At 37.9% G+C, this 72,089-nt stretch overlaps 2 protein-coding genes across 2 annotated transcripts; both read left to right on the top strand.

Moving 5' to 3' along the window:
- The first annotated feature begins 15,774 nt into the window (after nt 1-15,774).
- On the top strand, nt 15,775-16,116 carry LOC149267509 (protein SRC2-like). Its single transcript, XM_089412281.1, has one exon. It carries the CDS (start codon nt 15,775-15,777, stop codon nt 16,114-16,116), a length of 342 nt encoding a protein of 113 aa, XP_089268407.1.
- A 30,491-nt stretch (nt 16,117-46,607) lies between these two features.
- On the top strand, nt 46,608-47,228 carry LOC149267508 (protein SRC2-like). Its single transcript, XM_089412268.1, has one exon. The coding sequence runs from the start codon at nt 46,608-46,610 to the stop codon at nt 47,226-47,228; it is 621 nt and encodes a 206-aa protein (XP_089268394.1).
- The last annotated feature ends 24,861 nt before the right edge of the window (nt 47,229-72,089 follow it).

The following is a 72,089-nucleotide window of genomic DNA, read 5'->3' as shown; positions in this document are numbered from 1 at the left end:
GCCTTGTTCTTTCCCTTTCTGCCTCTTTAAAATGGGAAGTCCATCAGATGGATGTTAAATCTGCCTTCTTGCATGGGGACTTGCATGAAGAAATCTATATGGAACAACCCATTGGCTTCATCCAAACAGACTCCAGCCTTGTTTGTCGACTTAAGAAATCCCTTTATGGTCTCAAGCAAGCTCCTCGGTCTTGGTATGCCAAAATGGATAGCTTTCTTTTAGAATCTGGCTTTTCTAGGTGTCATTCTGACAATACTGTCTACACCAAGAACGTGGGCAACTCTCTTGTCATCCTTGTTCTTTATGTTGATGATCTTATCCTTACTGGTAGTGATCTCAACCTTATCAACCATGTGAAGTCCAACCTTAAAAAGAAATTTGAAATGACAGACTTAGGACACTTACACTATTTTCTCGGTCTTCAAGTCTTGCAATCCAAGGAGGGTATTTCCCTTTCCCAGTCCAAGTATGCTTGTGATATTCTTCGTCATTTTCACATGGAAGACTGTAAGCCAGCCCCTTCTCCCTTTCAGTCTGGAGTCAAACTTTCAGTCTCTTGTACTTCTCCTGAAGTTGATGCTACATTATACCGTCAACTTGTAGGAAAACTCTTGTATTTAACCCATACTCGTCTTGACCTTTCCTTTGTTGTTGGCCTTATTGCCCGTTTTATGCAAAACCCCCGTGAAAGTCATTGGAAAGCAGCTAAAAGAATAATTCGTCATGTTTGAGGTACAGTTCAGTTTGGGATTCATTACAGTGCCAAAGTAGCTCCTCTATTAGTTGGTTTCACTGATTCTGATTGGACTGGTGACCCTGATGATCGGAAGTCTACTGCTGGTTATGTCTTCACTCTTGGTTCAGGACCTATTACATGGGCTTGTAAGAAACAGGCTGCCATTTCTCTTTCGTCAGCAGAAGCAGAGTATCATGGTGCCGTGGAAGCTAGTAAGGAAGCCTTGTGGCTTCGTCAGATCCTATCAGAGTTTGGCTTTGAGCAGCAGCATCCAACCACACTTTGGTGTGATAATCAAAGTGCCATTCAGCTATGCAAAGATCCAGTCCAGCATCAGCGCAGCAAACACATTGAACTACACATGCACTTCATCAGAAAGCTCATTCATGACCATGTTCTTGAAGTGCAATATTGTTCAACAGATGATCAGGTTGCAGACATCTTCACAAAGGCTCTCACAGAGGCGAAGTTCACTAAACTTCGATATATGCTTGGAGTTCAGGAAGTTGTCACTAAGGGGGGATAGGCTCTAGTGCCTCCTTCCTTCTCCTATTGTGTCATATTTGTAAATCCTTCAATCCTATCCCAAGTTGTTCTTAAGGGGGGATGTTAGGATATTCCGACACATAGGAAATAGTTAAGTTCAACTTGGTCTAGTATAGAGTTAGGTATAGAGTTAGGTAAAGTGTGTTTCTTTACTCTTGTACATTTTGTAACTTACAATCCGACGGTCACGATATGTAGTGATCCGACGGTTCACTCTCTCCTCGGTATTACCGACACTTGATCTGTGGCTTGACACCCGATTGGTCCATGAGTTCTATTTAAAGCGCATGGAGGGTCATTGTTCGGGTAATCCATGCATGAGAGAAGCTTATGTAAATTTTCATTCTTTGATTAATAAATTGCCTGTAGTAGCCACGTTGGCGCAGGCCGTGGACTATTTCCCTCTTTGAGGGTTTTAACCACGTCAAAAATACTGGTGTATTGATCTGTGATCTGGTTGTGAGCGGTGTCCTTTTGGTGTTCTTTCTGAGAAACTTACCCTGTAAATTCCTACAATCACTGTAGTGAATGTAATATGATCAGTTAGAGAATCCATAGCCATCTCACATATTCATGCATAATCTCAGCATAAACACAGTTAGTATATATATCATTGTCTGCCATGCTTGCGCTACTAACTCTATTCTTAGATGTGAAAGAGGTCATATGTCCAATACTGCCATCACTTTCATAGTAATACATTAGCACAGGGAATCTAATTATGTGTCAATCCATTTAATGTACTTCTACAAATAACTTCACACTAGAAGGCCGCATGCAAGTCTATCATAAGAAATCTAACGTTGTGACACCAATAACAATAGCTAATTACCCTGATTCGACCATTTCTCATATACATTAAAGGTCACATACATAAGACAACAATTATTTCCATACAGATAACACCTCGTATATACAACTGAGCTACATGGGTTAACCATTTCAACAGTAGGAAATAGAGATAATAGATCAACCATCAACATATCTTAGCTAAATGATATAACTTCATAACAAGTAAGGATTAATATAGAACCCATACCATTTAAGTGAATCTCATCAGAGTAGAGAGAAACACCATTAAGTCTGTTAATACATAAGCCTATGTAATTCACGCGACATTATCATGGCGAGGAAACTTAGGCAATCATTGCATAGAAAAACTCGAACAATAACATAAACTTATGAAACTATTATCATAAACAAACTGGAACTACAACAGAGAGAGAGAGAGAGAGAGTAAGAGTCATCATACAAACATTCCACACATCTGACACCAACAAAAACCTCACTTGGAGGGAGGAGCACCACCACCCAGCCATGAATCACCATTGATTCCCCCCAAGCCGAATATCTTGCCAAGGATCAATTGTCCTCAATTGATCAATGCACTGGGTATTTAATACCCTATTTCATGATTTAGTTACCATTAGCGCTGTCATGCTTTTGTGGAGTTTTCTAATTTCCTAGGTCTTTTTTGAAAAATCTCATATTTATCTCCCACGAGGCTTTTCCTCATAAAATCTTGTCTTTACCTCCTGCAAAGCTTTTATGTCCAATGGATCTTTATCTCCCATCCATCCGATGGATCACCAATCCATGGAAGCTTATATAGAATCACATATAGAAGCTTTATCATGAAAGATTCATCTCTATCCCATTCCTCAATGGGATTTCGCAAGCATCTCCTCTCTCTTGGTGCTCCACCCTCCAAGTGATTTATTTTATTAATTTATTTAATAACACATTTGTTTTTCATATTACATATCACTTAGCTTTCCTCAGCTTAGGTTTAGAATAGTTTAACCCACAAAGGAGGATATCAAACCTATCTTTCCTTAGCTTAGGTTTACAAGCATTTAACACACAAGGGAGGATATCACACCTAGATTTAACTTAGCTTAGGTTTAAAATAATTTAGTACACAAGGGAGGGGTGTTACACTCACCGCACCACAACACCTTCAGGCAGCAAACCTCTAGCACCGTCATGCGCTTAACATCTCCGCATAGCAAACTATAAATGGGAGCAGAATACTGGCAAAATACAGGAGTTACAAGTCTAAACTGGGACCTATTCTCTGATACCATGTCAGGCTAGGAGGTAGCTCAAAGCAAATTGTGATTTTGCATTAATATTGATCATAGATATGTACATGGAGGGAGAGACTCTTGGTTTCATCTCCCAGTGTCTTTTCATATTCCAATTCTCCTTATTTTATATTTACATTATTTTACATGGATTACTTAATCCCAAAGATTAGGTGTCAGCACATCTCATTTCTCATTATGTACTCAAATAAAATTTCAAATTTTTCATTAGCTACAAAAAAAATCATTGTAAATATTTAATACATCAAGAAACTTGATTTCATAAATAATATTTCATGTATAATAAAATCAAGAACCCATAAAATTATCTACCAACACTAACCCAACCAAAAAAAGAAACTAATAATATCATGTAATAAATTACTAATAATCTAGTGTCATAAACAACAAAGACTAACTAGATGCAACAGAGAAGCAAATGAAATGTTATATAATAGTTAACTGGAAAATATAATAGCAATGAAACATTATAGGATAGTTAACTAAAAAATATAATAACAACAAATATTGTATGTTTATTGTCCATATTTAAATAGTAAGCATGGTCTATATTGGAGTTGGGCTTCAAGATATTTGATTTTTAAATAAATGGGTGGACGTAATTTGTTTTCAAGATAATATTCTTGGTCTAATATATTATCCAAAGAATGATATGAAAAGTATGTGAAAGGGTTTTTAGTTTCAAATCAAAAAAAATATCAAAGAATAACATATTTAATTTTAAAAACCTTGAGGAATTTTGATTCTTAAATAAATGAGTGGAAAAAATTTGATTTCAAGAGAATATTCTTTGTTTAATACACCATCTAAGGCATGATATGAAAAGTATGTGAAACCGTTTTTAGTTTCAAATCAAAGAAAATCAAAGGATAACATATTTAATTTTAAAAACTTTGACAAATTTTGATTTTTAAATAAATGAGTGAGAGGGTTTGATTTCAACCTTCCTCCAAGGATTTGATTTCAATCTTCGTTTAGAAGATTATGAACTATAGTTTAGAAGATTATGAACTATAATTTAGAATAACTCCGAGAAACATGATGAATTTAAGAAAATCAAAGTGCTTGGATGTGACAAATAGCAATGCAAAACCACATGCAGCATTTGACATCTCATTGTCTCGTTAGATGAAATAGTGAAATTTAGATGATTTTTTTGTTTCTTTTATCATTCCATTTTTATGCAAATTTTAGGTTGCCAGTTTTTTAAAAAGGTTAAATGCTCATTTCATTTCATTTCATTTCATCTCTTTTATATTTTGAATCCTCCTCCTCACTCTAATAAATTTTGTTTTCATTATTTTAACATCGTTCAATTTCAGTGATTGGATCACAAGTAACCCTTACAAATGAAAGATAGTGGGGTATGCGAAAATGGTTTATTTGACAATCGTTTTACATGCAAATATTGAAATTAGAGTGTAAAGTATAACTGCTCATTCTATTCTTGTGATCCTTGCAATAATTAATTAAAACATTTATTATGAGAATAAAGAATAAAATCTTTATTAAAAATAAAAAAATTGATGCCTATTGTATATATCAACCAAATTTATTAATATGAGTGTGTTAATAGTAGTATAAAAATTTTATACTCGTTAAGAAACTTTCACATCTACTTTTAAAATATACTCATGAAATAATGACACAACTTTTAAACATTTTGTTATTATCAATTAGTTAGTAAGATAACGTGAAGTGCAACTTTAATACATGACATCTTTTAAAAGAAATATGATATCTATATTTAGAATAATTACCTTATAAAAATAATAATTCAAAATTCGAAATTAATTTTAAATGTATATAAATAAAAATAAATATTTGAAATTATTTTTATAAATATTTAATTATTTTAAACATCTTAATAAATTTTAATATATCTTTTATTTATCTATTAAATAAATTTTATTTTAAAGAAATTTTAGACATTAAAATAATAACAAAGAAATACACTCGCATTACTTATAACTTATTATATATGTGGGTCATGACACGATTATCCATTCAAGGAGTCATGATCTGCGACGGGAGGAGCTCTGCGGCTCGGTTGGATACGATGGCTAGGGTTCCTGCAAGCCACAATGCCGTCGACACAAAGAACTCCATCGAAGGGGCAGCGAAGGCAGGGAATCCCTGCACGAAAATGCGAGGTAGAACAAACGATCCGACTTCACCGTCAAGGATCTGGCTTGCCACTGAAAATGATCGGCCCTCGGTAACAGATCAAGCTTCCTCCAGGTCTCGGTCGAGCCCCCAACATTTGTTCCTGGGGTACTCGCACAGTACGCCGATTTCTTATAATCCAACAGGGCAAGGCACGGTCGGAGCAACCTACCACCGCCCAGATCTGCAATCAAAAACGCAGTATCAACCCGAATCTGAGCCATTAACTCAGCACAAGGATACGAAGGAAGCGATCTGTGTAACAGGTTACGGCCAACAAGATTCACACCGAAAACGTTTAGATCTGCAAACGATAGCACAACCCTACCTCGATTCGCAGCCTCAAACTACAGTTAAGGGTAAGAACAGAGAGTTTTGGCCGGAGACAGATGCGCGAGCGGGAGTCACAAATAATACTGGCTCATTTCCATATGGAAGGAATAGGTGCGGCTCAGATCTGATATCAGAGAGCCCGGGGGAGGAAAGAACACGAACCACCAAGGCATGCCCAGAATCTAAGTATCTTGAAACTAAAAACTGGATGATAGGAGGTGGACGATCGCCAGATCTGGAGAATCAGGGCTCGAATAAGGCCGATCCATCAGATCTGAAACAAATATTTATCAAATCTGTAGACGGCAAACACTGTTGTGCCCAAATCAAGGAAGGGATGGACATCCAGGAGTTAAAGAAACAGATCTAGAACAAATTGGGAATTCCGGCAGCACTCCAAAGTCTCTTATTCTCAGGGATCTGTATGCAGGACCAACACACGCTCCAGCATTACGGAGTGGACAAAGATTCAACCATCATACTCAACCTCAGGCTCCGAGGCGGATGCAAGGGAACCAGCTCAAAAAATCCAGGCTCCTTCCGCGATGCAGTTAAAGGAAAAGAACCAATGCAACACGGAACAGCAACCACACCAGAGATTCCAGGACCCTACATTGTGGAACAGAAGGCAGAAGCACCTATTTTAACTATATCATTGCCAGAGGTAATAGATCTACACTCAGATCTAACTCATAATGTTGTTATATGCAGATTTAACGGTTATTGGCCCAAAGCTGATGCACTACACCATTGGATCTACACATCATGGACACCCAATTGTGAAATATATCTATGCCCTAAGGGATTCTTCATAGTCAGATTTAGCACAGAGCTGGAACGAGACAATGGCATTAACCAGGGGCCTGGTTCTGGGGCAATGCAGGTCTCTTTCTCACACCCTGGTTCCCGGATTTCGACGCCAATACCATGGTAGTATCGACAATGCCAGTCTGGTTAGGCTACACAACCTACCACTGCATTTCTGGCACCGAAAAGCTTTAACAGCCATTGGGAACTCCTTAGGGAAATATCTCAAAATAGATGAGGACAGAACATGCCGAGGAATTTTCACATATGCTAGAATATGTGTAGAAGTGGATCTAAGCCAAGGACTCCCAGATCATATTACATTGAATTTCAATAATTCACTATGGACGCAACAGCTTGATTACGAAAACACGACTTTCAGATGCCGCAGTTGCTTACAGACAGAGCACCTACAATATGCATGTCCACAGACTTGTAAGGAGCCAAAGGGGAATAAGAAACAACATAAAAAGCCAAAAGGCTGGCAGCACACTGAACCAGTGGAGGAGGAGGCACTAAACACAGAACCCACAGACATTTACAGAAACCAGAAACAAATGGAGGAAGAGAACACCGAAGGGCACAAACTTGAACCAAACAGCATGGTGCGGCAGCAAGAACAACAGCTGGAAATAAGTGGTGCCAAACGAGCACATAGCACCGAAGGATCAGATTCTGACAAAGAACAACCTGTGAACATAGAGGACACCCAACTAGCCATAATTGACCCCACTGCCAACATGTTGGGGATTTTTCTGAGCCCAAAAACACATAAAAATAAAACTAAAACTCCACACACAGAGACAATGCTCTGTTTCTACCTTTCCAGGATCATTTTGTGCACAGGGAAGCTTTTAAAAAAAATTTACTGAGGAACAGAGTATTTCACCACCATAAAAACATTTCTATTCATTAAAACAAAATCACTGATACATATTTCATCCTCTTTGCTGAGAGGGATTCACCAAAAATACGTTCAACAAAAACATTTACTTTGTCTCCACATGAGAATTTACTGTGCTGGGTAAAATTCTCATTTACATTCACTGCTGTGAAAACATATTACTTACTGGTGTAAAACCTTCTTTTACATACTGCTGTAAAAACAAAATTTACACAGGCTTACAAAACAAATGCGTTCCTCTGTTCTTTTCTTCATGCACTGCTGTGCAAATTCTCTCTGTTCTTTTTCGCTGCCCTCGAGCAAAAGTCAACCAAAAAAAAATATACGAGCTCCTTCTTCTTTTGGATATTACATTGCGTAAAAACAAAAATTAACACAATTACATTTTACGTGCCGTAAATATTTTTAACACACTGACCAGACCATGCCTTTCTTTAAATGCACCATACCTTTGACATATAAAAAACAATTAAAATTTAAAACTTTCATCTACTTTCTACGGGCATATTAATTATATTGTTTTACGGCGGTCAACCCAAAATCTTTTACTCCACGCAACATTAACTTGATGCAGGCCCGTATGCAGCTTCAGGCAATCGACGGTGGAGAGCGCGGGAGCAGATCTGACGGTGGAGGAGAATATCGGAAGGCATTACATAACTGAACAATAGCTTCCGAAAAATTACGTTTGCTTACGTATGGTGAGAGCCACGCGTCTGCACCAAATTTTATCGGAGTCAAAAATACGGAAACCACTTTCACGCAAAAGTGGTCCGATATGCATAAAATGGTTTATGGTTTTGCTGAGCGGTTTTTGGGCGTTGTACGTCAGCGCAGTTTAAATTACATATTCAACACTCCCCTTTAATTTCAACTGCTGAACATTCGGTCATACCGAGACACTTCCTCAAAAATTCAAAGCTTTTCTGATCCAAAGGCTTTGTCAAGATGTCTGCTACCTGTTCTTGAGTCCTGCAATGTTCTAGGACAATTTCTCCATTGTTCACCAATTCTCTGATGTAGTGAAACCTTGTATCAATGTGTTTCGTTCTCTTATGAAACACTGAATTCTTTGACAATGCAATAGCTGAGCTATTGTCACAAAAAATCACTGTCGCTTTTGCCTGCTCTTGGCCTAAGCTTCTCAACATTCTTCTCATCCACACAGCTTGACATGCTGCTACTGTAGCTGCCACATATTCAGCCTCTGCTGTAGACAATGCTACAATGGACTGCTTCTTAGAAGCCCATGAAATGGCTCCTGAACCCATATGAAAGACATAACCGGAAGTGCTTTTCCGATCATCTACACTTCCAGCCCAATCACTATCTGTGTATCCAACCAAATCTGGATGTTCTGAGACATTATATAAAATTCCAAACATTTTGGTACCTTTGACATACCTCAAAATTCTTTTTTCTGCCTGCCAATGTGCCTCCTTTGGCCTCTCCATGAATCTGGAAATTAAACTAACAGCATACATAATGTCAGGCCTAGTAGCTGTCAAATACATAAGGCTGCCAACAATACTCTTGTACAAACTAGGATCAAAATCCTTGCCGCTGTCCTCTCTGCTGAGTTTTAATCCCATTACTGTGGGAGTGATCGCTGCCTTGCATTCTTGCATGTTAAATCTGCCCAATACTTGATTTACATATCTAGCTTGTGAGATAAAAATTCCTTTTTCATTTTGATCTACTTCTATGCCTAAGAAGTATCTCAAGAAACCCATGTCAGTCATTTCAAATTCCTCCTTCATGACTGATTTAAAATTCTCAATGAGCTGATCATCATTACCTGTGAAAATAACATCATCAACATATAAGACAACAATTAAAATTTTACCATCCTTTTCTTTGATGTAGACAGTGGGTTCTCCTTCACACTTGTCGAATTCATTATCCAATAGATATGAATCTATCCTGCTGTACCATGCTCTTGGCGCTTGCTTCAGCCCATAAAGAGCCTTCTTCAATTTGCACACTTTGTGCTCTTCACCTTTCTTCTCATAGCCTAGAGGCTGTTCAACATAAACCTCTTCCTTTAACACTCCATTTAGGAATGCTGACTTCACGTCCATTTGGTAGACTTTCCATTTGTTTTGTGCTGCTATGGACAACACTGCTCTCACGGTTTCCATTCTTGCAACCGGTGCGAAAGTCTCCTCATAATCTCTCCCATACTGCTGCTTGTACCCCTTGACAACCAGCCTTGCCTTGTGCCTTTCTATCTTGCCTTCAGCATTGCTTTTGGTCTTATAGACCCATTTCACTCCAATGACTTCCTTACCTTTTGGTAGCTCAACCAAATCCCATGTTTTGTTTTTCTCTATGGCATTCATCTCCTCATCCATAACTTCTATCCATTTCCTATCTTTAATTGCATCTTTGAAATGAATAGGATCATCAACATGACAATACAAGGCAAATAAGGAATTCATTCCTTCATCATAAATATCACTTAGATTTCTAAACTTCTTACCTCTTTCATTTGGTGTGCAAGTGCTTGAAGATGCACTTGTATTTCCTCCTTGTGGTGTGCTTGGAGAAGCACTCTCATTTATCCTCAATGGTGTCCCTTGCTGTCCTTGTGTTGGCGTTGTTGTTTGGGGATGTATTTCAGCCACCTCCTCTTCATCTTCATCATGAGACAAACAATTTTTAACATTCACTGTTTTCTCTATGCTTCCATCCCAAGCTTCCTCTTCAATGAATTGAACATCTCTGATGACAAAAAACTTCTTGGTAGATGGGATATAAAACCTGTAGGCTTTGGATTCCTCACTATATCCAATGAAAAGACATTTCTCCCCTTTGTTGTCCAACTTCCTCCTTAGCTGATTTGGTATGTGTGCATAGGCCACACATCCAAAAACTCTCATGTGGGTGACTCCTTGCTTTCTTCCACTCCACGCTTCTTCCGACACTTTGTTCAACACTGCTTTTGTAGGAAACCTGTTCAAAATATACACTGCACAATTTACAGCTTCAGCCCAATAATAATTTGGCAAATGCTTTGCCTTCAGCATGCTCCTCGCCATATCCATGATGGTCCTGTTCTTCCTTTCAGCAACTCCATTTTGCTGTGGGGTGTACCTTGCTGTAAACTGTTTATGTATACCATTTTCTCTACAAAATCTTAGGAATTCCTTGGAGATATACTCACCTCCTCTATCAGTTATCAAAACTTTTATATGCAGCCCGCTTTGGTTTTCCACAAATGCCTTGAAGTTTTTGAATTTCTCAAACACTTCACTTTTGTTTTTAAGGAAATATATCCAAGTCTTTCTTGTAAAGTCATCAATGAATGTTATGAAATATTGGCTGCCTGCTAATGATGGAGCTTGCATCGGTCCACATAAATCTGAGTGGATGATCTCTAAGGGTGCCTTTGCCCTTATGCTTTTACTTGATGGAAAACTTTCTCTATGTTGTTTTCCCAAAATGCAGCCTTCACAAAGGCTGTCCGGTTTCTCTATCAATGGTAATCCTCTTACCATTCCTTTCCTACTCAACAAGTTTAGACCTCCAAAATTGAGATGTCCAAATCTCAAGTGCCACAACCAATTTTTATCCTTTGGCACGCTTTGGAAAGCCTCTTGGGTAACTGCTGCAATTTCTCCTTTGTTTTTCAAATCTGCCCTTATCCTGAGAGGGAACATCCTGTTCCTCGTCATCTTCACTTCAGCAATGCATCTTTTGCTGGGTGCTATATCCATGATGGTGCATACATCATTTTTAAAGAAAACATTGTACCCCTTATGGACAAGCTGTCCAATACTCAAGAGGTTACATCTCATTCCGGGGACATAGTATACATCTGCTATGGTTTTCCTTTCTCCTTGCTTTGTAAATATTTTTACCTCTCCTTTTCCCATAACAGAGATTTTGTTATCAGTTCCTAGTGTGACTTCTGATTTCACATTTTTATCTAGGGCAGAAAAGAAGGCTATGTTTCCTGTCATATGGTTGCTGCAACCTGAGTCTAAAAACCATATGTCTTCACTGTTTGTTTCAGCCATGTTACAAGCTAACAACACATTATTTTGACTGCTGTTTTCTCTAGTGACATTTGCATTTTGTCTATTGTTCATATCATGCTGCTTCTTCCTACATTCACTAGCATAATGCCCATATTTTTTACAATAATAGCATTGGACATTGGATTTTTCATACCTTTGTCCTTGAGCATGATGTTGTCCTCCTTGTTGGCTGCTGCCTTGGCCTTGGTTCTGATTTGGATTGCCGCCTCTTCCTTGTGCATTTGCTGGATTGTTCCTTCCACCTCTGTTCTGACTTCTGCCTCTTCCTCTCTTGTTTCCTCTGCCTTGACCTCTTCCTCTTCCAAAAGACATCTGGGTCTTGAAGGCTTGCTCAAGAGATGAGTTTTCATTTCTACTCAACCTCTGCTCATGTGTTATCAGTGATGCATGAAGCTCATCAACTGAAAATTTTGAGAGATCCTTTGTCTCTTCAATGGTGGTGACAATTGCATCAAACTTTGAGGGTAAGACCCTCAATATTTTCTCCACAATCCTCCTATCTTCAAGGGTTTCTCCATGAGTCCTTATCTGTGTGACCAAACCAATTACATGTGTAAAGAATGAGTCAATGTTGTCTGACTCCTTCATGCACAGATTCTCAAAATCCTTCCTCAGCAACTGTAGTTTCGCTGTCTTCACTTTCTCCATGCCTTGATAGGCTGTCTTGAGGGTTTTCCATGCTTCATTGGATGTCTTAGCTACTGCTAACCTTGGAAACACACTTCCATGCACTGCTTGATACAAGAAGAAAAGGGCTTTTGAATCCTTCTTCTTGCAGCTCTTCAACAGATCCTTCTCTCCTTGAGTTAATGCATTAAACTCATTTTCATCTGCTGGTTGTTCAAAACCTTCCTCAACTATTTCCCATAAGTCTTGGGAAGCAAACAAGGCTTTCATTGTTATTGCCCAATAGTCATAGTTTTTACCATCAAATAATGGGAGCTGCATACCCATGCTATTACTGGTGCTTGTGCTAGCCATTCTTGCAGCCTCAACTATGCTTCAATTTCTTGACTGTGTATTTTAAAACAACTGACTGCTTCTTCAGCAACACAAAAAAAAACTTTGTGAAATACCTGAGTATTTTCTTGTCTGAGCCTTCACTCTGCTAGAGAAGATCTACTGCTGCAACAAAAGACTCCTCCCTTCAGCTTCTTTGTCACCTTCAAAGAGCCTAAGCCTGCTCTAATACCACTCTTGGGGATTTTTATGAGAAAATCCCAAAAACACATAAAAATAAAACTAAAACTCCACACACAGAGACAATGCTCTGTTTCTACCTTTCCAGGATCTTTTTGTGCACAGGGAAGCTTTTAAATTTTTTTTACTGAGGAACAGAGTATTTCACCACCATAGAAACATTTCTATTCATTAAAACAAAATCACTGATACATATTTCATCCTCTTTGTTGAGAGGAATACGTTCAACAAAAACATTTACTTTGTCTCCACATGAGAATTTACTGTGCTGGGTAAAATTCTCATTTACATTCACTGCTGTGAAAACATATTACTTACTGGTGTAAAACCTTCTTTTACATACTGCTGTAAAAACAAAATTTACACAGGCTTACAAAACAAATGCGTTCCTTTGTTCTTTTCTTCATGCAATGCTGTGCAAATTCTCTCTGTTCTTTTTGGCTGCCCCCCCCGAGCAAAAGTCAACCAAAAAAAAATATACGAGCTCCTTCTTCTTTTGGATATTACATTGCGTAAAAACAAAAATTAACACAATTACATTTTACGTGCCGTAAATATTTTTAACACACTGACCAGACCATGCCTTTCTTTAAATGCACCATACCTTCGACATATAAAAAAAAATTAAAATTTAAAACTTTCATCTACTTTCTACGGGCATATTAATTATATTGTTTTACGGCGGTCAACCCAAAATCTTTTACTCCAACCAACATTAACTTGATGCAGGCCCGTATGCAGCTTCAGGCAATCAACGGTGGAGAGCGCGGGAGCGGATCTGACGGTGGAGGAGAATATCGGAAGGCATTACATAACTGAACAATAGCTTCCAAAAAATTACGTTTGCTTACGTATGGTGAGAGCCACGCGTCTGCACCAAATTTTATTGGAGTCAAAAATACGGAAACCACTTTCACTCAAAAGCGGTCTGATATGCATAAAATGGTTTATGGTTTTGCTGAGCGTTTTTGGGCGTTGTAAGTAGGCTTTGTTATGATAACATGGGCTGGCATAACCCATTTCATACGGCACTTATTCATATAACATTTATTTTAATTAATCAATTTAATTAAAATAGATGTTTAACTATAGAGATTTATTCTCACTTGTGAGTAGGCTTTGTTATGATAACATGGGTCATCAATACCACATGCCCACAAAATCATAACCCATTTCATATGACACTTATTCATAAAACATTTTTTAAAATTAATCAATTTAGTTAAAATAATTGAAAGATGGTGACTGTTTTGAAATAAATTTCAATTTTTAATTTGTAAATAATATTAAGAATATTATAAATATTTCTTAAAGATTAAATCTTTATCATTCACTTAAATAGTTATGATCATTATAATAATTTATTTTTAGATGATTATAATAATTTAGAAATTTATATTATTATAAATAATAGAAATTCAAATGATGATAGTAGATTGGAAATTGATATAATTATATTAGAATAAAATAAAGAGTTATTTTAATGTTAGATTAATTAGTATTTTTGAAAATATAAATTTATTTAAAATACAAAATTGAAAAAAAATATATATTTTTAAGAATTTATTTTTTTGAATAGAGATAAGAAAATTTTAATTGAAATAATTTATTCAAATAGATTCTAAAAAAATTATACATCTCTCCTAAAATATTTTAATATAAAAATGATTTATTATTATTGTTATTTACTTTTTATTGATATAAAATTATTTTATTTAAGTAAATAATAATGATGTAAATTATAGTTTTATTTTTGAAAATAAATTATGTATATGATTGAAAATACTCACCCAAGTATTGAGTTAGCCTATTAGATAGCCATTTTAATAAAAATAATATAAAATTATATTACCCATAAATTCTAATATAAATATGTGCATTCTAAGAAAATTTATTTCCAAAAATAAACCAAAAACTATTATTAAAAAGCTATTATCAATAATAACTATCCATTTTCTAAATTACTACTAAGGAAATGTATGTTAAATTGATATATTCAAGAATATTCGATGTCACATACTACCTTCGCTCCATCGGGCCGTTTGATCTTCCAACGGTACAATCTCGGAGTCAAACGTGAAGTCCACATGAGTTTCTTTATAGTACAACCATCGTCTGCAACAAAAGGCAGAAAGGAAGGATTACTAACTCGATCTCCAAGGTCGAGGGTTCTGGAAATCGTGCATGCATTACGTACAACCATCGTCTGGAACAAAAGGCAGAAAGGAAGGATTACTAACTCGATCTCCATGGTCGAGGGTTCTGGAAATCGTGCATGCATTACAGAACACAAATTAAATATACCTCACCACTCTGCCAGGTAAATTCACTCTCTGTTTGCTCATGTTTCGTTCATTCATTCGTTATAGGGGATATATTCATTGTATATTTCATTAATAAATACCGAAAAGCGAGTTTTAATGCAAAATATATCAATGATTATATATTTGCAGTCTTCCGATCGATTAGAGACTTCTACAAATCTTGCATTAAAGAACATAAAAATAAAGACACCTGACCGTTTGTGCTAGGTAAATCCACTCTCCAATGTTTCATTCCTTCTAGACTGTATATTCATTGTATATATTTTTAATCAATACCCAAATTTTGGTATATTATTAATTAATACCCAAAAACGCCGTTTAAAGAAGACAGTAAGGATTACGAACTCGATCTCTAAGCTCGAACAGAGAAATAAATAAATATACCTCACCACTCAGCCAGGTAACTTTACGATCTGCTTGTTCATGTTTCATTAGTTACAGGGGATATATTCATTGTATATATCATTTATCAATATTCATAGAGAATTGGGATTAATTGAAAATATATGAATGATTATATTTCAATCGTCTTAGATTTCAGAAGATTTCATGCATGGTGTTCTTCTGTAATTTCAATCAGCGTGATCTCTAAATATTCATTCACATCATGGCGGAAGCTTACACACAGCTGGAGCTTAACATCATCTCGGCTCAAGATCTCAAGGAGATGCATCCTTTTGGCATGAAGGAGATGCAGACCTACTGTGTTGTCTGGATCAATTTTGAGAAAAAAGTGACGACACAAATTAACAGAACAGGTGGCGCAAACCCTACCTGGAACGACAAGGTCATTTTCAGAGTGGAAGAGCGTTTGCTGCGCAGTGAAACCTCTGCTGTGATGGTGGAGATATACTGCGTGGGTGGCCTCAGGGACAGGCTTGTAGGCACTGTGAGGGTCTTCCTTTCCAGTTTCCTCAAGGACTACGGGAGCCCAGATTCCAGCGGATGAGCTTCTCGGCACAGCAGGTCCGTCGTCCTTCTGGACGCGCCCCCTCAGGCATTCTCACCTTGGCATCATGATTCTTGATGGGGTGGATCTTCACAGAATGAACAGATTCAACCCTGCAACTGATGGGGCTGTGGATTTCAGAGCTTGGCATCATGATTCTTGATGGGGTGGATCTTCACAGAATGAACAGATTCAACCCTGCAACTGATGGGGCTGTGGATTTCAGAGATTTGACCAGGAATCATGTCCAACCCAGGCCGTCATTTGTTAAAAAATTAGTGTCCATTAAAACTAATAATGTTTTTTATGCCCGAGAACAGCAAGCTCGCTGTCAAGGCTTCAACAATCTCGCAGGCAAGGAAGAGGGCAGAGATCAAGAAAAGCAGAAAGATGTTGATGAGATGGTTGAGAAAAAGGAGAAGAAGAAGCCTGTTGGCTGCTATCCTATTCTCATGGCTCCAAAATTGAAAAGGAATAAGGTTGGATTGAGGAATGGGTCTGCGAAAATTCATGTCAGTCCATCTGACAGTAACCTCTGTGCCAAGGGCGATCAAGATCCTGCTCTGGTTAATCAGGATGAGATGGTTGATAAAATGGAGAAGAAGAAACCTGTTGGCTTCTATCAGATTCTCATGGCTCCAAAATTGAAAAGGAATAAGGTTGGATTGAGGAATGGGGCTGCAAAATTTCATCGCAGTCCATCAGACAGTAACCTGTCTGCCAACGAAAATCAAGATCCCGCTCCGGTTAAGCGAGATCCAAATTATAATTTGTATTATCATCAATAATATTATTGTTCAAGAATACATTGGTTTTCTCATTCTGTTATTATGTTTACCGACATATTGAGATTTTCTTGCATAGCATGCATACGTATTTCTGTCGATTGCCTATCATGGTGGTAGCCGTTACTGAGTTAATATAATAGAATCTGTTGGCTTTGAATTTTTGGATTAGTGAATGTTTAGTGAAACTATTGATTTCCATCAATGCCATTATGGAAATGATCCTCTCCTCAATTCGGCCACGTATCGCTGATAGCAACTCACACACGGTGTCTCCCTTTTTTTCTTAGCGGCTCTTTGGTTTGTATCGCTGATAGGACAACTCACACATGGTGTCTCCTTTTTTTTCTTAGACCAACACGATAGGAATTTAATGTGAGCATACTTTAAACTGGCAAAATAAGCACAAGCAACTTCCATATTTCTTGCTCTATCCCCCCTTCCTTGACAAGTACGACACTCAACCCATGTTGACGCAGAAACTCGACCCTTCCAGCTGCCAGAATCATTTTGACTCTAATCTCTTGACATTACAACTCTTGTACACTCTTCTGGTAAATGTTTCTAGAATCTCCTACTTCCTCCAACCTTCTAGAATCTCCCCGTAACAGTAATGTTGAAGTTGGTAAAAAAATTTGTGCGGTGCCAACCAAACTTAATAAAATCGAAAATTAGAAAAGGCCAGTCCGTCAAGACAACAAATTTTTCTAGGTATTACATTTCCACTTCTGGTATCTTTGGAAAGTTAGCAAATGCTCATGTGAATATAAGCAATAAACTCGCTGAATTGGGTCCTCTCTTGGGCCAAAGTCACTTGCAAATCCTGAAGGCAGAGCACTCCAAATAACCAAAATCTGAAATATTTGAGGACGTTAAATCCTGTAGGTTTGCAACAGAGTTGGCCAACATCCTTGTCTCACTCAATAATTTCTGAGTTGGCCAACATCTTTGTCTTTATCAATAATTTCTCATCTGAATGAATACACACAATCAATTCAGTGTCACCCTTGCTATTCTCGAATGCTTCTATCACATTTCAACTCATCGTGATGCCAATTCAACTCATCGTTATTACTCTTGGCATGGATATTATTCATACCACCTTGAAAAATTACAAAGCTTATATTTTTAAAAAAATTACAACAGCAGCATCACATTTAATCCTTTCTAAAATAGATATGATGCGTATATGTTTTAATAATTACAACGGAATTATCAAGATTTAATCCTTCTATAATACAATATTATACTAAGATTTTTACTGCTGCTTTTCTATAAATAAAAGGATATGAAGTTTATAGTGTTTAAATCACTGGCAACCGAATCATCAAGATTAAATTTAATTTTTCTATAATAAATACTAAGGTTTTATTGTTTAATTTTTAATAGGTTTTTTATTGTTAATTTTTTAATATAATAAAAAGTTGATAGCGAAAATTTAATCAAAGTAAATGTTTAAAAAATTACACATTTTTATCTTAATAAATTTCAACGTAAAAATATTAATATATTTCAATTTCATTGTAAAAAATATTATTAATGAATTAAGGCTTTTTATTTTATTATAAAATTATTTCACTTTGTTAAATATTAAAACATTCTATTTATGGCAATATATTTTTATAATCAATAGATGATGATCATGAAAATGAAGTGATCGGAGGCAATTTACATGTGCTTGAAGAAAGGACATACATAGGCACCTAGAGGTTTTAGTTGTAGCAATGTAATCATTGATTCCTCCAAGCGCGCGCCCACACACACACAAATATATATATATATATATATATATATATAAATATATATATAAAATATATAAATATATATAATATAATATATAGGAATCAACGATTGATTTGGTCTTATAGTGACATGAGAGTCGATTCCAACTGTTGCCATTGTAAATCATGTGGAATTTTCAGTGTTGGGTTCGGAGCAATTTCCTCGTACAACAGGAAGAAGTTTATCTATGGCGTTCAAGAGATGTATCCAACTGTGATCTACTGTGATAATCATTGTTGCATTAATCTCTCTAAGAATCTTGTATTTCATGATGGATCCAAGCATATAGATATTTGGTAAATTTGGTATCATCATTTACGATATTGCATGTAGAGGAAGATAATGTTGCTACAATACATTCCAACAGAGGAACAAGTTGTTGACATCTTGACAAAGTATTTGTCAAGAGGGAAGTTTGAGTTCCACTGGTGCAGGAAGGGGCAATTGATAATCCCTTTCTTGCTAAGAGGATTGTGATAAGTGTAGCAAGAAAGTCTCAATTTGACATTTCCTCGGTCAAATTGAGAAAATTCCAATTTCCACATCAACAGACAACTTGGAAGCAGTTAAATGAGATGACATGGTTCTTTTCTCCTCAATTAGCTCAGTAGATTTGAGTTAGAGGGCTTGAAGTTCAATTATGCATGTGTGATTGCTAACTTGTAGCAATCCATGTCAGTTATTTCCAGTATTATTCAATTAAACTAATTTAACTGTTGATAGAACTAGTTGAGTTCAGTTGGGTAGTGGACAATAGTCTAACTCAATGATCATCTAATTAACTAATCAATCAACCAAAAATAGTTGTGCATATAGAGAATTTGAGTTCCCTAGTTATGGTTGTGATTCCAAGGGAGTGTAACATCAATTGTAGACTAGTCTTGAGTGTATAGGTGTTGCATGCAGTGGGAGTATCAACTTTGGGAATTGCACAATCAATTGGAGAAAAATTCCTAAAATAAGGCCTAATTCCTCAGGATTTTGCAAGTAAATAGGGGCTCAAGTGAGGTACGAATTGGCTAAGTCTAGGTCAGAGCTTCTCATCGACCATAGAGATAGGTTATTCACTTGCAGGTTGAGCTCAAAGTGAGTTAGAAATTTTATACATTCTCTATTCATATGATTAATGCAAGTAGGATTAAGGGGTTTTTACCATCTAGTTTCCCCTAGATAAATTGTGTGCTTGTGTATGTGATTGATGCATGTTTGTGATTGTTTTTCTAAATTGTGAAATTAATTTCCACATATTAGTAGAGTAGAATTGTGTCTCCTAATTTTATATTAACTTTCTTGAGAAATTGCAATTTCTATCACCATATTTATACACATTGGCTACTAGTAGAAAGTATAACATCAACCATCAAGGCCTTCATCTCTATTCAATCCTGGCACACATTTGGGCCCCTCCAAACCTTTAGGCCCCAAACTAACTCAGACAACCCTAACCTACTTTGTTCAACTTGCCCTCATTTAGCCCCCCTGAACCCCTCACGGCTCTGAACTAGTTCAACCACGTTGATATACTTTGTTTGACCTAGCCCACATCCACTCAAAAATTCTTGTGCACATACATGACATAAGCCCTCGGCCCTCCATTCATTTTGGGTAGCAATTAAATTAAAACAATGAAAGAATATATATATATATATATATATATATATATATATATATATATATATATATATATTCCCACATTGGTTAATCAGTGGTCATAATGCAGTGAGGTAATTGAAAATGTGGATTCAATATATGGGCTCCTCTCTATTACATCAATAAGGGGGAGAGGGGGAGGTGTTCCGTTATCCTGATTTCCCCACATGGTTTTGCCCTGCTAATCTAACGATGCTCAATTATTATCTCGATCTGATGAAACCTGGGGTGGTCCGCAATCATAGTTTAACCCCACCCTAACATAGTTTCCCACTTCCTTGCAACATTGCTACATCTGCTCCATGGTGTAATTCCACCCTATGTTTTGTGGCTTGTGTCCCTACCTTTTGACTTTATTTCGTCAATGCAAATATGGCTAGATGGAAAAATGAATGTGATAAAATTCAATATGGAAATGATCCTCTCGGCAATATGGTGTCACTCTTTGTTTACATCCGTGATATAACAACTCACACATGGTGTATCCCTTCTTTTCTCAAACAACACCATAGAATTTAATGTGAGCATATTTTAAACTACCAAAATAAGCACGAGGAGCTTCCATATTTCTTGCTCTATCCTCTTATTGACACATACAACACTCAATCAATGTTGATGCAAAAACTCAACCCTTCGAGCTACCATAATCATTTTCTAATCTCTTTATATTACAACTATTGTACACTCTTATGGTAAATGTTACTAGAATCTCTTAGCTCCCCCAAGCTTCTAGAATCTTCCTGAATAGTAATGTTCAATTATGTAAAAACTTATGCATGGTGCCATCCAAAATTAAGAAAATAAAAAGTTAAAGAAGGAAAACGCCGCCAAGAGAAAAAGTTTTTCTAAGTATTCCTTTTCTTCTTTTGGTATCTTTAGAAAATTACCAAACCACATGCAACTATAAGAAATAGACACTTTGAATTAGGTCATGAGGAGATGGAAATATCGAGAAGCCTAACTGAAACACGTTGCAAAGAAGAATTAGTGTCATTGTCAGTGAACTTTCACCGATGAATGGCCATTTATAAAATTAGCATTTTTTTTTTCGTTTTAAAATGATTTGGCATATGACTTGGATATTTTTTATTGTTCAATCTACCATTAATAATTAAATAAATTTTTTTGAGAATCATATTGTTGAATTATGTTATGCTCTGATGGGGACTAATAAAAATATATCACTTTTTCTGATCTCTGACATAATGTATTTGAGAAACCCATGTACGTGGTGAAACTAGCCAACCCAGCAAAATCAATGACCAATGTTAATGATTTGATATTTTATTTGCTTCATCGCATCTCTATTTTTTTTATATTCCTCCACATTACATGCCAACATGCCTTTGCTTTCATTTTGACTCGGTCACATTCCACCATATTGCTTGTTAATAATTGTTCCCATGAAAATGACAAAAAAAAAATCATTGTGATTATTGTTGGCGATGTCATGCCTTCCTATGTTGTTATGCCATCTTCTCCCCATAAGTCAAATGGTAAGCACATTTTGTATACAAATGTTTTTGGCTCTGTATTGTAATGTAGTAAGCACAAAGTTTGATATTTTTGTCAATCTTGATTTCTCATCTATTCAGAGTGGGGGACACACTATTTTAGACTAAAAATTTAAGATGTTATTCCTGAATTTAAAAAAGTATTTTTGTAGTGTGTGTTTGGAAAAAAAACTTTAATTTAATGTTGAAGTTTACTTGGTCTTTAACCAAATTTTTCTTCTTTAAAACGAGAATAAAATCCATGCATACCCTCTCCTCCCCTGGTTATTTAAATACCTGGGTAGAGCACTAGCAATGCGAGGCATAACAGTGTCATTGTTAGTGTCAAGTCACAACACTCACCAATGGAATGATAATTTACAAAAATAGTCATTTTTTAATTTAAAATGATTTGTTAGGTACTGACAAATAAGAAAATAAAATGTACTCCTCCACCAAGGCTATTATGGCCAAAATAAGTAACTAGGCAACTAGAAAATGAGAAATTATTTTTTCGAAAATTGTAAAATTGTTTTAGTAGTTGAAGAGAAAGCTTAGAAAAAAACACAAAAAAATAACTTGATTATCTACATGAAAATATTTGAAATTAATAGAGGGTCATTGACCTTTAACCATGAGGCAAAATATATTCACTGAAATAATAAATTCTTTAATTTAGAATATTATTAACTTGTTCACCTAGGTTGAGCATAAAGCGATCATCCGTCTTCGATATTTTCCTATTCTCTAGTCGAGGTGGAATAAGTATACGTTGTAGGTACGCTAATGAAAAATGCTTTCTTTAAAATCATTCTCTCCCTTTTAAACAGTTCTTTCACTAAGTTTGTCTTTCAAAATGTTTAAAATAGTTGGAAATAGGGTCAAGTCCCCATAAATGAGCGAAGCCATACGTAATCCATTTTTACATAATAACTCTCTTATGATCCATTAAGCCTTCAACTTCATAATTTTATGTATTCTATGCACAAAAAATTAAAATGACAATTCAACTTAAATATAATTTGTAATACTACAATTTATTTATAATTTAAAGTTTCCATAATTGCTTTGACATTAATCCAATTCAATGTAATATTAATGACATAATCTCATAGACCTTTTCACACAACCTAAATAAAATAAAAACAAAAGAACTTGTTAGGCATTAAACCTTGCACTACTTAACTTTTACGTATAATCTATGAAAATATACATTTTTTAATAAATTATATATTAATTTGTGAAATATTAATTGTCAATTCATTCAAAATATATATATTAATGGTTAAAAGATCAATTGCCATTCATTCAAAAAGTTCTTAAATTTTTGATGCTATTAATCCTTTGTGGTTGCTATATGTTACTCAGCAATTTGTTCCATGTCCATTATTTTAGGAGAGGTGGGAGAGAAGGAACACAATCTTGCTATAATGTGTATGCATTTGGAACACATATTGATCCACCTTTTCAAATACATGTTGTTCATTTGGTTATATGCATGTTTATTTGTTTCAATTGACATTACACCACATGTTTATTATTTCAATTGAAATTGCATGTATCTGGACAACATTCCACCCTTGAGTTACCACCACTTCCTGCATATACTTATCCAAGTCAAGGTTCAACTCACGCTCTGAAGAAGTACATAAGAAAAATCTATGGTATTTTACTCACAAACATAATTTTTCTGGTGACGAAGGATACTATAATTCATCCAAGTAACTAGGATACGAATAAAGGCAAATAATCTAACCAATAATTATTCCCATATTATTGCACAAGTTCTTCCATTTTGGTGGGTGGAGGAATAAGTGGATGAGGAAATTTGAGTGTAGCCTTCCCATGCATCTTTGTAAGTGGGTGGAGGAGTAAATGAGAAATTAATCCACTACCAAAGTGGTAAAAAAAGGGAGGGTCCATGCCACTTTGTTTCTTAATCAATTAATCTGGTGCATTGAGAATCCTAGAATGCCTACTAATGTTGCCTACATGAGATAAATTCTCAGGGTTTGATGGGTAGAGTTGGTTGAACTTCCACCATTACTTTTGAGAGCGACCTCATTAGTATCTTAAAACAAACCCACCATTCTTTGTTTGGGTTGATGTATAATGTTTGTTCAAAGGAGAAAAATTGAATAGAGGCCTCCATAAAGTTTTCAAAGAATGGGTTGATCAATTCTCCTCATAAATAGAGTTTTTGAATGCACTTTGAATGAGAAGGCCTTTCGGTGCTCAACTCGAGTCTTAATTTTTATCACTCTGGTGACTTATTTATGGTGCTTTGGGTTAACCAATTTCACTTGATCCTCGAATGATTTATTTTTTTTCCTTTATTGTATTCCTCTCTAGCATAAAATATACAAATGATGTAAACCCAAGAATTTTTAGCTATTGTTGCATTGTTCAAGGGATCAACCAACTCCATGGCTTGATCTAGCTATAGCATAGTCCCATTTATCAACCAATCATAAAGTATGGAATAATCTATCTAAGGAAGGGAGATGGATTATTATGGAAAGGATCTCAATGGTAATATTTTAACCCCCATGTATTGAGATTTGTTTGCACTGTTTTCTTTCTTAGCATGCATATAGTTATTTATTGCTTATGTTATCATGGTGCTCCTAGGGTATTTGTTGTTGAGTCAATATATATTGTTGGCTTGGGATCAACAAACGCTTAATCAAGCTATTGATTTAGGTAAGTAAATCATGCATACATGCCTTTATAATAATTGATGAAAAAGAATCAAACACTTGGGTGGTTACTTCATAGCATAATATATTCATTGTAGGAAGTGAAGACAGAAAGAATAAAAATATTGTCTTACAATTGTGTTAGAACCGGTTTTACCTAGAAATTGTCTAGGTCTCATGCAAAACACAATACATTAAATTGGATTGAGATGTAGACCTCACCAATAGCTTGGAATTGGTTTTGCCTATAAATGGTCTAGCTCTCCATTCCCATGCTTCTAGCTTGAAATCATGGGAGTAGGTAGATCAAGATGAGAGAAAGGCATGCCAAGTAAAATGAAGGTGGAGAACCAAGGTCATTCCAAGTGGAGTGAAGAATAAACTACACTAAATGTAGTGAATAATTTCATTCAAACTTAGGTTATCCATATGTTATATGCATATTTAAACATTTTAATATTTAGAATTATTGTTACTTTAAAATTATTATAAATCTACTTTGTGATCTATAATAGAAATTTATATCTCCATTTACTAAGTTTTAAATCAGTTCATCTCATTTCTCAATATGTACTCAAATAAAATTTCAAAGTTTTCATTAGCTAAAAAAAAATGTTGTAAATATTTAATACATCATGAAACTTGATTTCATATATAATATTTCATTTATAATAAAATCAAGAACCCATAAAATTATCTACCAAGGCTAACCCAACCAAAAAAACTACTAATAATATCATGTAATAAATTACTAATAATCTGGTGTCATAAACAACAGAGACTAACTAGTTGCAGTAGAGAAGAAAACAAAGCATTATATAATAGTTAACTCGAAAATATAATAGCAATGAAACATTATATAATACTTAACTGAAAAATATAATAACAACAAATATGTTTGTTTATTGTCCATTTTTACACAGTACGCATGGTCTATATTGGAGTTCAGCTTGAATAATTTTGAGTTTTAAATAAATGGGTGGACATGAATTTATTTCAATATAATATTCTTCGGTCTAATATATTATCCAAAGGATGATATGAAAAGTATGTGATAGGGTTTTCAGTTTTAAATCAAAGAAAATCAAAGAATAACATATTTAATTTTAAAAACCTTGAGGAATTTTGATTTTTAAATAAATGAGTGGACAAAATATGATTTCAAGATAATATTCTTTTTTTAATATACCATCTAAGGCATGATATGAAAAGCATGTGAAATGGTTTTTAATTTAAAATCAAAGAATAACATATTTAATTTAAAAAACTTTGAGGAATTTTTTATTTTTAAATAAATGAGTGAGAGGATTTGATTTCAATCTCCGTCCAGTGAGTGGTTCATTGGGTTTTAAGGAAAGAATAACGAATAAAGAATGTAGAATAGAAGATTATTAACTATAAAGTAGAATAGCTCCGAGAAAATTGATGAATTTAAGAAAATCAAGGTGCCTAGATGTGACAGAAACCGATGCAAAAACACGTGCAGCGTTTGACATCTCATTTGCTCATTACACGAAATAGTAAAATTTAGATGATTTTTTGTGTTTCTTTTGTCATTCCATTTTTATGCAAATTTTAGGGTGCCAACTTTTTAAATGGTTAAACGTTAACTTTCTTTCATCTATTTTATATTTTGAATCCCCCTCCTAACTCTAATAAATTTTGTTTTCATTATTTTGACATCGTTCAATTTCAGTGAGTGGATCACAAGTAACCCTTACATATGGAAGATAGTGGGATATGCCAAAATAGTGTTATTTGACAATTGTTTTACATGCAAATATTGAAATTATAGTGTAAAGTATTACTGCTCATTCTATTTTTATGATCCTTGCGATAATTAATTAAAATATTTATTATGATAATAAAGAATAAAATATTTATTAAAACAAAAATCACCTTGATCTAGCTTGCTGCACAGTCCCATTGATCAACCAATCAATAAAGTAGGGAATAAATCTATGTAGGGAAGGAGAGACGGAATATTAGGGAAAGGATCTCAAGGTAATATTTTTACCCACATATTGAGATTGTTTTTGCAATATTTGCTTTCTTAGCATGTGTATCACTATTTATTGCTTATGCTATCATGGTGGCTCCTCGGATGGCTATTGTTGACTCAATATATCTTGTTGGATGGGACAAAAAATTCTTATTAAATCTATTGATTTAGGTAAGTAAATCATGCTTACATACCTTTCCAATAATTGATTAAAAAGAACTAAGCACTTGGGTGGTTACTTCATAGCATAATATATTCAATGTAGGAAGTGAAACTAGAAAGAATAAAAATATTGTCTTAAAATTGTGTTAGAACCAATTTTACCTAGAAATTGTCTAGGTCTCATGCAAATCAAAATACATTAAATGGGATTCATATGTAGGCCTCACTAATATCTTGGTATTGGTTTTGCCTAGAAATGGTGTATCTCTCCATTCCCATGTTTCTAGTTTGAAATCATGGGAGTAGGTAGACCGAGATGAGAGAAATGCATGCCAAGTAAAATGAATGTGGAGAACCAAGGTCATTCCAAGTGGAGCGAAGAATAAACTACACTAAATGTAATGAATAATTTAATTCAAACTTAGGCTATCCATATGTTATCTGCATATTGAAACATTTTAATGTTTAGAATTAATGTTACTTTAAAATTAGTATAGATGTACTTTTTGATATATAATATAAATTTATATATATATTTGCTAAGTTTTAAATCACTTCATCTTGTCAAGCCAGGAAGTAACTCCTCAAAGCAAATTATGATTTTTCATTAAGACTGATCATAGATATATACATGGAGGGAAAGACTCTTAGGCTTCATCTCCAAATGTCTCTTCATATTCCAATTCTCCTTATATTCAATATACATTATTTTACATGGATTACCTAATCCCAAAGATTAGGTGTCAACATTCCCCCCCTTAATATAAAGCGATGTTGGTGAGTCCAAGCATTGTTATGAATCTTTTGAACTTTTCTCTTCCAAGAGCTTTGGTGAAGATGTCTACAATCTACCCATTTGTGCAACAACGGCATAGGGGAATTATCTTGGCCTTAACATGATGTCAAATCAGATGGTATGTTGTATTGATATGCTTTATTTGATCATGGAACTTTGGGCTTTGGCCAACTTTATTGCAGAAGTGTTGTCAATGATGAGAGGAGTTGAATGCACTTGTTTTTCCTACAAATATTCCAGAATTTTCCTGAGCCACACAATTTCCTTTGTTGCTTCAGCTGCTGCCACATACTCTGCCTCAATTGTGGAATCTACTAGAACTTATCGTTTGTGTGACCTCCAGGAGATAGCGCTTGATCCAAGACTAATAGCATAACCTAAAGTAGATACCTTGGTTTCTTTATCTCCATCAAGGTTTGAATCATAGTACAATCAAGTTTAAGTCATCGACCTGTGTATATTAAGTCCAAAGCCTTGAGTTCCTTCAAGTATTTAGCAACCATTTCGCAGAGTAGATCAATGTCTCCACAAGGCTTTTTCATAAACAATGGAGAGGATTTTCAACAAACAAATGAAAGTCATTACTGGGGTATTTTTTTCTTTTTTTTTTCAAGATTCAAGTGGATGGGAGAGTGGTATATGAGGGAGGTGGTTTGAAGGGCCACAGTCACGCCATATCAAACAACACAACACAGTAATACCATTCTATGGTGTGATACCATTCAAAACAACACAATCACATTAACCATATCAATACCACTTTCCTTCAATGAAATACAACGCAACACAGTCACGACAACAAGTGGTCAATATAAGTAAATGTTGAGTTATAAGACACAGTTTAGAATGCAGACACAATCATTGAAAAAATCGGCATACCGTTCACGCAGGAGAGGTTGCCTTTGGATTTAATGCACCTTTATTCAATTGTTCTCACTGTAACAAACCTCCTAAGCCTACCTAGGAATTTAGCCCCTAGGACGCATTAATTTAGCTAAGCTCTAAGTAGTTAGAGGTAGGGAATCATGGATTAAGATCGAAGATGTATGAGAGATAGCTCTAAAATAGAAGCCTAAGTTTTGGGTCGTAGCGTAGGTAGAGGCTCTACAGCTGAGTGCGCGGACCCCTGCCGCTAAGTGCGCAGGGTGAGTCAAGTCTATAATTATCTGGAATTATCAATAAAGAATAGTATTCTATCATTTCTACATCTTTATTTCCTGTTTATGCATCTGAGATATTGGGTATGAATTTCACTTCTAATACTTATATGATGTGCGAATGTGTATAATTGTATTGGTTAAGTGAACGCAACTAAGAACATCTGTTTACGCAAAGCTAACTAAGATCTGTTAACAAAATAAGTAAGTTACTTAGCCTAGTTTTGGAGATATCGCAGATCACTGCCCTAGCAGCGCGAAAGGACTTCCGGCCCTAGTTGGGGCTACGCGAAAGCTGATTGTAGCATTTTGCAAAGGTACTGAAGGGTAGAGCAGAGGGATAAGCAACCTGCGCGAAGGCAGGTATAGTTGGAACAAACCAACATCATAACCATCTCAAGGGTGTGGAAACTTGGTTCCAGCATCCCCTCATACTGCTTCGGGTGAGACTTCAGACCGCGCTCCGTGGGTTGATGTCGAAAGCGCCAGTAGTGTAGGGATTTGTTTGGCTAACTAACGTTGAACCTGGGTCAGGCCCCCTCAAGCCAACAAATGGTTATGTTGCCAGAAGAAGAATGCCACCGTAAGTTTCAACGACCATAGATTGAGAACCCTGATATAACCACGCCGGTGAAAAATAAACAGGTGAACATTGGTAAGGAGGAAGAACCCAAATTTGCGAAAATCGGGGACTACTGGGATGACGCGATTGTGGATAAGGTCGTTGAATTACTCCGGGAATATCAGCACTTATTCCTGACCAAGTTTACGGATTTGAAAGGAATAATCGGAGATCTAGGAGTAATGAAGATCACATTAAAGCCCGACACGAAGCCAGTTAAGAAGAGGCCTTACCACTTAAATCTGAAATACAAGGAAAAGGTCTGTGTAGAACTAGACAAAATGCTCGTAGCAGGCATCATTGAGCCTGTGGAAGAATCTGATTGGGTAAGTCCGATGGTGGTGCAAGAGAAGAAGCAGAAGGATGAGATAAGGATATGCGTGGATCTCAGAAAATTGAATGATGCTTGTGTGCATGATCCCTTCCTAACTCCGTTCACGGATGAAGTGTTGGACAATATAGGTGGTCAGGAAGCATATTCTTTCACAGATGGGTTCTCGGGGTACCATCAGATCAAAATCGTGCCAAAGGATAGGAGCAAGACAACCTTCACGACTGAATGGGGTTGCTTTCAATATACTATCATGCCGTTTGGATTGAAGAATGCGCATGCTATCTTTTCGCGTGTGGTTGTTGCAGCATTCAAGGAATATATTCATAAGTTCCTAGAGGTCTATTTCAATGACTGGACTGTATTTAGGCTGGTTAAGCGCCATGTAGCGAGCTTGTGCCTGATGTTGGATACCTGTCGAAGATACCAAATCGCGCTCAACCTCAAGAAGTATCTATTTCTCATTCCTTTTGGGAACCTATTGGGGCATGTAGTTTGCAGACAAGGGTTGATGGTAGACCCCGTGAAGATCACGGTGATTCTCAACTTCGAAGGGCTGAGGAGTGTGAAAAAGCTACGCGCTACTCTTGGTCACACGGGATATTACCGAAATTTTATCAAGGGCTATGCCCAAATCACTGCGCCGATGGAAAAAAATGTAGAAGAACGATGTCACGTTCTGCTAGAATGATGACTGTAAAAAGATATTGGATATATTGAAAGAAAAGATGGTTACTGCACTGATTCTTGTCTTCCCGAACTGGAAGAAAGAGTTTCATGTACATGTCGACACGTCGTGTATAGCGCTGGGTTCAGTACTAACACATGATGGTGGAGAAGGCTAAGATCACCCTATCGCATTCGTAAGTCGCAGATTATCCAATGCAGAGAAGAACTATTCCACCACTGAGCGCGAGGGGATAGCTATGGTATATTCGCTCCAGTAGTATCGACACTACTTGCTAGGAGGCCACTTTAAGATGTATACAGATCACTCTGTGCTAAAGTACCTGGTCAATAAGCTTGTGTTGGGGGCGCGAATTTGTAGATGGCTCTTATTGTTCCAGGAGTATGATTTTGAAGTTGTTGTAAAGCCTGGACGATTGAATGCGGGACCAGATCATTTGTCATGCATCAAGACAGGGGAAGAACCTACCAGTTTGGAGGAAGCATTACCTGACGCGCAGCTCTTTGCTGTGCGCATTGCGGATGGACATTTAGAGGATATAGTACACTTTATAACAACTGGAACTGCGCCGAAAGGATACTCTGTCCAGCAAAAGAAGGAATTAGTGGTGCGCGTGGCAGATTTCTCTGGCATTACTGGGCATCTATACAAGATGGGGAATGATGAGATATCGCGAAGGTATGTACCTGAGTTTGAACAAAGCAGCATCCTCCCGGATGCTCATGGGGGTGCCACAGGAGGACATTATGCAGGAAGAGCAACCGCGCAGAAGATTCTACGCGCAGGGTTGTGGTGGCCAACCCTTCATCAGGATTCAAAAGCATATTGCAAGGCATGTGATGTATGTTAATGAACAGGCCAACCATCGCGGAGGGATGAAATTCCTTTGAATCCACAAATGACGTTGCAACCTTTCAAAAAGTGGGAAATATATTTTGTAGGACCTATTAAACCTCAAGGAAAGATAGACGCGAGGTATATTATCACTGTGACGGAATATTTGACTCATTGGCCAGAAGCGCAGTTGGTGAATGATTGCACGGGCGCGACTGCCGCAAAGTTTCTATTTGAACATGTACTGACCTAATTTGGAAGTCCGAGGATCTTGATGAGTGATCGTGGTATGCACTTTCTGAATGAGATGATCAGCGCACTAACGGAGGAATTTCAAGTGTATCATAAAAAGAGCACACCTTATCACCCGAGGCTAATAGAACAGTGGAAGCGTTCAACTAAGTGCTTGAAAACGCACTGACTAAGGTATGCAATGCTCAGTGAAGTGATTGGGACCTGGGCATACCTGCAGTGTTATGGGATTATTGGACAACATGCAAGAAGCTAACGGGACAGACACCTTTTAGGCTTGTCTATGGAGTGGAGGTCGTAATGCCTATGGAATACATCGTGCCTAGTTTGCACATAGCAGTGCTCACAGGTATAACTGATCGCGGAGCCCTGGAAGAGAGGCTCGCAGCTGGATGAGCTCGAAGAAGAATAATTTTTGGTAGGATTTCACCAGCAGTTCCAAAGGCAGCGTGAAAAGGCATGGCACGACTGACACATCAAGTTGCGTACATTCAAGGCCAACGATCTAGTTTTCTTGTATGATTGTAAGTTTGATCAATTCCCTGGAAAGTTCAAGATGCAATGGTTAGGGTCGTATATTATTAAGGAGATTAGTGACGGTGGTGCAGTACAGCTGGTCAAGTTGAATGGAGAACCCTTCCCAGGAAAGGTGAATGGCAGTCGCTTGAAGCCATACATCGGTGATCCGGCAATGTGACTATATGAAAGTGGCACAGTCTTAGCGCTCCATGTAGGTGAAAGGAGGTGCAAGACTATAAATTACACTACCTGGGAGCTGCGTGATGTCAGGACTCCGGGAAGCATTGAAGTGCCATAGGGTCCGCGATAGCACGAAGACAGCTGCGCTAGCGCGCAGGTCTATCGGAAAGTGACCGTTAAAGTCACTATTCATGATTTGATGGTTGGTTTTAGGCCAAATGGAGCGGGCGGCAGGCATTTAAGGCAAACTTTATGGGTTAGATTCTTGAAATTTTTTCGCCAATCTAGCATTAATGGGTCGAATGTGGGGGGAACGGTCGAATTCAAATTCAAAAGGCCCTATAAATTACAAGTGGTTGTCCAGCAAAAAACACTTGGTAATTTGAGAATTGAGTTGTTGCGCACTCAAGTATTCATGAACCGAAATTTATTCGAGACTCTGAAAGTGAATTCTTTGTTTGAGTAACTACCAAAGACACTGAAAGAATTTTGGAATAGAGTTATGTCAGCACCCAAAGAAGCCATGGACATAGGAGTAGTGATAGCCGAGGAAGCCGCGCAGGAAATTGCGGAAGTAGAAGCGCTAGAGAGCGCCGCAGCGATAGTTGAGGTCCCTAAATCACCTAGAACACCGAGACCTAGGAAGGATAAGCATGTTATGATCCCGATGTGCATCTCGCCCAGAAGTCCATAGAGGACCAAACTCACATTACTGGAAAAGGGGAAGGACATCAATCTAGAGGACGAAGAGGAAGAAGAATTTGAAGAAATCTTGGTAGATGAGGAGGATGTAGAGATGGAAGTTGAAACCCAGGGCGCGGACCCTATTACCTGGTTACTTGAATATGTTCCTCCGTGCAAGGGTAAAGCCAAGGTGCTGAAGGATATAGATGAGAGCAAGAGCTCTCCGCAAACTCCGCTACTCCCAGATGATACTATTTTTGAGGGACCGCACTTGGGACGGGTTCCTGTGTTGAAATTTGAAGATTTGGACCTCGCAAACCACTAGAAGTTCCCGCATTTAGAGACTGATAAGCTAGTGCACCAGAGGATCAACGCGACTGTTGGAACAATTCAATTGGAGCCGCGGACATGGCTCAGAGGTGTAGAGAAAGCCGAGTTGCTTAACTTGCTCTGGGTGCCACATTATCATCGCGCCCTAGTGATCGTCTTCATCATCAGGTAGCTGCTCTGCTTGGTACATGAAGGGTGCTTATGGCTGGAGGAGCCCATCCCTATCACAAACCATCTGATTCACTGGATTACATGGCTACCTTACTCAGGAGAGGATCCAGCCAACATTTCAGAGGGAAAAGGTGGCAAGTTGGCCCTCGCGGAAGTAATGAAGAAGAAGTTCAAACTAGAGAAGAAGAAGCGAGGGTATGCCATCTCCAGCATTAACAACCCTACAATCAAGGTTGTGACAGAAATATTGGCAGGGAAGGTGATGCGGAAGTGTCGCGCAGATGAGGTGCCCGCACCAGTGGTTTCACTAGAGGCCCATGCGCAGAAGGAGTCCAGTTCAACTGGGCGAACAATCTATGCGGTGAGTTCCTTGCGAACTGTCACGAGGCACAGGAGCAGGACAAAACGTTCATTACGCGTGGATCCTGTTATCAATTGTATTGGTGGCATGGGAGTTTCCCGAAGATAGTCAATTCCCTTCGGCTGTGCCAGAACTTCCAGAGGCAGTGAAGTACGCTTCGCTGTGGGTGACCAAGGACACGCAGGGTATCAGAGAAAGTAATATTTTCTGGGTGCTAATGGAGATGAATATCCAGATGGCGATCAATCACAAGCCGTGGTTATCACCCACAGTCTATGCTAGTTTACAGAGCTTTGCAGAGTTCAAAGCAGATTTCCACCATGTCTTCATCAGGGCGCGAAAGGACCCTACAAAGACGTGATTTACCATACCTATCGACTGAAGATGTGATATTCACAGTCCTTGAGTCTTGGCAGAAAAGCTAAGGAAAGAGGAAGCAGCGGCTAAGGCCCAAGCAGTGCGTGACATAGGTAGAGGCTCTGTAGCTGAGTGTGTAGAGGCCTAGAAGTCTGCAACTAAGTGCACAAACCTCTGCAGCTGAGTGCGCAGGGCGAGTCGAGTCTATAATTATTAGGAATTATTAATAAAGAAGAGTACCCTATCATTTCCGTGTATTTATTTCCTTTTTATGCATCTGATATATTGGGTATGAATTTCACTTCTAATGGTTATATGATGTGCGAATGTGTATAATTGTATTGGTTAAGTGAACGCAAGTAAGAACATCTATTTATGAAAAGCTGATTAAGATATGTTAATAAGATAAGTAAGGTACTTACCCTAGTTTGGGAGATATCACAGATCGCTACCCTAGCAGCGCGAAAGTACTTCCGCCCCTGGTTGGGGCTGCATGAAAGCTGATTGTAGCATTTCACGAAGGTAGGGTAGAGAAGAGGGATAAGCAACCTGTGCGAAGGCAAGTATAGTTGGAACAAACCGACATCACAACCATCTCAAGGGTGCGGAAACTTGGTTCCAGCATCCCCCCATACTGCTTCGGGTGAGACTTCAGTCCGCACTCCACGGATTGATGCTGAAAGGGCTAGTAGTGTAGGGATTTCTTTGGCTAACTAACGCTAAACCTGGTTCAGGACCCCTCAAGCCAACATTTAACCAATGAATCTATGCATACCTGCACACAAGGTATGTTATACACATCAACACACATTTCATTTTTCAACCTTGTAGCATATGTAGTCATACGATCTCATATGTACTATTGTACATAGTCCATTTGTGGTACGTCCTATAATACCATCCTTATGGTATCACCTGGATAACATAAAATTTATCCACATATTTTTCCACCTTTTAGGTATTAGGTGAGATTTTATTTAGCCATACAGCTATTGTACCATTCATTTAAAAACATAATATCAATTTTGCCTAAATTTCCTTTTATGCGCATCCAGTTTCTATCATGCATATATATGTATTTTACCTTCACCTACGAAGCGCAATCTCCACATGCTCAAGCATGGATTTTTTGGAGAACTACATCAAAAGTGAACCCAATAACATAACCTAAAATTGCAGGTAGAAAATTTCCTCAGAAATCATAACGATTTAACTCTTCTATACAATTCCATTGAGTAGTTATTTTCTTAACCGCATGCAAACTACTTTTTCCATGTAGAATTTCCAAGTCTTGCCAAAGAGTTTTGACATCTATGTTGCACGTACCTCAACAATTCTAATTTGAAATATACAATTAAACCATTAATGAACTCATTCATTGTGCTTTGTGCAGAATTACTCACAAAGCAAACATCTTTAGAAAACAAATTCTTCATGTTTTACGTGCTCGACCATACCTACTTCATAAGTTTCTTTATCTAACCTTGATCTCATGCTCCAAAAAATATGAGATGTTCATGCACTTTCTTGTCACAGGCATGATCACCTTCCTACCCCATCCAAACATCCTCATATTGTATAATGTTGCAGCAGATAATCCACTACAACCAAAAATCTCTTCATAATGGTGATGGAAATTTGGATATTTTAATTGCATCATTCTAAATCCATTCACATGCAACTCCGTAGAGAGAAACTATCGTCTTGTGAAGATCAGAGACTACTTTTTGTATCAAATTTGCATTTTTCGAATCAGCAAACAATTTTCAAATTAAGCATACAATTCTGAAAAACAGAGAAGGGCGAATGCCTCCTAATTAATAATCGATTCCCGGAGAGTATCACTTTGAGCACGGCACAAAGAACAACTTGTAGTTTTCTTATCAGTGCCTCGCCATTTGACTTAGGTACTGACTCCCTTACAATTTCTGGGGTTCTCTCTTCCTTGATGACCTTCCTCAACGAGCTCCTACTGCTATTCAATTTCTCTTGACGAACCTTTTGTTTGTTTTTTATCACACCGCTGCCGTTTCCACAGTTTTCTTGGTCTGAATGTGAACCAATAAACATTTGTTGAGGAGTTCATTGAACTACGGAAAACTACTGTAGAGATTCCAATGATACCAATCTATTGTGAGAGATCTCAAGCTCGAAATCTCACTGGAAAGAATTAAGGTAGAAGGGGCGCGGCGGTATTTCACAGGGGCTCAATGCCTTGATAGCACGAAATTCTGAAATCAATATCTTGATGAGTTTTACTCATTATCAAAAAAAACGCATTATATACATTTCAGAGAAAAGTTTTTCGTAATTTTAACTTTTAAATTTGTATAGAATAAGGGAATTTTAAGTCTCACATTGACTTAGAAAAAACACAACTCATATTTCATATAATATGGATATAAGAGAACATCGTAAGACGTACGAATATGGATATCTTAGGAGTATAGATATCTTATCTTGTAGAACAGTTTATATTATTTTCCTGAATGGTTTAATCTTTAATATTATTAAAGATTATTTTTTTCTATGAATTTTTCAGTCTATTTGATTATATATCCTCCAGCCACTTCAAACATTTAACTTTTTGCCTATTTTCTTCTTGCCATTTTAGTTTGACAGTTTGCGAACCCACAGCCATTATAAAACAGAAGTAGTGCTATGCCATTTTCAAATCCATTGTTGGTTAAGGGAACTTATAAATCAATCATTCAATCAATCAAAGAGAAGGCTATTGATCGAAGCTCGAAGCCATCCACTGATTGGTGACAATAGACACCTTGCGTGGTTGGTAGTTTGTGGATCCTTTGCGGTGATATGCATCCATTAACCAGTGAGTTACCACAAATTCAAAAACACAGTGTCGCGAGTTGATATCATCCTTATAATTTAGTTCATTCATATATTTATATTTCCCCAGGTTTCACCTGAAACTTGTTGCTAGCATAGCACACCAACGAGTGAGAAAATAATTACGTTATTTCAGAACCATTGAATGGACATTATCACAAGAGGAAAATCTATAATCAACCCTAATAGGGTGTCAAAAAATAAAATCAAAGCGCACAACTCACAATACAAAATAGAAGCAAAAGTGTATACAGTAATCTAAGAGGATTCACCAATAAGAAGACCTAGGGGAAAACATTTTTTTAGTTCAAACCCTATATTTTAAACAATGAAAGTACCTGTACTCATAGATACCGTGGTAATGTTTCTCAAAACACATGTATTTTTCTCACGTGTAAAACAATTTTCCACAACAGCTTGGACAGAATTCCACGGAAATTGCTTATGGAAACTGCTTTGGGAACCTCGTTTCCCCCTCCCTTGAAACAAAATATGATAGGACTGCATACACGCAATTGTTTTGAACCCGTGAAAAGGGTTGCGACTAATCCCTGAATAATGACACAAGCGTCATTGTTGCGAGAGGAAAGATCCATTCCCTCTCCATGTTTTCCAACCAGAAATGCATCTGTACCGGGTTCTTTATTCTATTCTCCATTCCTTTTTTCCCTCAAGTAGTTAAGCAGAGACTTTTGGTTAGACCAGAACAGGGGAATCGAATCAATTACTGAGACCAAAAACATACTGTAAGCTTCAACCTGCATCTATAAAGCAGATTTTATAACCGCGGTCAGTCTCTATAAGTTTATATGTTCACCTTATCCAGCTGACAGAATTTTTAAGTTTAAAATGCTCACACTTGATTATCCATGCGTAAGCAGAACGAAATGAATGAGATTTAACAATGACATTGCAAGAACACAATAACCTCAAACATAGTTGTCCGCTAATTATTTCAAAAGGGCATAACGTTAATTACCTATCAGGATAGCTTTGGGCTCGTTAATAATGTGAACAGTGCCGCAGGAGGAGGGGCGTTGGGATTCAAGAGCCTGCCGCAAGCATTTAGCAACTATGGATTTGTTGTTGCACAGCTGTCAGTACCACAACACTATCGTCAACTTCGTAACCTCGACATCTCTCATACCGAGAGCAGGCACGATGGTGGTTGCAACAATGAAACAACACTACAACCTTAGCTATCATTAGTCGAGTGCCATATTCGTTCTTCCCTTCCCGTAAACTTATGATAAAATAGCAAGCATTACGTAAAGGCCCAAAAGAGAGAGTGCATATACAAGCTAATAGGTTCTGGGTTTTATAACCACTGGAACAAGGAAACAATATTACTAATCAATGAATAGCAGTCTAACCAGGGAAGACAACGCTCCCACTTTCTGTTATCCCTCCCTTATCGTTTGTTATAGCAACGTTGTTGCTTTCAACATCTTTTTCTTAATTCATTATCACAATTAGGAAACCTACTTTTTTTTTTCCATTCCTTTCTTAAACAAAATTAGAATAATACAAAAAATAGAATGAAATCCATCGTTCTTACGTCTGCATGGCTTTATGGTTGCTTTTATCCATAATTCATGGTTTTAGAATCACCCAAACTAGTGTGCACGATATTTAAGAAACCTTCTACTCTCAACCAAAAACAAGAAACGTTGTTTTATCCCTTTAAACTTGTGATGTACATTCATAAGGCAGTGTTCTAAATGGAAATAATGTGAATCTTATCCAATATTTTTGCTTTTTACCAGCAGTTTAATGGATAGCGTTACTATATTCATGAGCAAAGAGAAAATTGGCTTCTTCTTTTTTGGGGGGTCGAAGATTTTCTTACCTCTCCAGATTATTAGACGAGATCAAGCTCTCCTGGATGTTTCCCATCATCTGGTGTAGCTACAGATAAGTACTGGTCCAATATCCACCACAAGTGCACTTCAACTATTGGCATATCCATGCCATGAAATCTAGGATTATATGATTAGGACCATTATTCGAAGCTTGAGCCGTAAAGTTTGGATGAAGACCATGTCATCCTTATTACAGACATAGTTGTATAGTAACTCTATCCACATGTAATTTTCTGTAGTGCAGTGGAAAACAGCATCAGCAGAGATTTTTTTATTTTTTGTTTTTTGTTCACACACTATCCTTGGCGTTGATGATTAATTCAGCAACGTATGCCGATTCGGACTCCATTCCCCGTTGACAATCCCCCGTGCAGGACTGGAGGATCGTCTTCACTCCAACCCATTCTCCATCCTTTCGCCTGACTTGTAGCCCTCCAACATCTTCCTAGCTAGCACAGTCAAAGCCGCTTCATTTTAGTGGCGACCCATCCCCAAAGCCAGCTCTGGCGCAGGGCATGGCGAATCATGATTTAACCTCAGATGAGAAATGGGACCCTCACTTGGTATGGAAACAAATCATCGTCCAACCACCAAACACTGCAATGCTCTGGAGAGAGGAGGAAAAACCGGATCGGTGCCCAAACGTGCTTGGGAAGTGCTCTTAACACTCATTCTCCTTGTTGTGATATTTCTGTGGAGAATATTACTTGGATGGTTGTTAACTAATGGGTATGCCCATACAAATCTTATATACCCAACGTATATATCACACTCGGATTCAATCTTGGGTGAGGCCGCTTATGTTATCTATTGACCAGAATTTTAATATATATTCCAAAAATGTATAACATAGAAATCAATCCATAATACGCGTATGGAAGGTAATTAATTTTTCAACTGTAAAAGTTAATTTTTATTTTAAGGAATAATATCCCCTGTTCTGTGTTTCAAAAATTGAACTTACACCATCATCTGATTTTTATGTATAAAATTTTAATTTTGGTGGCTTAACTCAATTTAATCACCATGCATAAATTAATTCAAACTTCGTTCTTCGTATCAGGGTTTTTTAAAACCTCCATGATCCATTCGAATTAAAGATCGGTGTATGGACGGCTATGCTATGCTCTTGAGTTTTCAACCCTGGCGCTTATAATCATCTAATTTTAGACCATATACACCCTCATTTACATTCTATAATATATCGGTCCATAATTTATATATGGAAGGGTATTGTTTCTTTCCAATTTCTATATTTTCTTTTGTCTTAAGAATAATATCTCATGTTCCATGTTTCGACAATCTACCTTACCTTATAGGTTTTAAACTCTTTAGTTGTTCAACCTATGTATTTATGTTGTCCCTTCCTAACAAATTCGTTTTATGACAGACATAAATATTGCATGCAACAAGAACTCCATATGGGCTTCCCCATTCTTTTCTCTAAACATTTTTAATATTTAGATTCAATTTTAAAGAGTTTAGATTTAACACTTATACCATGACCCTTTAGAAGAGTTTTAGGTAATGAGGTCAATTTTAGGCTAAAACTTGTCCATACCCTATGGAGGCATATTGGCCCATAGGCCACAAGGTTTGAACTTGATTTCTTCGATACCATTTGTAATGAACCTCCTGAGCCTACCTAGGAATTTAGCCTCTAGGACCCATAAATTTAAAATTTTGGGTTCATTCACAGTTAAAGCTTTACCCCTCTTTGCAGATCTTGTCTTCTAAAATTACCTCGGCCATATTACTATTAGGCCATAGTACAAATTTCTCATTAATTATTTTACTGGTTCTCTTATACGGAACCTTACATTCATTAACATATCTGATGTATGTGATCGACCATTAAACTTGCGATGGTAGGCACCCTATCAAAATATCTGGGTAAAACTCTACCAGCACTAGTGGACATTAATTTCATGATCATTGTAGTGTACACTACATTATTGACTAGAATTTCATTCCCATGCATACTAGTTAGACTTGCAACACAGATACTTAACCCATCAGTCATAAAATGGGAAACCTTATTTCCTCAATTCGTGAGTATGCGTAAGTAGATATCACTTTAGAGCATTATGATCATACCATATCACTGTAGTGAATGTAATACGATCAGTTAGAGAATCCATAGCCATCTCACATATTCATGCATAATCTCAGCATAAACCATGTTAGTATATATATCACTGCCTGCCATGCTTGCGCTACTAACTCTATTCTTAGATGTAAAAGAGGTCATATGTCCAATACTGCCATCACTTTCATAGTAATACATTAGCACAGGGAATCTAATTATGTGTCAATCCATTTAATGTACTTCTACAAATAGCTTCACACTAGAAGGCCGCATGCAAGTCTATCATGAGAAATCTAACGTTGTGACACCAGTAACAATAGCTAATTACCCTGATTCCACCATTTCTCATATACATTAAAGGTCACATACATAAGACAACAATTATTTCCATACAGATAACACCTCGTATATACAACTGAGCTACATGGGTTAACCATTTCAACAGTAGGAAATAGAGATAATAGATCAACCATCAACATATCTTAGCTAAATGATTTAACTTCATAACAAGTAAGGATTAATATAGAACCCATACCATTTAAGTGAATCTCATCAGAGTAGAGAGAAACACCATTAAGTCTATTAATACATAAGCCTATGTAATTCACGCGACATTATCATGGCGAGGAAACTTAGGCAATCATCGCATAGAAAAACTCGAACAATAACATAAACTTATGAAACTATTCTCATAAACAAACTGGAACTACAACAGAGAGAGAGAGAGAGAGTAAGAGTCATCTCACAAACATTCCACACATTTGACACCAACAAAAACCTCACTTGGAGGGAGGAGCACCACCACCCAGCCATGAATCACCATTGATTCCCCCCAAGCCGAAGATCTTGCCAAGGATCAATTGTCCTCAATTGATCAATCCACTGGGTATTTAATACCCTCTTTCATGATTTAGTTACCATTCGCGGTGTCATGCTTTTGTGGATTTTTCTAATTTCCTAGGTCTTTTTTGAAAAATCTCGTATTTATCTCCCACGAGGCTTTTCCTCATAAAATCTTGTCTTTACCTCCTGCAAAGCTTTTATGTCCAATGGATCTTTATCTCCCATCCATCCGATGGATCACCAATCCATGGAAGCTTATATAGAATCACATATAGAAGCTTTATCATGAAAGATTCATCTCTATCCCATTCCTCAATGGGATTTCGCAAGCATCTCCTCTCTCTTGGTGCTCCACCCTCCAAGTGATTTATTTTATTAATTTATTTAATAACACATTTGTTTTTCATATTACATATCACCTAGCTTTCCTCAGCTTAGGTTTAGAATAGTTTAACCCACAAAGGAGGATATCAAACCTATCTTTCCTTAGCTTAGGTTTACAAGCATTTAACACACAAGGGAGGATATCACACCTAGATTTAACTTAGCTTAGGTTTATAATAATTTAGTACACAAGGGAGGGGTGTTACACTCACCGCACCACAACACCTTCAGGCAGCAAACCTCTAGCACCGTCATGCGCTCAACATCTCCGCGCAGCAAACTATAAATGGGAGCAGAATACTGGCAAAATACAGGAGTTACAAGTCTAAACTGGGACCTATTCTCTGATACCATGTCAGGCTAGGAGGTAGCTCAAAGCAAATTGTGATTTTGCATTAATATTGATCATAGATATGTACATGGAGGGAGAGACTCTTGGGTTTCATCTCCCAGTGTCTTTTCATATTCCAATTCTCCTTATTTTATATTTACATTATTTTACATGGATTACTTAATCCCAAAGATTAGGTGTCAGCACATCTCATTTCTCATTATGTACTCAAATAAAATTTCAAATTTCTCATTAGCTACAAAAAAAATCATTGTAAATATTTAATACATCAAGAAACTTGATTTCATAAATAATATTTCATGTATAATAAAATCAAGAACCCATAAAATTATCTACCAACACTAACCCAACCAAAAAAAGAAACTAATAATATCATGTAATAAATTACTAATAATCTAGTGTCATAAACAACAAAGACTAACTAGATGCAACAGAGAAGCAAATGAAATGTTATATAATAGTTAACTGGAAAATATAATAGCAATGAAACATTATAGAATAGTTAACTAAAAAATATAATAACAACAAATATTGTATGTTTATTGTCCATATTTAAATAGTAAGCATGGTCTATATTGGAGTTGGGCTTCAAGATTTTTGATTTTTAAATAAATGGGTGGACGTGATTTGTTTTCAAGATAATATTCTTGGTCTAATATATTATCCAAAGGATGATATGAAAAGTATGTGAAAGGGTTTTTAGTTTCAAATCAAAAAAAAAAAATCAAAGAATAACATATTTAATTTTAAAAACCTTGAGGAATTTTGATTCTTAAATAAATGAGTGGACAAAATTTGATTTCAAGAGAATATTCTTTGTTTAATACACCATCTAAGGCATGATATGAAAAGTATGTGAAACCGTTTTTAGTTTCAAATCAAAGAAAATCAAAGGATAACATATTTAATTTTAAAAACTTTGACAAATTTTGATTTTTAAATAAATGAGTGAGAGGGTTTGATTTCAACCTTCCTCCAAGGATTTGATTTCAATCTTCGTTTAGAAGATTATGAACTATAGTTTAGAAGATTATGAACTATAATTTAGAATAACTCCGAGAAACATGATGAATTTAAGAAAATCAAAGTGCTTGGATGTGACAGATAGCAATGCAAAACCACATGCAGAATTTGACATCTCATTGTCTCGTTAGATGAAATAGTGAAATTTAGATGATTTTTTGTGTTTCTTTTATCATTCCATTTTTATGCAAATTTTAGGTTGCCAAATTTTCAAAATGGTTAAATGCTCATTTCATTTCATCTCTTTTATATTTTGAATCCTCCTCCTCACTCTAATAAATTTTGTTTTCATTATTTTAACATCATTCAATTTCAGTGATTGGATCACAAGTAACCCTTACAAATGAAAGATAGTGGGGTATGCGAAAATGGTTTATTTGACAATCGTTTTACATGCAAATATTGAAATTAGAGTGTAAAGTATAACTGCTCATTCTATTCTTGTGATCCTTGCAATAATTAATTAAAACATTTATTATGAGAATAAAGAATAAAATCTTTATTAAAAATAAAAATTGATGCCTACTGTATATATCAACCAAATTTATTAATATGAGTGTGTTAGTAGTAGTATAAAAATTTATACTCGTTAAGAAACTTTCACATCTACTTTTAAAATATACTCATGAAATAATGACACAACTTTTAAACATTTTGTTATTATCAATTAGTTAGTAAGATAACGTGAAGTGCAACTTTAATACATGACATCTTTTAAAAGAAATATGATATCTATATTTAGAATAATTACCTTATAGAAATAATAATTCAAAATTCGAAATTAATTTTAAATGTATATAAATACAAATAAATATTTGAAATTATTTTTATAAATATTTAATTATTTTAAACATCTTAATAAATTTTAATATATCTTATTTTTATCTATTAAATAAATTTTATTTTAAAGCAATTTTAGACATTAAAATTAATAACAAAGAAATACACTCGCATTACTTATAACTTATTATATATGTGAAAATTTATTATATATTAATATAATAAATTTTATATATGAAAATTTATTATATATTAATATAATAAATTTTGTATAAATATATAATATTTTAAATTATTATTTAAAAAGAAAATAAGAAAATAAGATTTTATATACAATTAGCTCATAAGTATTCTAATTTAAGGGGTGTTATTATCGTTGTGTTCCTAAATTATGAAGAATTTGAGAAGTTTCTAGATTAAATAAACAAAATATATAACAAGATTTTTAACTATAGAGATCCACTCTCACTTGTAAGTAGGCTTTGTTATGATAACATGGGCTGGCATAACCCATTTAATACGGCACTTATTCATATAACATTTATTTTAATTAATCAATTGAATTAAAATAGATTTTAACTATAGAGATTTATTCTCACTTGTGAGTAGGCTTTGTTATGATAACATGGGTCATCAATACCACATGCCCACAAAATCATAACCCATTTCATACGACACTTATTCATAAAACATTTTTTAAAATTAATCAATTTAATTAAAATAATTGAAAGATGGTGACTGTTTTGAAATAAATTTCAATTTTTAATTTGTAAATAATATTAAGAATATTATAAATATTTCTTAAAGATTAAATCTTTATCATTCACTTAAATAGTTATGATCATTATAATAATTTATTTTTAGATGATTATAATAATTATAGATTTATATTATTATAAATAATAGAAATTCAAATGATGATAGTAGATTGGAAATTGATATAATTATATTAGAATAAAATAAAGAGTTATTTTAATTTTAGATTAATTAGTATTTTTGAAAATATAAATTTATTTAAAATACAAAAATTGAAAAAAAATATATATTTTTAAGAATTTATTTTTTTGAATATAGATAAGAAAATTTTCATTAATTTTTTATATATAAAAAATTGATATTGAAATAATTTATTCAAAATAGATTCTGAAAAAATTATACATCTCTCCTAAAATATTTTAATATAAAAATGATTTATTATTATTGTTATTTACTTTTTATTGATATAAAATTATTTTATTTAAGTAAATAATAATGATGTAAATTATAGTTTTATTTTTGAAAATAAATTATGTATATGATTGAAAATAGTCACCCAAGTATTGAGTTAGCATATTAGATAGCTGTTTTAATAAAAATAAATATAGAATTATATTACCCATAAATTTTAATTATGAATATGTGCATTCTAAGAACATTTATTTCCAAAAATAAACCAAAAACTATTATTAAAAAGCTATTATCAATAATAACTATCCATTTTTTAAATTACTACGAAGGAAATGTTAAATTGATATATTCACGAATATTCCATGTCACATACTACCTTCGCTCGATCGGGCCGTTTGATCTTCCAACGGTACAATCTCGGAGTCAAACCTGAAGTCCACATGAGTTTCTTTATAGTACAACCATCGTCTGCAACAAAAGGCAGAAAGGAAGGATTACTAACTCGATCTCCAAGGTCGAGGGTTCTGGAAATCTTGCATGCATTACGTACAACCATCGTCTGGAACAAAAGGCAGAAAGGAAGGATTACTAACTCGATCTCCATGGTCGAGGGTTCTGGAAATCGTGCATGCATTACAGAACACAAAATTAAATATACCTCACCACTCTGCCAGGTAAATTCACTCTCTGTTTGCTCATGTTTCGTTCATTCATTCGTTATAGGGGATATATTCATTGTATATTTCATTAATAAATACCCAAAACCGAGTTTTAATGCAAAATATATCAATGATTATATATTTGCAGTCTTGCGATCGATTAGAGACTTCTACAAATCTTGCATTAAAGAACAGAAAAATAAAGACACCTCACCATTTGTGCTAGGTAAATTCACTCTCCAATGTTTCATTCCTTCTAGAGTGTATATTCATTGTATATATTTTTAATCAATACCCAAATTTTGGTATATTATTAATTAATACCCAAAAACGCCCGTTTAAAGCAGACAGTAAGGATTACGAACTCGATCTCTAAGCTCGAACAGAGAAATAAATAAATATACCTCACCACTCAGCCAGGTAACTTTACGATCTGCTTGTTCATGTTTCATTAGTTACAGGGGATATATTCATTGTATATATCATTTATCAATATACATACAGAATTGGGATTAATTGAAAATATATGAATGATTATATTTCAATCGTCTTAGATTTCAGAAGATTTCATGCATGGTGTTCTTCTGTAATTTCAATCAGCGTGATCTCTAAATATTCATTCACATCATGGCGGAAGCTTACACACAGCTGGAGCTTAACATCATCTCGGCTCAAGATCTCAAGGAGATGCATCTTTTTGGCATGAAGGAGATGCAGACCTACTGTTTTGTCTGGATCAATTTTGAGAAAAAAATGACGACACAAATTAACAGAATAGGTGGCGCAAACCCTACCTGGAACGACAAGGTCATTTTCAGAGTGGAAGAGCGTTTGCTGCGCAGTGAAACCTCTGCTGTGATGGTGGAGATATACTGCGTGGGTGGCCTCAACGACAAGCTTGTAGGCACTGTGAGGGTCTTCCTTTCCACTTTCCTCAAGGACTACGGGAGCCCAGATTCCAACGGGATGAGCTTCTCGGCACAGCAGGTCCGTCGTCCTTCTGGACGCGCCCCTCAGGGCATTCTCAACCTTGGAATCATGATTCTTGATGGAGTGGATCTTCACAGAATGAACAGATTCATCCCTGCAACTGATGGGGCTGTGGATTTCAGAGATTTGACGAGGAATCATGTCCAACCCAGGCAGTCATTTGTTAAAAAATTAGTGTCCATTAAAACTAATAATTTTTTTTATGCCCGAGAACAGCAAGCTCGATGTCAAGGCTTCAACAATCTCGCAGGCAAGTAAGAGGGCAGAGATCAAGAAAAGCAGAAAGTTGTTGATGAGATGGTTGAGAAAAAGGAGAAGAAGAAGCCTGTTGGCTGCTATCCTATTCTCATGGCTCCAAAATTTAAAAGGAATAAGGTTGGATTGAGGAATGGGTCTGCGAAAATTCATGTCAGTCCATCTGACAGTAACCTCTGTGCCAAGGGCGATCAAGATCCTGCTATGGTTAATCAGGATGAGATGGTTGATAAAATGGAGAAGAAGAAACCTGTTGTCTTCTATCAGATTCTCATGGCTCCAAAATTGAAAAGGAATAAGGTTGGATTGAGGAATGGGGCTGCAAAATTTCATCGCAATCCATCAGATAGTAACCTATCTGCCAACGAAAATCAAGATCCCGCTCCGGTTAAGCGAGATCCAAATTATAATTTGTATTATCATCAATAATATTATTGTTCAAGAATACATTGGTTTTCTGTTATTATTTTTACCGACATATTGAGATTTTCTTGCACTATTTTCTATCTTAGCATGCATACGTATTTCTGTCGATTGCCTATCATGGTGGTAGCCGTTACTGAGTTAATATAATAGAATCTGTTGGCTTTGAATTTTTGGATTAATGAATGTTTAGTGAAACTATTGATTTCCATCAATGCCACTATGGAAATGATCCTCTCCTCAATTCGGCCACGTATCGCTGATAGCAACTCACACATGGTGTCTCCCTTTTTTTCTTAGCCGCTCTTTGGTTTGTATCGCTGATAGGACAACTCACACATGGTGTCTCCTTTTTTTTCTTAGACCAACACGATAGGAATTTAATGTGAGCATACTTTAAACTGGCAAAATAAGCACAAGCAACTTCCATATTTCTTGCTCTATCCCTTCCTTGACAAGTACGACACTCAACCCATGTTGATGCAGAAACTCGACCCTTCCAGCTGCCAGAATCATTTTGACTCTAATCTCTTGACATTACAACTCTTGTACACTCTTCTGGTAAATGTTACTAGAATCTTCTACTTCCTCCAACCTTCTAGAATCTCCCGGTAACAGTAATGTTGAAGTTGGTAAAAATATTTGTGCGGTGCCATCCAAAATTAATAAAATCGAAAATTAGAAAAGGCCAGTCCGTCAAGACAACAAATTTTTCTAGGTATTCCATTTCCACTTCTGGTATCTTTGGAAAGTTAGCAAATGCTCATGTGAATATAAGCAATAAACTCGCTGAATTGGGTCCTCTCTGTTGGAAATAATACTGAGAGGGGGGGGGGGGGGTGAATCAGTATTAAAACTTTTCAATATACTATCCAAATTTATACTTCAACTTATTCTTTAGATATTGATGATTAACTTATGCATAATAATGAACAAGAACATGAAAAACAGATAGTCACACCATAGAACACCAGATATAAGGTGGAAATCCAATGTGGGTGAAAACCACCTGCTGCAATATGTCTCTATATTCTTTCAATTAGAAACTTCTTTTACAATGATTTTGTACTGGTGCAATCCTTTACCAGTACGCAGGCTACAACCTGCGGAGAGCTACAACTCTCTCTAGTTTTCCAGTTTCTCCTGGAAGGGAGCTACAATCCCCTACTTCTTTTCATTCAAGGACCACTTTTCATTAATTTTCAGACTGGATCCAAGATCATCAAATAAACATCAAGTACATGTGAATCAACCAATCTCCTTATACAATCAAACCAATGAGCCACCCAAACTTCTCAGAATGTTGTAAACAAAAAACCAACACCAGTATCCTAAACCCAGAACACAGCAGCAATTGGAAAACAGGCAGCCAACAAATATTTCAAAATAGATCCGCAACTTCACCAATATAAACCTGCGGATACCCGCACTTCACCTTCAGCTGTTCTGCGTATACCTGCACTTCGTCTTCTTTTGTACTGTGTACCCCGCACTGTGCCTTCAGCTGCTCTGCGTATACCCGCACTGTGACTTCCTCTATACTGCGTACCCTGCACTGCACCTTTAGCTGCGCTGCGTATACCCGCACCTAGCCTTCTTCTATACTGCGTACCCCCGCACTCTCACTTTAGATCGCCTGCGAACCTCTGATTAGGGCCAAATTAACTGTCCTCCAATGTACTACAGACAGTCAGATCCATAGATCTGATCATGCGCCCGAGAGATCACGACTTGGCAAAGATTCGCCTTCAAATTTTACCTTGATTTAGATCTAGATTTTAAAACTGATAACCCAAAATTCAGATCTTAAGGTATTCAACTTTCAAAGATACATTAGTCAAGTGATCTCCTTCCCTATTTATAGTCAAGCCCTTATTCACACCATGGGACAAAACCATCAATAACCAATACAAGGGATCCAAACCAGGGCTAAATTAGATCCTATACCACGGGCCAAAACCATAGAATCAAGAATGACGGGCTAAATACCACAGGCCAAACATAAGAAACCCCACGTGAGCGCGCTTCTCTGCCTTGAAGTGAGTGAACTGGGGGTCCGCACCTCATGAATGGGTAACCTGATATGAACGCACTTCCTGGCCGACGTACCTACGGGTCCGCACTTTTTGAACCATTCACCTGCGTACCTCTTAATTTCCAACATTTTGAGAGCCTGAACAGAGCATTGCCAACATTGCCACTTGAGTGAGTTGCCATCAAGTACAACACCTGTAACATAGGGCCACACCAGAATCATAATGCCAACAATCTCCCCCTTTGGACTTGATGGCAACCTCAAGATCCTCAACGTCATTCTCCCCCTTTGACATCAAGGGAAAAGGGTACTGCTCCCCCTAAGAACATGCTCCCCCTGACTATAAACCAGATCTGCAAAGAAGCACCATAATCCACCAAACACCATTAATGACCATGAAAGAGATAGAGACATATTGCAGCAATATTCAGACCAGCATGCCAACAATGCCTTATATGCTCCTTCTGTACTTCCTCCATAATGCCAACAATGCCTTATATGCTCCCCCTGAACCTGTGCAATTCGCATATGTACGCATATACCCCAGATGAACTTTGCGTACAACCAACAATCAGAAGAGATTTAATCAACAAGATGATGCATCAACAACCCCCAGCTTTTGCCTGAGGTATTCAAAGGTCTCCCTGGGAAATCGTTTGGTGAGTATATCAGCAACTTGTTCCTTAGAAGGAACATACTCCAACTTGACCTTTTGTTCAAGTACTTGTTCTCAGAGAAAATGATACTTGATCGGTATGTGCTTGGTCTTTGAATGCATGACTGGGTTCTTTGAAATGTTGATTGCACTTGTATTATCACATAAGATGGAGATGGGTGGTATACAAGTGATTTGAAAATCATGCAAGGTTTGCATCATCCAAAGGAGTTGAGTGCAGCAAGATGCAGCAGCAACATATTCCGCTTCAGCTGTAGACAAGGGAATCGAACTATGTTTCTTGCTGAACCAAGATACTAATCTGGAACCTATAAAGAATGCACCACCACTTGTGCTCTTCCTGTCATCCATGCTTCCGGCCCAATATGCATCTGTATAAGCATGAAGTGTGAGATCTGTATCTCTAGGATACCATAAGCCATAATTTTGAGTCCCTTGAAGATATTTGAAAATTCTCTTCACTGCCTGAAGATGAGTTTCCTTTGGATTTGCCTGAAATCTTCGAACTATTCCCACTGCATGCATGATGTCTGTCGGGTACCTGTCAAATAAAGTAGACTTCCAATCATAGACCTGTAGGTTGGTTGATGCACTGTTGCTGATTCATCATTTGCACTGAGGTTACATCCTGTGACCATGGGTGTACATACTGGTTTTGCATCTTCCATGCCATATTTCTCTAAAATCTGCTTGAGATACTTGGTTTGGGACAAGAAGGTTCCTCCTTCCTTTTGTTGGATTTGCAAACCAAGAAAATATGTCAATTCTCCAAGCAAGGACATTTCGAATTCTTTCTGCATCACTGAGGCAAAGCTTTGACTCATAGATTCTTCATTGTTGCCAAAGATAATGTCATCTACATATACAATAAGTATTAGCAATTTGTCATTTTCAATTTTTATATAAAGATTGCTATCTGTTGATCCTTTTGAAAAACCTTGTTGATGAAGATATTTGCATGCTTTCCTTATTTGTGAAAAGCTTAGATGCCCCAACCTCCGGTGCCATAACCAGTGTTCATCATCCTTGCTCAAATAGCATTGTTGTTGTCCTTCTTCAAATATGTATAGATTATTTGGAGTTCTTCTACCTTTGATCACTGTTTCACCTGTATTAAGATCACGAACACGACATCCATTTGATCTAAATATTACCTCGGTTCCTTGATCACACATCTGGCTAACACTCAGAAGATTATGCTTCAGTCCATCAACATACAAAACATTTCCAGCTTTGACCTTTTCTTTTAACTGAGCAGTGCCTTTTCCTTTTATAGCTGCAGGAGTATCATTTCCAAAAGAAACTTTCTTACCCTTTTCTAAAGCAGAATATGATTCAAGTTTTTCTTTATCACCTGTCATATGCTTCGAACATCCACTATCGATGTACCATAGATTTTCTTATCCCTCTGCATAAAATGCTATCCCACATCTTTCTGTTTGTGGTTCCTTTATTCTCCATATTCTGGTGCTTGAGGCTTGTTCTTTTGTCTGCTGAAACCTGCTCCTGCATTCAGAATCTTCATGACCAAAGTTATTGCAAATAGAACATTCAACTTCATTTTCAAGAGCCGAAAAGTTGTTATAGGTCCTTTTTGTAAACCCGGTCATACTTCTTTGTTTTTGAGCTTCTCTAGTCATGATTGTTTTATATGCAACACATTGAGCTACTTTGTGACCAAAGTTATGGCAAGAGAAACATTGTCCATTGAAGAAACTTCTGCGATTATCAAGTCTACCGGCCAATGTAATTTCTATTGTCATCCATTTTTGAAGCAAATTGAGAAGATTTTACCTGTGGCTGGTTGTAGCTTTTGTTCACCCTTAAGATGAATTGCCCCTGGTTTACCTGATAGTCTTTGTTTTTTCTCGATGTAATTCGTCCCTGCTTTACCTGGTGATCTCTATTGTGCTTTTTCTCATTCCTTCTTGCTGCATCAAGATAATTCTTTGAGGTGGATGCTTGAGATGTTTCTCCATTATATCCCAGACCTGTCTTGTTTAGTGGAGAACGTTGTACATTGAAGATCTCATCCAAAGTTTCAGATCCTTTGACAAACTTAAGATTAATATCCTTTGTTTTCTCAATTTCTTTTCTAAGGCCAACAATTTCACATTCTAACTTTTCAAGAAGTTTTTCTTTTTCATCAATTTGAAATTGTAGGGTATCAATTATCACATTCTTTTCTTCTATACATGTCTTGAGTCTAGAAATCTCTTCATAAAAGCTATCCACATCTATAGCATCCATGTAATCATCATCCTCAAATGCCATTAAAATTTTATAGTCATTACTTCGTTCATCTTCATCACTATTTGATAGACCATCACTGTCTTCATGAGTGTAGTGGCTTTTCTTATTTGCATTCTGTTTCTTGTTCCATCTAGCAGGTTCCTTTCCTTTATCAATCTTATCCTTATGAGGACATTTGGCAGCATAATGACCTACTCTTCCACAAGCAAAACATTTAAAAGCTAACTTACCTCTCAACCTTCCAGTACCCCGTTGAAGATTTCTGAAAAATTTTGATTCTTCTTCTTCTTCTGGCACGTGACTTGCTTCATAGTAGTCTCCTTTGCCTTAAGCCTTAAAGGCAGCTTCTCTCCTGTCTGATGGACCTCCTTTTCTCATTTCATAGGCAGTTAGAATTCCGTGTAGCTGAGACATATTAAGAGTTCGTAGATTTTCCTTTTCTTCTATTGCAGACACTTTAGATTCAAACTCGGGGGACAATGATCTTAGAACTTTTTCAACCACAATAGCCTCTTTTATTTCTTCACCCAAGTTTTTCATGCAATTAACAATCTCGTCTACCCGAAGGAAATAGTTAGCCACAATTTCATCATTATACATTCTGAGATTCTCATACTGAATCCTGAGGGTTTGAAGTTTAGCACGCTTTACCTGCTCATCTCCTTCGTAGCTCAAGACAATCTTGTCCCATATTTCTTTTGCGGATTTATATTGCATAACTTTCACGAATTCTGTTTGAGATAAGCATCCCAGCAGAGTATTGACTGCTTTAGCAATTGTTTCATATTTCTTCTTCTCAGCCGGATCTGTAGGAGTAGCTGAAGGAAAAGTGTAGCCTGTATCTATGATATCCCAAACTTCTGTACCAAGAGATTGAAGATAGGCAGTAACTCTTGCCTTCCAATAATTGAAGTTTGTCCCATCAAAAATTGGTGGCCTGATTGATGCTTCCCTCTCGTAGTTGCTCATGATGAATGATCTTCCTTCAAGCGATCAAGCTTCTCTGAAGGACCTGCTCCGATACCAATTGTTGGAAATAATACTGAGAGGGGGGGGTGAATCAGTATTAAAACTTTTCAATATACCATCCAAATTTATACTTCAACTTATTCTTCAGATATTGGTGATTAACTTATGCATAATAATGAACAAGAACATGAAAAACAGATAGTCACACCATAGAACACCAGATATAAGGTGGAAACCCAATGTGGGTGAAAACCACCTGCTGCAATATGTCTCTATATTCTTTCAATTAGAAACTTCTTTTACAATTATTTTGTACTGGTGCAGTCCTTTACCAGTACGCAGGCTACAACCTGCGGAGAGCTACAACTCTCTCTAGTTTTCCAGTTTCTCCTGGAAGGGAGCTACAATCCCCTACTTCTTTTCATTCAAGGACCACTTTTCATTAATTTTCAGACTGGATCCAAGATCATCAAATAAACATCAAGTACATGTGAATCAACCAATCTCCTTATACAATCAAACCAATGAGCCACCCGAACTTCTCAGAATGTTGTAAAAAGAAAACCAACACCAGTATCCTAAACCCAGAACACAGCAGCAATCAGAAAATAGGCAGCCAACAAATATTTCAAAATAGATCCGCAAATTCACCAATATAAACCTGCGGATACCCGCACTTCACCTTCAATTGTTCTGTGTATACCCGCACTTCGTCTTATTTTGTACTGCGTACCCCGCACTGTGCCTTCAGCTGCTCTGCGTATACCCGCACTGTGACTTCCTCTATATTGCGTACTCCGCACCGCGCCTTTATCTGTGCAGCGTATACCCGCACCTAGCCTTCTTCTGTACTATGTACCCCCACACTCTCGCTTTAGATCGCCTGTGAACCTCTGATTAGGGCCAAATTAACAGTCCTCCAATGTACTACAGACATTCAGATCCACAGATCTGATCATGCGCCTGAGAGATCACGACTTGGCAAAGATTCGCATTCAAATTTTACCTTGATTTAGATCTATCTTTTAAAACTGATAACCCAAAATTCAGATCTTAAGATATTCAACTTTCAAAGATACATTAGTCAACTGATCTCCTTCCCTATTTATAGTCAAGCCCTTATTCACACCATGGGACAAAACCATCAATAACCAATACAAGGGATCCAAACCGGGGCTAAATTAGATCCTATACCACGGGCCAAAACCATAGAATCAAGAATGACGGGCTAAATACCACGGGCCAAACATAAGAAATCCCACGTGAGCGTGCTTCTCTGCCTTGAAGTGAGTGAACTGGGGGTCCGCACCTCATGAATGGGTAACCTGCGGATATGAACGCACTTCCTGGCCGGCCTACCTGCGGGTCCGCACTTTTTGAACCATTCACCTGCGTACCTCTTAATTTCCAACATTTTGAGAGCCTGAACAGAGCATTACCAGCATTGCCACTTGAGTGACTTGCCATCAAGTACAACACCTGTAACATAGGGCCACACCATAATCATAATGCCAACACTCTCTTGGGCGAAAGTCACTTGCAAATCCTGAAGGCAGAGCACTCCAAGTAACCAAAATCTGAAATATTTGAGGACGTTAAATCCTGTAGGTTGAGCAACAGAGTTGGCCAACATCCTTGTCTCAATCAATAATTTCTGAGTTGGCCAACATCCTTGTCTTTATCAATAATTTCTCATCTGAATGAATACACACAATTCAATTCAGTGGTCACCCTTGCTATTCTCGAATGCTTCTATCACATTTCAACTCATCGTGATGCCAATTCAACTCATCGTTATTACTCTTGGCATGGATATTATTCATACCACCTTGAAAAATTACAAAGCTTATATTTTTTAAAAATTACAACAGCATCATCAACATTTAATCCTTTCTATAATAGATATGATGCGTATATGTTTTAATAACTACAACGGAATTATCAAGATTTAATCCTTCTATAATACAATAGATACTAAGATTTTTACTGCTGCTTTTTTAATATATAAAAGGATATGAAGTTTATATGTTTTAATCACTGCAATCGAATCATCAAGATTTAATTATCTTTTCTATAATAGATACTAAGGTTTTTATTGTTAATTTTTTAATATATAAAAAGTTGATAGGGAAATAATTTATTCAAAGTAAATGTTTAAAAAATTACACATTTCTATCTTAATAAATTTCAATGTAAAAATATTAATATATTTCAATTTCATTGTAAAAAATATTATTAATGAATTAAGCTTCTTATTTTTTATTATAAAATTATTTCACTTTGTTAAATATTAAAACATTCTATTTATGGAAATATATTTTTATAATCAATAGATGATTATCATGAAAATGAAGTGATCGGAGGCAATTTACATGTGCTTGAAGAAAGGACATACATAGGCACCTAGAGGTTATAGTTGTAGCAATGGGAATTGACCCCGTCGCGTGAGTACAAGACTAGCGTAATCATTGATTCCTCCAAGCGCGTGCCCACACACACACAAATATATATATATATATATATATATATATATATATATATATATATATATATATATATATAGGAATCAACGATTGATTTGGTCTTATACTGACATGACAGTCGATTCCAACTGCTGCCATTGTACATCATGTGGAATTTTCAGTGTTGGGTTCGGAGCAATTTCCTCGTACAACAGGAAGAAGTTATCTATGGCGCTCAAGAGATGTATCCAACTGTGATCTACTGTGATAATCATTGTTGCATTAATCTCTCTAAGAATCTCGTATTTCATGATGGATCCAAGCATATAGATATTTGGTATCATCATTTACGATATTGCATGTAGAGGAAGATAATGTTGCTACAATACATTCCAACAGAGGAACAAGTTGTTGACATCTTGACAAAGTATTTGTCAAGAGGGAAGTTTGGGTTCCACTGGTGCAGGATAGGGGCAATTGATAATCCCTTTCTTGCTAAGAGGGATTGTTGAGAAGTGTAGCAAGAAAGTCTCAATTTGACATTTCCTCGGTCAAATTGAGAAAATTTCAATTTCCACATCAACAGACAACTTGGAGGCAGTTAAATGAGATGACATGGTTCTTTTCTCTCAATTAGCTCAGTAGATTTGAGTTAGAGGGCTTGGAGTTCAATTATGCATGTGTGATTGCTAACTTGTAGCAATCCAGTTCAGTTATTTCCAGTATTATTCAATTAAACTAATTCTAACTGTTGATAGAACTAGTTGGAGTTCAGTTGGGTAGTGGGACAATAGTCTAACTCAATGATCATCCAATTAACTAATCAATCAACCAAAAATAGTTGTGCATATAGAGAATTTGAGTTCCCTAGTTATGGTTGTGATTCCAAGGGAGTGTAACATCAATTGTAGACTAGTCTTGAGTGTATAGGTGTTGCATGCAGTGGGAGTATCAACTTTGGGAATTGCACAATCAATTGGAGAAAAATTCCTAAAAAATAAGGGCCTAATTCCTCAGGATTTTTGCAAGTAAATAGGGGCTCAAGTGGAGGTACGAATTGGCTAAGTCTAGGTCAGAGCTTCTCATCGACCATAGAGATAGGTTATTCACTTGCAGGTTGAGCTCAAAGTGAGTTAGAAATTTTAATACATTCTCTATTCATATGATTAATGCAAGTAGGATTAAGGGGTTTTTACCATCTGGTTTCCCCTAGATAAATGCATGTGCTTGTGTATGTGATTGATGCATGTTTGTGATTGTTTTTCTAAATTGTGAATTAATTTTCGCATATTAGTAGAGTAGAATTGTGTCTCCTAATTTTATATTAACTTTCTTGAGAAATTGCAATTCTATCACCATATTTATACACATTGGCTACCAGTAGAAAGTATATCATCAATGCATCAAGGCCTTCATCTCTATTCAATCCTGGCACACATTTGGGCCCCTCCAAACCTTTAGGCCCCAAAACTAACTCAGACACCTAAACTACTTTGTTCAACCTTGCCCTCATTTAGGCCCCCCTGAACCCTCACGGCCTCTGAACTAGTTCAAGCACGTTGATATACTTTGTTTCACCTAGCCCACATCCACTCAAAAATTCTTGTGGCGCATACATGACATAAGCCCTCGGCCCTCCATTCATTTTGGGTAGCAATTAAATTAAAACAATGAAAGAATATATATATATATATATTCCCACATTGGCTAATCAATGGTCATAATGCAGTGGGGTAATTGAAAATGTGGATTCAATATATGGGCTCCTCTCTATTACATCAATAAGGGGGAGAGGGGGAGGTGTTCCGTTATCCTGATTCCCCCATGTTGTGGAGGTAAATCCTCTCTGCGAACAGAGACGATCCCTACTAGCCCAGACCGGGTCTAGCAACAATCACACAATGCTATCACGCAAGTTCCTAATTGCGAATAAAAAGTGGATGGTGAGAACCTACTTGGATTCCAACGCTAGTGTTCGTAGAGGAGATGTCGCCCTCGTTCCTTTACCTTGGTCGGTCACGATCCCCACGATCTCCGTGATTGGACACCTTCACATGCAAAGAACAACACGAATACAAGCATAAAATCTAGTAGATGCAATTATATATCAGTCAGAAAAGATATAACTCAACATCAAACATAAGACAATGAGAATGGAACCATAATGATAGTCATCTATTATTAATAAATAACAAAGAAGAATACAACCATTGTTCTGACGTCAAATCCTCCTTTGGCTGGGTAGTCAGCTACACAAGTCTTGCAAAGCTTGTTGGGATGAGGAACAAGCCTCTCTCTCTTTGGGTGACAAGAATCTCCTTACTTATATTTGGCCTTATGGGTGCAAAGAAGGCTCTTGCAGCTTCAAACTCTCTATCATTATGCTAGAACTAGAACTACTGTAACTAGCTTGCTCAAGGCATAGAGGCAAGCTTTTATAGATAGAGAAGAAAGAGATAGGATCAACCACATTATTCATGGGATGGCTTTATCACTTGGAAACTTTCATGAAAGGTGGCAAACCACTTTCCCTTCTATAGAGATTCGAAGCCATACCATCCTAGCTCAACATAGATTCAGTTGGTGAATGGGTTGAAGAGAACCTTCAGAAGCTTGTTGGTTAAAAACTTTACTCAATTCGGTTGGCGCGAGTGCGACTCTGAGACAGAGCGCCAATGGCGCGCCCTTTTTAGAGGATTTCCCTCATTGGCACGGGCAGTGAACTGTGGACCCGCGCTAATGCAAAAAGAGCTGTTTTCATAGGTATTTTGCAGGAGATGTCTTCAGGGCAAATGAAGCTCATACTTAGAGGAATATGATGCAAGTGGTTTTAGGTCATGTCACTTCTCACAAGTCCCAGAATGAGTCCTCCAGTGTGCGGGAGAGGGGTAACAGGGACGGTGACAAACGGTGACAAATTACTGTGTAACAGATGCCCCCTAAAGCATGAGGCCCGAGAGAGAGAGGGGTGAAATGCTTTACAAGAACATGTGTGACTGAAAACACGGCCGCTGGAGAACCTGCATAAAGAAGTACAATTGATATCTCAAGTACATGATATACGTGGTATGGGGGCAGCCATCCATAGCAGAGTACATAATAATCTAGATCCAAGGTATGGGCGCGGCCATCCAGTGAGGACCGATATAGAGACTCAGGCATGGTCGCAGCCATCCAGTGAATGAGTCATGTAATGAACATAATAATCCACAAATCGCAACCTAGATTCCAACAGACAAAATCCAGGGTCTTGCGCTCCATCTCGACCCGAACAGAGTACAAGTCCAAGCATGTGAATACATGAGTTGAAGTCGAACATGCATGAACATCGTCTGATTACCAGTCAATGATGAAAATTGTTAACAGACACGAGAGGTACCACCAATAAGGACAATGGCCCTCAAGGTACTATAGGTACAATCTACGGTGTGCGAATAAGTGAGTTGGCGTCGAACACCCGTACAATCATTCGATCGGAGGCCAATGATGAAAACCTCTCGTCGAACATGAAGAACCTGCCATTGAGGCATGCAGGCTCCAAGGCACCGAAAGGGAGTCTCTAGATCAACTTCCTGGATAATGAGTTGAAGTCGACAAGAAGTGACCTTGATCAAAGGTGGGCCATAGTGTTTCCCACATCAGTGACACGAGACAGAGGAAGGATGTTGTGGTGAATCAAAATTATGTGAGGTATCAGAGGAGGTTGTACTGTTGCAGAGGTCAACTTCTGTTGAACATATCGGCGGCACGACAGTGGACATGGCAGTATTTGACATCAAATGAGTAGAGGTCATGGTGACAAGGCGATGAGCAGATGAGAGGCCAAATAGGATAACCAAAACCCATGGAGGCCAGTGTAAAACAAGATGAGATGTCCCCACCCAGACACAAATGCAGACTAGTGCCATGTTCAAGAGCGACATACTGTCGACACGAAAATAATTATGGGTCCATTTTCCCCACCATTTCTGGCGAGTACCCCAGTTATTTTTAACAAGCTTGACGAGGATAGCATATTCTTGTGAGCGTCATTTCGACGGAACCCGATGTCATTAATTTTTAACGAGTCTAACAAAGGAAGAACTCAGCGTCTTTTCCTGTTTAGAGAGTCTGAAAAGACAGCAGAAAAGAGAACTCCAGGGGGTCCTTTTTCGTAAAGTTGTGTCTCCCGAGCCCGAAAAAGTATAAAACAATGCTCGAAAGAACTTCCCGACCATTACGATTGAGGAGTACTTTTCATTTATAGTGAAATCGATCTGAAAAAGTAAAAAAGTGATCAACATCACATCGTTTCGTAACCGTTAACGAACCTGAAACGACAATGGTCCGATGACATTTTCGTTTTTACACGGTCGGAAAAGGGTTTAAAGACGACCGCCTCTTATTTACGTTTAGCGAGTCAAGAGGGATAACTCGGCGATCTTTTCATTTTTAGTGAGTGAGAAAAGAGCTGAGAGATGACTCCACAGTGACTTTTTCGTGTATTTACCGAGTCCGAAAAAGTATAAAATACAACTTGTTTCACCATCGAAGTTGCAAAAAGGACCTGTCATAGCACCAAAAGCAAGCGTAAAATCCATTTTCGACCAAAAATATATTAAAATATTCAAAAAACAACTCTTTAAACCTAATTACAAGTCAAAAAGTCTATAAATATGGTGAAAATGTAAAAAATAGAATTACTTTTACCTTTTACCTCTTGCATAGTGGTAGTGGTCCATTTGGGGAGCAAACTTCAAGCAATGATTACCGCCAATCCGTGCAACCATTTGAGATTCTGCCAGTTCCAGGTAAGAGGCGCTCCCCTTAGCTCCATTTTCATACTATTTGTATGCATTTTGTTCCCTAATTGAGCCTCCGCAAGGGGGATTTTAAAATTTAGGGTTGCGCCCCATTGGCGCGGGTATCCGGCACGGGTCCGCGCCAATGGGGTGATTTGCCCAAAGGTGCCGCGCCATTGGCGCGACTGTTTTAGAAACAGTCGCGCCAACCGCGCAACCTAACTTTTTACTTGAATTTTCCCATCATTTTTTAAATTTGTCCGGTTTGTAAGCTTACCAGGGTTTCAATAATGATCTATTCATCCTTGTGGGTGCAGGAGACAAGCAAAAATGGTGGTGGAATGGAAAGAACGGGAGCATGATGCCGTAGATGCCTTGGCCATAGCGGATGAGGGATGTATGAATGCTCTGAGAGACTGTGGTCTCAAGAAATTCTTCCTCACCTCGTATCTACGAGCTCAACCGGAGCTATTACAGTTCATAGTGGATGCTTGGGATGTTGATGACCAAGTATTTCGATTATGGGATCAGACCTTAGAGCTGGATGTATCTGATGTGTACTTCATTACTGGGCTGTCACGGAGAGGGGCAAGCCCCATTCTGACCGGAAGCAGGCCTTCCGGAGAGAAAATAGGTGAAGTGATGGCCCAAGTGTGTCCAGAGGCACAATTTGGGAAAAAAAGTGCTAAGGTGGATATCGCCACCATCCATGACTTGGTTATTAAGGTGATACTGTTCACCATCACATGTGCAGCTGGGGTACAGGCGCCCCATGAGGCAAGCAAGAATCATTTGTTACTAGCGACAGAATGTCTCAGCCCCACCATTTTTTACTGGGCTACAGCGGTGACTACAAATATCAAAAGGCAGCTTACAAAGTGTAAGCGCGGGGGAGTGAAACAGTTCGGGTATGGTTCGATTGTGGTGTCGTTCTTCTTGGAACGATTACCGCTTTTCCAGTACCAGGGAGCTGTAGTGGCGGACCCATTGCCACGAGAGCCTAGGATGGCTCGCTGGGCAGCATTGATGCCCAGAGGAGGAGGGGGCCAGCAGATGTCTTGGCGGCCCGAGTTCTTCATATGGCTTCGCCGTCAGCTAATCGTGGTAGAGGATTGGCCATACACGGGAACCAACTTCATGGGGGATCCAGACCTCCCACTGCCAGAGGGAGAGGAGTGGGAAGAGGAGCTAGGTATGACCTCTTCTTTTTTGATGTTTTATGTATTTTTTTTTTTTGGTCAATACATGCATGTTCTGATGACAGTTGTATGTATATGCATATGTGGGCCCAGAGCGACCAGCCGACTTGTCTCCTATAGCACGGAGGGGCCAACCTGCAACTGATCCTCAGGTAAGGGGTGCCGTGGGGGAAGAGCTGGTGCAGAATCTCGAGGGACTTACCCAAGGGATTCCAGGTTACGTGAGATTGGCGGACGTGCCTTTTGCATACCAAAGGCACATAGTGGGGGTGCCGACCCGCGTCCATCGTCTGTTGAGATGCTTGGTGCGCGCGGTGACGTGCTATCATGAGCACCACCGCGAATAGACTTCTAGGCTTCTTTCATGCATATTTTTTGAGGGACATGTTGTCCGAGGATGTATCAGGATGAACATGTATTACTTTTTGGACTTATGTAATGCACGCGGTGCAAAACTTTGTGACACACATATATATATGCATATGCCTATGGTTTATTATTATTGTGCTTTTGTGTTCTTGCTTGTATAATTTTTTGATTATAAATTACGCAAATGTCTATCTAATACATGATTAGCCAATGCATCAGATAATGTGTTTAATCTTCTTGGAATATTGATATGTGATAAAATCAAAATTCCTTTCTAACAATTTAACACGTAAGTACAGCCTTAAGATGTGACGATCTCTGATGGAATATCGCCCATTGAGCTGATGGACGACAAGTTGAGAGTCTAGGTTAACAAGCAATGTACGAATACCGAGATTAATTGCCTCGGCTAATAATTCAATAACAGCGCTATATTCAGCAACATTGTTTGTAGTACAGCCTAAACAGACACCTTGAAGATCTATCAACTCACCGTGAGGATCGTAGATCACCCACGCCGCAGAGGACAAATTACGAGTGCTGCGGCAGGCACCATCGGCGAAACCAATGTAAGGTGCACCCGAAATCTGCACAAGAAGCAAAAAGACACAATAAGGGGTAATCACGCTTTCACACCAAGCCGAAAACATGAAAACACACACACACACACACACGCATGTAAACTATGCTTGAGAATAAAGGAACGGTTATGCCCCCCAGCATGGTGTCTCAATTCGAGGTACATGCCCCCCAAGCTTCAGTCCATTGAAAATGGAGTGAAGATTGACATTACTGTTATTGCGCTCGAATGGCATCATATCGCCCCAAGATTCCATCTGATTAGCGGGAGGAAGGACCCACAGATCAGAACGCACGAAAATCATATTAATTGGAGCGAGATTAGGAGGTGGAAGGGGAAAGACACCCATCAGGGCGGGATCTTTAAAGAGTCTGGCTCCCACACTCTCGAAAGATTTGGAGGTATGCTCCACGAAAGGCACATTGCCTTCAGAAGAGGAGGCGAAGAAGGAGAGCTGGTCCACCGTGACAATCTTCCCCTGATGAGGGAAACGAATGACACGGAAAAGGGAGGAAGCCACAGCTTGCATGGCATATGTCCAGCTGTGTCCGAGGAGGAGGTTGTAGGTAAGATTAGCGTCGACAACTTCGACCTCCACTTCTACCGTCTTCCCTTCCAAGGAGATGGGCAAGCGTTGGAGGATACCGTAAGGACGGGACTCTCTTCCATCAAAGGCTTCTAATGTCGTAGGAGACTGGCTCAATGGTGGAGACCCAATAGCTTTCCAGCAAGAAACAGACATGATGCAAGTTGAGGCACCCTCATCAATGACTGTACGATGAATTGTCTTACCATTGATGATGACCTGTATAAGGAAAGCGATTTGGTGAGGCAATCTCGGCATATAGCCCTCGAGATCAAAAGAAATCAAATCTGAGTCAGTCGGGTCTATGCCACCGATGGCCGATAGCAAGGACTTCCTCTGGGAGGGGCAGTTCTGGAGGACTTCTAGAGTGGACATAGCTGACGGAGCCTGAGCTAAGTCCTCAACGATGTTGTAGTGTTGGGCAGCACGAGCATTAGGGTTGTAAGAAGACTTCCGAAGTACACCTTTTGGAGGGGGTCGGATAGTCGTCTCAGTGCTAGGTCTTTTGATGTGGAGTGGACCAGAACTAGACGGAGGAGCACCGGAGGGGACCTCTGGCTCTTTCCCGGCATGAGATGGATATTCTTTTGCTCGAGTGGTGACATGGATGGGAATCGTCCCAGCCATAAAGACTTGAGAGCCGAATGAAGAAGAGGGTTGTGATGGATCTGCCACCATTTGAGTTTGTTGTGAAGGGAAAGGTTCTTTAAGCACAGCAGGAGTCCCAAGAGCACCTTTCAATAATCGACTAACTTCGGACCGCCTAGGGCAGTCTTTAGTGTAGTGATCCTCATCACAGATAAGACAAGGATACTTAGGTTTACTTTTGGCTCCTTCCTCGGGTGGAGGTTTAGGGGAGTCCTGTTTGGGCTGTTCGGATTTATTTTTGGCTTTCCCTTTCCTTTTCCCTTTCAAGGATTTATCTACAGTGGTGGACTGAGCGACGTTAACCTCGGAGGTACTTCTAGAATTAGATTGACCCTGAGAAGTGTTTCCATTAGAAGCATTCTGCTTTTGCTTCCCAGGGTTCGCGGATGACTTCTTTGAAGACGTGTTTACAGAGCCAATAACTCCGTCAACAGATGGTTTTGGCGGAGCTTTGGATGTTCCGGGTCTCAGGGCGTCTGGAAAATAATCATATAAAGTACCCGACTGAGAGTATACTAAGTCGAGGTACTGAGCACACGCGATAGCTTGCTCTTCAGTTACACAAGCTCCCATGGCGATGTCTCGTGCGATTGCAGGGACAAAGGAAGTCGTGAACCAATCTGTCAAGAGCTGATCAGGAATCAAAAATTTGATCAAGCAACGATGCCATCTCCATTCATGTATATGATCGGATATATGTGTGGCCGTGTCTTGTTTGAGAGACGTAAGCAGATGTGTCCCTGTATCATACCGAATGGGTAACTGAAAATGAGTTAAGAATTCCATAGCCAGCGAGTTGAAATCTTGAAATGTTCCGCGATTCAACTCAATATACCACTTAGCGGCTAAGCCGGTGAGAGTCCTTTGGAAGAGGCGGAGCCGGATGGAGTCATCAAGCCATGAGTTGGATGAGCACCAAAGGTGATAGGTCATGACATGGGCTTGAGGGTCCTCGCCAGCTTTTCCGTCGAATTTCGGGCAATCACCGGGTATCTTAGTTGGAACTGGTGGCCAATATGGATTATGAAGAATGGGGTCATTTGTCAACTTGGACATATCTGGGAGTTCCAACGTCGCTAAGAAAGGCAACTGAGGATTAAAGGACATTTGTGGCTATGGGAGAGAGGTAGTACCAGGGTTCCAACCAGGTGGTGGTTGCCCCCATGGACTTTGTCCGGATGGGCCTGGCCCATAAGGGTTCTGCCCATAGGGATTTTTCCCATAGGGGTTCTGTCCATATGGATTCTGTCCATAAGGATTTTGTCCATAAGCAGACAGTTGACCCTGAGACTGCCCCCCAGCACCCCATGGATTAGCAACTTGACCGGTAGGTGCAACATACTGTTGCTGATAATTCTGGTAAGAAGTGACCTGCATTCGTTGATAATTTTGATAAGGGGTAAATTGAGTTTGCCCCTGGGGTTGCTGGTAGCCATACGATTGCTGAGCTCCATACTGAGCCTGGTAAGAAGGTTGCGCTTGGTAGGAAGGTTGGGGTTGTGGCCCACCTTGCATTTGATAACCAATTTGAGTCTGGGGCCCAGAAGGATGTCCTTGAACAGGTTGAGCTTGGACCATCTGGCCGGAAGGTTGGCCTGGTTGGGTTTGGGACGGACCTGTTTGCCTAGAAGGATGTGCTTGCTAGGTACCAGGTTGTCCTTGAGCAACCGAGGGTTGTCCTTGCGGAGCTGATGGTTGAGCGGGCTGGACGGCCGGTTGACCTTGAGGTTGGCTAGCCTGTCCAGAAGGATGACTAGGCTGGGCAGTGGGTTGGCCTTGTTGTGCAGAAGGTTGACCCTCTTGCCCAGTAGGATGACTACGCTAAGCAGTGGGTTGGCCCTGTTGTATGTAAGGCTGCCCCCCTTGCCCAGAAGGATACCCCTGTTGGGCTGTCGGTTGACCTTGTGGAATATAAGTTTTTCCAGCTTGTCCAGAGGGATAACCCTGCTGGATACCAGGTTGGCCTTGTTGGATGTAAGGTTGTCCTGGTTGTCCAGATGGGTAACCTTGCTGGATACCAGGTTGCCCCGGGTAACCAGAAGGTTGGGTTAGATAAGTAAAAGATGGACCACCAGCGGCCAAAGGTTGTCCCTGATAGGGTTGTCCTTGTAGGCCCCCACGTTGTCCTGAGTAAGACTGGCCATAATATTTCTGCCCTTGGGGGGTTTGCACATAAGGTGGCTGGCCTTGGTTAGGCGGTCCCTGAGGCTGTGCAGGCCTTACTTGGCCCCCATGGAAAGTGGTGGCGTTCCAAGTAACGGATAAAGGTACCGAAACCTCAACAATAGGTTAAGTAGGCAAGGGTTGAGAAAGCTGAAGGTATTGACCAGCAGAATCATAATAATAGAATGGACCTTGCGCATTCGGATCCTGAACAACTTGTCCATAGGCATCATATGGCCCCCCTCCTGGGACGGGAGCAGAAGAGGGTGGTGCACTTTGTGCAGGATGGATAACTTTAGGTGTGTGTGCCGGCTGGCTGCTACTCACTTGACCGTGAGGGGGACCAGCACCAGTGTTCAAAGCTGAAGACGTTGTAACGGCACTAACAACCGGAGTTGAGTGTGCAACACAAACGGTTGGATTTGTCAGAACTGAAGTGACAGGCGTAGTGTGGACATGTGAAACAAAAGATCCCGTGGTGGGAGTGATATGGGGGTCCCACAGTCGAAGCAGGGATCTTGGCACTTACCCTATCCCTCAACAACTGGTAGCGTGGGGGAAGTGGAGAAGTAGCTGGGATGGGAGTGTCGATATTCAACAACACAGGTGTCTCGCTCACTCTAGGAGATGTCTCATCCATGTGAGAGGTAGACATTGGAGACGAAACACTAGGGCGGGTAGCAGGAATATCGTCCTCGTCAAGCTCCCAGATGGGGTTCCAATCGACTTCGTAATCTTCGTCGCCCGGGGCACGAGAGTTGATCGGTTGGATACTCGGGATAACAGGAAGAGTATCACTCACAACCGGCACCTCAGGAGCAACGGAAGACGGAGACCCTTGATCACTTGGAATAGGAGTCGATGGCTCATCCACGATGATGAACTTCAAACAGGACCTAAGGGAATCTAACGATAAAGGACCCTACTCAAAATAACGCACACAAGATCTAATCAGGTAATGTTAATCGTGGCCAAATAAATTTTAAGACGCATAGACACAACTTGACCTTTTCATGTTTTAAGAGTCGAGAAAAGGACAAAAAGGTGACTCTAGTCGCCTTCGAATGTTTTGTGAGCCCGAAGTGACAAACTGCTCAAGTGAGCCTTTTCTTTTAAGGAGTCCGAAAAGGATCAAAAGTGACTACTCTGGAGAGACTAGGCAAAGGGTTTACCAAACAAATCTGTAAAACTGCATATACACCTTGGCAGTCATATGAAAACCAAGGACTTCCCGTACGACACTCAATCTTCCCGAACGATGTGTTTGGTGCGTTACGGCTTGTAAGGCGGCAGACACGGCTTCCTGTGGATAAAGGATGATAACCTAGTGGGGTCTCCCCTATATACGCGATGGTACGTGGGAGCTCAAGTCCGTGCTAGACCACTATCGAGTCACAAAAGGAGGAATCACCCAACCGTAGTGTGAAACAACAGTGACTAGGTTTAACGACGCCGGAGCACGTCTCTAGCCTAGACCTCTAATCAGTGAGCATTATGTTCCAATGCGTTTTTAAGTTCATTCAGTTCATTTTATGGTTGATCTTTGGTTAAGTTTCAATTTCCAGGTCCTACCGTATGTAATCTCTCACAATTCCCTAAATGCAAACTATATGCCAAAGAATATCATTTCGTTCGATGAATACTAACTACAAGAGAGTTGAGAATTTTTCAAACAAAATGACCACAAACAATCAAGAACCACTCTAATGCAACTAATGACAAATAAATGAAACTTTTCTTTGTTTTAAATCGCTTAATCAATGAAAAGCTTCTAATTTCAAATAACTAATGCAATGTAAAAGAGATTATTCGTTTTCTTTTCAATGGCAAAGTGCACTAAACAAATTTTGAGAGATAGTAACACCGAGCAAAAAGATCAATTTCACTCAATGAGCACACAATCGAATCCCCAAAACACCAAGATAGTCCTTCAAACCAAGAAGAAAACACAAAGACCTCTACGAGCTATGTAATCTAAGCCCAAACGAAGTCAAGCGAAATCCAAGCGGAAAAGGAGCAAATCACTTGAATACCAACAAAAGGCTTTGACAACTACTGAGCAAGTGCAAAAAGTAATCACAAAGTTGACTGGACGATCAAAGAAACCAAGACTCCTACGGAAGGCTCGACACACAAAGCCACTAGATGCCCTAGGGCTAAAATGTGAAATCGACAGAAAAAGACAAACACCGAAAGGATGAAGGTCTAAAACCAGTCAAACAAGGATCAAAGACACTCCAGTAATTGAAAAAGACGTAGCAAAATACAAATCCAAGCTCAGAGGGGTTGAACACAAGCAAACTGGAAAAGTTGACAGGCCTGGCGCGACTGTCAGGCTGCAACTCGCGCTTTTATGGGATTGGCGCGAGTTGTCTTTTAGCAACTTGCGCCAATTGGCGCGACTGTAAGGCTAAAAAGCACGCTAATCAAGTTTTCTAAGACAAAAACAAAAGAAAGCAACCCAGGGCTTGAAAACAGTATCTAGGCAAACCAGGGAGTAAGAAACAGCAAGAAATCCAACCTAGAAAGCTATCTAAGCAACCAAACAAGAAACCAAAGAGACAAGACCTCCCCAGCAGAGTCGCCAAATTTTTGTGGAGGTAAATCCTCTCTGCAGACAGAGACGATCCCTACTAGCCCAGACCGGGTCTAGCAACAATCACACAATGCTATCACGCAAGTTCCTAATTGCGAATAAAAAGTGGATGGTGAGAACCTACTTGGATTCCAACGCTAGTGTTCGTAGAAGAGATGTCGCCCTCGTTCCTTTGCCTTGGCCGATCACGATCCCCACGATCTCCATGATTGGACACCTGCACATGCAAAGAACAACACGAATACAAGCATAAAATCTAGTAGATGCAATTATATATCAGTCAGAAAAGATATAACTCAACATCAAACATAAGACAATGAGAGTGGAACCATAATGATAGTCATCTATTATTAATAAATAACAAAGAAGAATACAACCATTGTTCTGATGTCAAATCCTCCTTTGGCTGGGTAGTCAGCTACACAAGTCTTGCAAAGCTTGTTGGGATGAGGAACAAGCCTCTCTCTCTTTGGGTGACAAGAATCTCCTTACTTAGATTTGGCCTTATGGGTGCAAAGAAGGCTCTTGCAGCTTCAAACTCTATATCACTATGTTAGAACTAGAACTACTGGAACTAGATTACTCAAGGCATAGAGGCAAGCTTTTATAGATAGAGAAGAAAGAGATAGGATCAACCACATTATTCATGGGATGGCTTTATCACTTGGAAACTTCCATGAAAGGTGGCAAACCACTTTCCCTTCTATGGAGATTCGAAGCCAAACCATCCTAGCTCAACATAGATTCAGTTGGTGAATGGGTTGAAGAGAACCTTCAGAAGCTTGTTGGTTAAAAACTTTACTCAATTCATTGGCACGAGTGTGACTCTGAGACAGAGCGCCAATGGCGCGCCCTTTTTAGAGGATTTCCCTCATTGGCGCGAGCAGTGAACTGTGGACCCGCGCTAATGCAAAAAGAGTCAGTTTCATAGGTATTTTGCAGGAGATGTCTTCAGGGCAAATGAAGCTCATACTTAGAGGAATATGATGCAAGTGGTTTCAGGTCATGTCACTTCTCACAAGTCCCGGAATGAGTCCTCCAGTGTGCGGGAGAGGGGTAACAGGGAGCGTGACAAATTACTGTGTAACACCCCACATGGTTTTGCCCTGCTAATCTAACGATGCTCAATTATTATGTCGATCTGATGAAAACCTGGGGTGGTCTGCAATCATAGTTTAACCCCACCCTAACATAGTTCCAACTTCCCTTGCAACATTGCTACATTCTGCCTCCATGGTGTAATTCCACCCTATGTTTTTGGCTTGTGTCCCTACCTTTTGACTTTATTTTCGTCAATGCAAATATGGCTAGATGGAAAAATGAATGTGATAAATATTCAATATGGAAATGATCCTCTCGGCAATATGGTGTCACTCTTTGGTTTACATCCCTGATATAACAACTCACACATGGTGTATCCCTTCTTTTCTCAAACCAACACCATAGGAATTTAATGTGAGCATATTTTAAACTACCAAAATAAGCACGAGGAGCTTCCATATTTCTTGCTCTATCCTCTTCTTGACGCATACAACACTCAATCAATGTTGATGCAAAAACTCAACCCTTCGAGCTACCATAATCATTTTCTAATCTCTTTATATTACAACTATTGTACACTCTTATGGTAAATGTTACTAGAATCTCTTAGCTCCCCCAAGCTTCTAGAATCTTCCTGGAATAGTAATGTTCAATTATGTAAAAACTTATGCATGGTGCCATCCAAAATTAAGAAAATAAAAAGTTATAGAAGGAAACGCTGCCAAGAGAAAAAGTTTTTCTAAGTATTCCTTTTCTTCTTTTGGTATCTTTGGAAAATTACCAAACACTCATGCAACTATAAGAAATAGACACTTTGAATTAGGTCATGAGGAGATGGAAATATCAAGAAGCCTAGACTGAAACACGTTGCAAAGAAGCATTAGTGTCATTGTCAGTGAACTTTCACCGATGGAATGGCCATTTATAAAATTAGCATTTTTTTTTTCGTTTTAAAATGATTTGGCATATGACTTGGATATTTTTTTATTGTTCAATATACCATTAATAATTAAAATTTGCTGAGAATCATATTGTTGAATTATGTTATGCTCTGATGGGGACTAATAAAAAATATCACTTTTTCTGATCTCTGACATAATGTATTTGAGAAACCATGTACGTGGTGAAACTAGCCAACCCAGCAAAATCAATGACCAAAGTTAATGATTGATATTGTATTTGCTTCATCACATCTCTATTTTTTGTATATTCCTCCACATTACATGCCAACATGCCTTTGCTTTCATTTTGACTCGGTCACATTCCAACCATATTGCTTGTTAATAATTGTTCCCATGAAAATGACAAAAAAAATCATTGTGATTATTGTTGGCGATGTCATGCCTTCCTATGTTGTTATGCCATCTTCTCCCCATAAGTCAAATGGTAAGCACATTTTGTATACAAATGTTTTTGGCTCTATATTGTAATGTAGTGAAGCACAAAGTTTGATATTTTTGTCAATCTTGATTTCTCATCTATTCAGAGTGGGACACACTATTTTAGACTAAAAATTTAAGATGTTATTCCTGAATTTAAAAAAGTATTTTTGTAGTGTGTTTTTGGAAAATAAACTTTTAATTTAATGTTGAAGTTTACTTGGTCTTTAACAAAGTTTTCTTCTTTAAAACGACAATAAAAATCCATGCATACCCTCTCCTCCCCTTGGTTATTTAAATACCTGGGTAGAGCACTAGCAATGCGAGGCATAACAGTGTCACTGTTAGTGTCGAGTCACAACACTCACCAATGGAATGATAATTTACAAAAATAGTCATTTTTTAATTTAAAATGATTTTTTAGGTACTGACAAATAAGAAAATAAAAATGTACTCCACCAAGGCTATTATGGCCCACAAATATGCAACTAGGCCAACTAGAAAATGAGAAATTATTTTTTCGAAAATTGTAAAATTGTTTTAATAGTTGAAGAGAAAGCTTAGGAAAAAAACACAAAAAATAACTTGATTATCTACATGAAAATATTTGAAATTAATAGAGGGTCATTGACCTTTAACCATGAGGCAAAAGATCTTCACTGAAATAATAAATTCTTTAATTTAGAATATTATTAACTTGTTCA

Source organism: Pinus tabuliformis, chromosome 6 (assembly GCF_031772625.1).
Source record: "Pinus tabuliformis cultivar Carrire ecotype Pingquan chromosome 6, CPIR1, whole genome shotgun sequence".
NCBI classification, from domain to species: domain Eukaryota; kingdom Viridiplantae; phylum Streptophyta; class Pinopsida; order Pinales; family Pinaceae; genus Pinus; species Pinus tabuliformis.
The sequence above is the reverse complement of the archived record's forward strand: the minus strand, read 5'-3'. Positions and strand labels throughout refer to the sequence as shown.

Bases quoted from the DNA above. Each gene is read 5' to 3' on its own strand.
- LOC149267509 (XM_089412281.1), top strand. From the start codon at position 15,775: ATGGCGGAAGCTTACACACAGCTGGAGCTTAACATCATCTCGGCTCAA.
- LOC149267508 (XM_089412268.1), top strand. From the start codon at position 46,608: ATGGCGGAAGCTTACACACAGCTGGAGCTTAACATCATCTCGGCTCAA.